Source organism: Sciurus carolinensis, chromosome 12, assembly GCF_902686445.1.
Source record: "Sciurus carolinensis chromosome 12, mSciCar1.2, whole genome shotgun sequence".
Classification (NCBI taxonomy): Eukaryota; Metazoa; Chordata; class Mammalia; order Rodentia; family Sciuridae; genus Sciurus; species Sciurus carolinensis.
The window spans coordinates 32,600,559-32,667,165 of NC_062224.1; the positions used below are offsets into that span (position 1 = coordinate 32,600,559).

The 66,607-nt window shown below is 49.9% G+C and overlaps 1 protein-coding gene across 1 annotated transcript; it reads left to right on the forward strand.

Annotated features, from left to right (window-relative positions):
- Positions 1 to 9,018: 9,018 nt before the first annotated feature.
- Positions 9,019 to 53,062, forward strand: LOC124961200 (cancer-related nucleoside-triphosphatase-like). The gene is given in 7 exon segments (XM_047519907.1): positions 9,019 to 9,048; positions 13,108 to 13,318; positions 39,806 to 39,968; positions 40,550 to 40,603; positions 40,605 to 40,650; positions 45,831 to 46,040; positions 52,994 to 53,062. Coding segments are annotated over 7 exon segments (783 nt in total).
- The last annotated feature ends 13,545 nt before the right edge of the window (positions 53,063 to 66,607 follow it).

Below are 66,607 nucleotides of genomic sequence, written 5' to 3' on the forward strand. Positions count from 1 at the left end.
CCCCTCCACCCGTGTCATGGACCCTCTAACTCTTTCATGGGCCCTCCACCCATTTCATGGACACTTCCACCTATCTCTTGTACCCCTCCAGCCATTTTGTACCCACCACCCATGTCATGGTCTCTCCACTTATGTCATGGACTGCTCCAACCAAGGCATGGAACGCTCCACCCTTGTAATAGACCCTCCATCTGAGTCATGGAATCTCCAAATGTGTAATGGATGCCTCCACCCAGGTAATGGATCCCTCCACCTTTGTTATGGACCCCTCCACTTATGTTATGGACCCCTCCACCTGTGTCACTGGACCATACACCTGTGTCATAGACCCTCCAACTGTATCATGAAACCCTCCACCTATTTCATGGAACACTCCACCTGTGTCATGGGCCCTTCCACCCATGTCATGGACCCCTCCACCTGTGCTGACATCGAAGTGAAGGCCCTGCCTGCCATGGGTGTCATGGACCCCTCTACCTGTATAACTGGACACCTCCACCTGTGCCATTGACCCCTCTAGCCACATCATGGATGCCTCCAATTGTGTCATGCATCTGGCTACTGTCATGAACCCCACGACCTGTGTCATGAACTCTTCCATCTGTTTCATAAACCCCTCCACCTGCATATGAATGCCTATGCCTGTGTCAATGTTCCCTTTGCCTGTGTCATGGACCACTCAACCTTTGTCATGGACCCCTCCACCTTTATCATGGACCCTATCCATCTGTCACTGGACCCTCCACTTGTGTCATGTACCCCTCCACCTTGTCACTTGACCCTTCCACCCATGTCATAGACCCATCCCCCTGTGTCTTGGACCACTCCAGCCAAGTATGGACCTTCCATGTCTGTCACTAGACCCTCCACCTGTGTCATGGACCTTTCTACTCATGAAATGGACCTCTCCATCTGTGTCATGGACCCTTCGCCTATGTCTTTGACCCATCCACCGGTCATGAACACTTCCACTTGTGTCATGAACTCTCAACCCATGTCCCAGGTCCATCCACCTTCATCATGGATTCTTAACCCATTTCATGTACCCTTGACCCATGTCATGGGTCCCTCCACGTATGTCTTGTACCCCTTCATCTGTGTCATGGACCACTCCACCTGTGTCACAGACCCCTCCACATGTATCATGGACCCCTCAACCTGAGTCATGGACCCTCCACCTGTATCATGTACACAGCTACCTATGTCATGGATTCCTCCCCATTTTATGAACTCCTTCAACTGTTTTGTGACCCCTCGACTTGTGTCATGGACCCCTCAACTGGTGTCATTGAATGTTCCACCTATGTCCTGAACCCTTCCACCAGTGTCATGGACCCACCACCTGTGTCACTGGACACAGTTGGATCCTCCAACTGTGTCATGGACTACTCCACCTGTGTCATGAATTCCTCCACCCTTGTCATGGAGCCCTCCACCTGTGTCATGAACCCTCCACCTGTATCATTTTCCACTCCATTTGGAACATGGACCCCTCCACCTGTTTCATGCAGCCCTTCACTCTTGTCATGGATCCTCCACTCATGTCATGGACCCTCCACATGTGTCACTGGACACCTCCATCAGTGTCATGGACCCCTCCACCTGTGTCATGGATTCTTCTACCTATGTCAGGGACTCTCCACCTCTGTCAGGGAATTTTCCAGTTGTATCCAGGACCTCTGCACCCATGACATGGACCCTTCCACCAGTGTCATGGATCCACCACCTGTGTCATGGACACCTCTACCTGTGTCAGTGACCCCTCCACCTGTATCACTGGACCCATACAGCTGTGTCCACTCCACCTGTGTCATGAATTCTTCCACCCATGTCATGGACCCCTCCACCAGTGTTGGGGAACCTCCACCCATGTCATGGACCCCTCCACCTATGTCATGGACAACCTCCACCTGTGTCATGAAACCTTCAGCCTGTGACATGGATCTTTTGATCTGTGTCATATACCCTCCAACTATGTCTTTGACACTGCCACATATCTAATGGACACCTCTACCTGTGTCATGGACCCCCCACCTCTGTCATGGACCCTCCACATGTGTCATGAACCCCTCAACTGTGTCATGGACGCCCCTTCCCATGTCATTCACCCATTCACCAATGTCATGATCCCCTCCATCTGTGTCATGAACCCATCCACAAATGTCATCGACACTTCCAACTGTGTTATGGACCACTCCACCTGTGTCATAAACCACACCACCCATACCATAGAACCCTCTACTAAGGTCGTGGACTCCTTCACCTGTGTCTTTGAAACCTTGACCTATGTCATGGACCCTTAACCCGCATCATGGCCACTCTACCTATCATGGACCCTCCAACCATGTCACAGACCCATTCACCCATGTCATGGACTCCTCCATGAGCATCATGGACAGCATCCACCTGTGTCATGGATCCCTCCACAGTGTCATGGACCCCTGTACCTGTGTCATGGACCCCAGTATCTGTGTCATAAACCTCTCCACCTATGTCATGGACTCTTCCACCTGTGTCATGGACCCCTCAACCTATGTTTTGGACCCTCCTCCTGTGTCATGGTCCCTCCAGCCATGTCATTGTTCCTCTACCTGTGACATGGACCCCTTTACCCATGTCATTTACTCCTCCACCTGTGTCTTGGATCCTTCTACCTGTGTCACTGAACTCCTCCACCTGTGTCATGGACCCTCCACCTTGTGTCATGGACACCTTCTCATGCATCATGCACTCTCCACCTGTGTCATAAACCATTCTACCCATGTCATAAACCCCTCCATGAGTGTCATGGACCCCTCACCTGTGTCATTGACCCTCCACTTGTGTCATGGACCCATTCAAGTGTGTCATGAACCCTCCACTTGTTCATTGACCCCTCGACCTGTCTCATGAACTCTTCCACCTGTGTCATGGACCCTCCACCTTGTCATGGACACCTTCACCCTTGCCATGGACACCTCCTCCCATGTTATGGACCCCCACTGTTGTCATGGACCTCTTCACCAGTGTCATGGATCCCTCAACCTCTGTCATGTACCCCTCCACTTGTGTCATGGACAATGCCATCTGTGCCATGGAACCCTTCACCTATTTAATGGAAGCCTCAAACTGTGTCATTGACCTTCCAGCTGTTATGGAACCTCCACCTGTGCTATGAACTTCTCCATTTGTGTCATTGACACCACCATTTGTGTCATCAACACCTCCACATGTTTTATATTCCCCTCCACCCAAGTCTTAGACTCTCCACCTTTGTCATAGACCCTACATCCATGTCATGGACCCCTCCACCCATACCATGCACCCATCCATCAGTGTCATGGACCCCTCTACCCATGCAAAGATCCCTCCACCTGTGTCAGGGACCCCTCCATCCCTGTCATGGACCCATACACCCGTGTCAAAGACCCTATACCAATGTCATGGACCCCTCCACTTGTGTCATGGACCCTACTCATGTGTTATAGACTCTCCAACAGTGTCATGCACCCCTCCACTTGTGTCATGGACTTTCCACTAGTGCCATAGACACGTCCACCTGTGTCATGGGCCCCACAACTGTGTCATGGACACTTCACCCATATCCTGAACCCCTCCACATGTGTCATGGGCCCTCCATCTGTGTCGTTGATCCCTTCATTTGTGTCATGGACCCCTCAACCTTTGTCACCAACCGCTCCATCTGTGTCATGGACCCTTCTACCCGTGTCATAGACCACTCCACTTGTGTCATAGACCCCTCCACCTAGGTTATGGTTCCCTTCACCTTTTTCATGAAATCCTCAAACTATTATTGACCCTCCACCCATATCATGGACACAACCACCTGTGTCATTGATCTCTTTACCCATGTCATGGACCCCTCATCCCTGGCATGGTTCACGCCACCTGTGCCATGAATCCTTCCACCTAGGTCATGGACCCCTTCACTTGTGTCATGGAATCCTTGACCTGTGTTTTGGACCCTCCACCCATATCAAGGACATCTCCATCTCTGTCATGGACCCCTCCACCTGTGTCATGGACCCTCCAACTGTGTCATGAACCCCTCCACCCTGTCATGGACCCTGCTACTTATGTCAAGAATCCCTCTACCTGTGTCATTGACCCTTCCATCTGTGTCATGACCCCTCACCCATTTCATGACCCTTCACTTGTGTCATGGACCCCTCCACTTGTGTCACGGACTCTTCAATGTATGTCATGGGCCCTACCACTGTGCTATTTCACCTCTACCTGTGTCATGGACCCATCCACCCATGTCATGGACTGTCCAGGTGTGACATGGACCCTTCCACCTGTGTCATGGACCCTCCACCTGTGTCATGGACACCTTCATTTGTGTCATGGACCCCTCAACCCATGTCAAGAACCCTTGCACCTGTGTAATGGACCCCTTCACCCATGTCATGGACCCATCCACCTGTGTCATGAACACCTCTACCTGTGTCAGGCCCCTCCACCTGTGTCATGGACCCTTCCACCAGTGTTGTGGACACTCTGCCTGTGTCATGGACCCCTCCACTCGTGTTGTGCACCTGTCCACCAGTGTTATGGACCCCTCCATTTGTGTCAAGGACCCATCTACCATGTCGTGAACCACTCAGCCTGTGTCATGGATCCCTCCACACTGTCATGGACCCCACCACCCATGTCCAGGATGCCTCCACCTGTGTCCTTGATCCCTCCACCTGTGTTATTAACCCTCACCCATTTCATGACTCTCTAGCCATGTTGGACTCTTCCACCTGTGTCATGGATTTCTTCACTTGTGTCATGGACCCTCTCCTTGGGCCATTGCACCTCCATCTGTGTCATGGATCACTCCACCTGTCTCATGGACCCCTCCACAGGGGTCAGGGACCCCTCCACCCATGTTATGGACCCTTTCACCTGTGTCATGGACATCTCCACCTGTGTCATGGACACCTCCTTCCATGTCATATACCCTCCACCTGTGTCTTGAACCCCTATTCATGTGTCATCAACTCTCTTTGTCATGCACCCCACCACTTGGGTCATGAACTCTTCCACCCTCATCATGGGCATGTCCACCTGTGTCACAGACCCCCCATGTGTGTCACAGACCTTCCACCTGTGTCAAATCACCCCCTCCACCTTATGTGATGGACACCTCCAACTGTGTTATGGACCCATCAACCCACGTCATGCAACCCTCCTCCTGTAGCTTGGACCCCTGCACCCATGTCTTAGACCCCTCCACTCCCGTCATGAAACCCTCCACCTGTCATGGATCCCTCAACTGGTGTCATGGACACCTCCACCTGTGTCATGTACCATTTGACCTGTGTCACTGGAATCCTACACCTGTTTCATGGACCCCTTGAACTGTGTCATGGACCCCTCCACCTGTGTCATGGACCCTCTGACCATGTTGTGGTCCTCTTCACCCATGTCATGGATCCCTCCACTTTTGTCATGGTCCCCTCCACCTGTGTCATTAGCCCCCTCCACCTGTGTCATAGATCCTCCACCTGTGTCATGGACCCCTCAACCTGTGTCACTGGACCCCTTCCCCTGTATCACTGAAGCCTCCACCTGTGTCATACACCCCTCCACCTGTGTAATGGACCCCTCCAACTGTGTCACTGATACTCTACCCCTGTCAATGACACCTCCCCCTGTGTCATGGACCTGTTCAACTGTGTCATGAGCTCCTCCACTTGTGTCATGGACTCCTCCACTTGTTCACTGACCCCTCAACCTGTGTCATGGACCCCTCCATCTGTGTCATAAACCCTTCCACCTGTGTCATTGTCACCTCCTCCCATGTCATGGACTACCCACCATTTTCATGGACTCCTTCACCTGTGTCATGCACCCCTCCATTTTTGTCATGGATCCCTCCACCCCTGTCATGTACCCCTCCACCCGTGTCATGGAGCATGCTACCCATGCCATGGAACCATCCACCTAGTTCATGGACCCCTTAACCTCTTTCATGGAAACCTCACCCTGTGTCATTGACCCTCCACCTATGTCATAGACATGCCACCTTTGTCATGATCCCTCCACCTGTGTCATGGACCCCTCCATCTGTGTCATCACCTCCACAAGTGTCATGGTACCCTCCACCTGAGTCATGAACTCTCCACCTATTTCATGGACCCTGCATCTGTTTCATGGACCCCACCCACTGTGTCATGAGCCCCATCCCCTTTTCATGGACCCCACAAGCTATGTCACAGACCCTCCACCCATGTCATGGCTTCTTCACCTGTGTCATGGACACTTCCACCTGTGTCATGGACCCTCCACCTGTGTAATGGACACCTCGACCTGTGTAATGGACCCCTTCACCTATGTCATGGACCCCTCCACTATTGTCATGGACTCTTCATCTCTATCATAGACCCCTCCACCTGTATCATGGACCATCCACTTGTGTCATGGAACACTCCACTGATGTCATGAACCCACACATCCATGTCATGGACCCCTCCCCCCATGTCTTGGACTCCTCTGAAAGTACCCAGAAACCACTCCAAATGCCAGAGCTCATGCAAGAGATTTTATTAAGCACAGAGTGTCTGTACACAGAGTGAGAGAGAGAGTGATCAAGAGTGAGAGAGAGTGAGGAGAAGAGAAAGAAAAAGTGAGAGAGCAAAAGCGAGCAAGAGAGCAAGCAAGAGTGAGGAGGAGAGAGAGAGAGAGAGAGAGAGAGAGAGAGAGAAGTGAGAGAGAGAGAGAGAGAGAAAGTGAGAGAGAGAGAGAGAGAGAGAGAGAGAAGGAGAGAGAGCAAGAGAGCACATGCAACAGAGTGAGGAAGAGAGAGAGAGATAATGGTGGTGGAGCTATTCTTAAGTAGTCAAATTTTGTGGGCTAATAACAAGAGACCAGTTACTGGTGAGAATGTTCACAGGCTGGCTAGGATGTTTGCAGACTGATGATCTAGGTTGTAAAATGGTGTGTGGGGTGCAGAATACTGGTAGCACCCTCTACCTGTGTCATGGACCACTCATGTGTCATGGAGCCCTTCACCTGAGTAATGGACTTCTCCACCTGTGTCATGAACCCCTCCATCTGTGCTGACATCAAGGATTGCCCCAGGTGTATCCTGAGGAGCATCTGTAGGGTTTCAAGACCACATGGAGCTGGGGAGGGTTTTGAGGAAAGGTCACATTACAACTCACAGGCTATAGACTCTGCAGACGTCCCACCATTTTTCTTGACCAAATGCTCCTCAGAAGATTGAAAACTTTTGATTAATTTGCAGACTTCCAAGAACAAATATTTGGCATTTTTTGGTCTGGTTCTTTGCTTTGAGATAGAAAGAGCTTTGAGCTGTTCTTGCTTGACTGTTCCCATCTGGCTCACTCCCAGAGATGTGCTTTTCTGTGTCTGAGTTGGATTGACCCTAGGATTTCATCCTGTCCCAGTCCCTAGTTTTATAAGTACACAGTTAAAAACACAGAGGATATTCTCTCTCTCTTCTGAAATTAGGAGTTTTCACAGTTTTCTCAGCTTTGAGATTCTTAAAAACAGAGGTTTTTCTTGCTCCTTTTGGCCCCAAAGCTCAGTGCTAGGGTGGACACAGGACAAGTGTGGGGAAAAGGAGCTGAGCTGGTCCTGGTCACATGTTTGAATACCCCATGCCCCCATCACCTGCCCTGCAGCTTACAAATCCACTGGAAGAGCAGATTCTGGAGCCAGAGTGGACTCTGCCTGGGGTTAGATTCTGTATCTCTGTCACATAGAAATAGCAGGCAAACTGTCAATTATAAGTGCAAGTTTTATCGGCCCTGTAGTCTGGAAATGTGATTTCTTTTTTTAGAATTTGTTGACTGCATTGGTCTGTGACTGGATTAGTGTTGATTTAGTTCAATGTCCCAAATCTCTGAATTGTATGATTACAATAATAATCATTTTAATAATGATATTGAAACCCTTTAAAGGTCCAAAGTACATCCTAAAAGATACAAAACCACTAATGAAGGGAAACAGTTCTTTTTGAGGTGCTTTTATGGGGTCATAATTCTTTGATGGCTTTTTCACATGCACATGTGTACTGAGCAGGACCAAACACCATGGCTTGAGCTGCATCCTGGGGATGGGGTGAGGAGTGTGGCAGGCTTCCATGGATGAGAAGGGAGTCACCAGAGCTCTCACACCCGCTCTAGGTGAGCAGTGCCCTAACCTCAGTGGAATGTTCTGGCATGCAGCAAGTTGTCATGGGAGGCCAACAGCCTCTTCAAACAAGTCCCCAGGTCCCCTCTGCCTTTGGGTCACTTGGTGTCTGCTTCTTCCAAGAATTCTCTGTGGTCTCATCACTCTCCATCTTCCAAGTATTTTGTTTTTCCTCATCACACACAAAAGCCTGATGGTGGTCCTCTTTGAATGGTGAAGTGCAGGGTCAGAAGTGGAACAGCATCACCAAGGAGATGGGATGACCTCAGGGACTCCAGGACTGGACCCTGTGCCTGGCCCTGTGTAAGGACAACTTCCTGTCTAAGAAGGCTTTGGACTCTGCAAATTCCCCGGGGAAATTGTTTTGAGTCTTTAAGACAATTTATATGAAAATGAGTTCATCTGAGCCTTTTCTGAGAACAGATTTTGAGTGGAAAAGATAGAAGACCTGCAAGTAGTGAATAATGGAGGCTGTGTGGGAGGAGGCAGGGAGGCCATGTAGGAGCCCAGGATCATGGGGAGCGAGTGGGGGCTCGGGCTGCATGGAGCCCACCACACCACTGGCTGTGTCCCTCTGAGATATTCCACCGATATAGTTAACCGATGACGAGTGTGCCAAGGCTGCTGCAAATGAGCAGCCTGGGGGAGGACACTCCTTGACCTGGACTGCCTGTGTGCAGTGCTGTTGCCCTTCTGTTCTGCAGACCCTGTCCCACCCAGCCTTAGGGTGGGGATAATTCTTGGTGTTCTGAGTGCAGAGTGCTGGATACAATGTCAGCAGGCTCACAATTAGAGTAAAGAAGAGCACAGATGGGATTGTAGTGCCATCAAAGAAGTGCTGAACGTGGACACAGAACACAAGTTAACCCAATGTACCTGCAGACGGGGCTGCAGGCTCAGGTAGGTTGGATGGCCGAGGGACACGTGACATGCACCACACATTCTGCCCTCCTACCTGGGTTCCTACACACACACATGAACCTAGGTGTTTCTGTATGAATACTCCCACTTGCCTCAGGAACACAGCTCATATTTTCATCATTAACTATTCTTTGAGTTTCTGTAGGGTTGTTGTAATCATTGTTTCAATTTTAACCAACTAGTTTTAATGACAGATTTTACAGCCTCATGAAACAGTAAGGTTCTTAATGTGAAAGCAAGGTCTTAAATGAGCAGCATTCAGCTAGATAGCAGTCGTGTGATCTTGCGTGTGAAACCAGCAGCATAAAATATGTGGACCCAATAATTACAGACCATCTGTTCAGCTGGCATCTGGTGGAGGAGAAGTGAAATTTCAATTTAAGTTTTATTATTGGAAGTGTAAATGGCAGATCCCAAATGAAAGGTCACGGCCAGTGAACTGCCCGAGTGAGGAGCAGGCATGTGTACAGTTAATGAGTTGGATCAGGTTCTCTGATGACATACTTTGTAAATAGTGTGCTTGTTAACCAGCTCCTGGACAAGGGTGCTGTGTGTAAGGAGGGCATTGTTTTGAAAGCGATGTCCAGATGGAAGGTAGACTGGAACACCAAGAGACACAGTCCAGAGTCATCTGGTTAACATGTGATTCAGCACTATCACTGGAGAGACTGAAGTGGATCACAAATGAGATGAGGAAGGTCTCAAAAGTGGAGAAATGAAAGTCAGATTTCACCCCTGCTAATGATTTGCTGGAAGCTGCATATCCATAGCTCAGAGATCAAGGCTCAGCTCTGAGGAACGGGTGCCAAGAGCAAGTTCAGCTGTGCCTGAGGCACCATCAGTTAGGTTCAGGCAAGGGTCTGAACTGTTAGTTGGGAGACAAGTGGGTTTGCAGTTTCAGCTGTGAAGTGTGTCTCCTCACTCCTGGGCAAAGTCCTCCTCTCTGATCTGTCAGTGTGATTAATATCTTCATTGCAGACCTGAATTCTACTGCTCAAGTAGTAACGTGGACAGTTGTCCAAAAGAAGGTGAATTCTCACTCCAGCAGAGCAAATTAAAAATAATCTGAAGCCATTTCTCTTTACTACAGTTCTGGGGGGGAAAAAAAAACAGTGAAGTGGAGCTCCTTGAAGTCACTCTGCGGATGCAGACCCTCAGGGCCATGCCAGCTCCACTGGAATTTTGCTGAGAAATTTGTGTGATATAGTGACCCAAATCCAGCATAGGCAGGATTCACCAGAGGGGTCTGCAGGTGGGCCACATGTCCCCATCAAGGTTCCTGAGTTGGTCCATCTCCTGGAGGGACTCTGCCGTGGTTGTTATTGTGAGGTCAGTTCTCCAGCTCTCCATGCAGAGCAGTTCTCTCTCTCTCTCTCTCTCTCTCTCTCTCTCTCTCTCTCTCTCTCTCTCTCTCTCTCTTGCTCCTCCCTCCTCCTTTCTTCTTTTTTTGTATCACCTTTTTAAAAAGAAGGAGAGGAAGGCAAAACCAAAAGGGTAAGCTTCCCCTTGGAAGATACAGTGACAAGCTGCATCTGCATCTGCTGTGCTTTCTTCATTCAGAAGCACTGAACATCTACCCCAGGCCACACCTTGGCCAGCAGATGTAGGCATATCCCATGGCCACTTCTGGTGTGAATTCACACTCTTGGCAGGTGTGTGTGGTATGTAGGAACTTGAACTGGGGCAAATTTGTCTGAAGGCCCATTACTTCCCTTAGTGAAATGCATGAAGTTTCTAAAGTTTTAGCCACTGGACACTCATAGGTCCCTCTGTCTCAGCGTGAATCCATTTCTGGAGAATGCTAAAACACAGGACCACTGGGATGCAGGAAGTTACTGAGACCTGAGCTTTATTTTCTCTGTGTATTATTTATTCCCACACTTTGATGGAATGGCTTCCTCTGTCTTTCTTTCTCTGCTCCTTCCTTTGAGACTATTTTCCCAATATTTGGTAAAGAAAAGCAGGACTGTGCTGCAGGCATGGGCCCAGGGGACCTTCAGCTTCCAGAAAGCAGTGGTGACAGGTGCAGCAGGTGGAACCTTCTAGTGGAAAAACATCTGTTGGGGAGGAAGACGGGAAGCAGGAAGGCTCAGGAGTGCCATGGAGCAGAGAGGCTTGTCCAAGGATTTCCTTGCAGACCATCCTGAAGGGAAATGTTTTAAAATAGTGGGAAAAGAGTGGGAGGGAGGGAGAGGGGGGACAATAACGAAGGCGGTACCACAGAGGACTGGGAATGGTGCTCTGGAATCCCACCCAAATGCAGCCGCCTTGGGTTCAGAATGCAGCAGAGACCATCAGACAGGGCATTTCCCTCCATGTCGTGAACGGCACCTGCAAGCTCAGCCTCCAGTGGGGAGGTGCAGACATGGAGTGTCAGTTTCCCCAAAATGAGCCCTTGTACCCATCACAGTGGAAATGACTGAAAACCCCAAGGGATTATAATTTCATAATCTTCACTTTTGTTCTATTGAGGAGTCAAGGTTTGCCAGTGTAGTGGAAACCTCTTGTGTGGTGCTGAGGGAGGTGACCGTGAGTGCCCTGATGCAGTGTGTGGGTCAGCAGGCTGCCCCACACCTGGACCGCAGCTGCACCTGTGAGTCCGCACCCCAGAGGGCAGGCCCTTGGCAGGGTTTCTAGCTCTGCCGGCTTGGAGGCCAGCATCCCCCAGGGAGCATCTGCAGCAAGCAGGACCTGGGGCAGCAGGTCCTGCATAAATGACCTCTGCCTGGGGTCAGGCACTGCCTTCCTCAGCCTCTCCAGGTGATGCCAGCTTTGGAAAGAAGGGAGGACCACCATATGGGAGGCACACAGTTTCAAATGGAATGGCCTGTGGGGCAGACAAGGATGGCACAGGGGCAGTGGGAAAGGCAGAGGGAACACTGATGACACAGACTGCAGTGGGTGACCCAGGGAGCTCACGCCCATCCCAAGTGGGCACCAGAAAGAGCCTGCAGCTGAGACATCACTGGATTTCTTGAGCAAGGGTGACAAAGAAACCTGGAACCACAGTGAACAATGGCCCTTCCCGACAGATCCAGAGACCTAGCAGGGCAGGAGCATTAACTCTCCAAAAGCAAGAGGAGTTTTGAAGGTCCAGGTGCCTCCTGGGTTGGGGAGTGAGTGGGCTGATCCACCCACAGTGGGGACATTAGCAACAGGACAACTCCTGTAGTTCAGGAGAATGTCAGTGCCCGGTTGGTGAAGCTGATGCTGGCATCACAACCTGATCCTGGGCCCACAGAGGCCGCGGTACCGTCAGGCTGGCAAAGGCTACCTGTGACCAAGCAAAGACCCTGAGGACTCCCTTTCCTCTATCTAGCATACAGCCCAGACAAACCTAGAGATTATTCATAGTTTGTTTATGGTTGAAGTGCTGACAGAATTCCAGCAACATCAGCAGCCACCTAGCTCTCTCAGGGCAGGCACCGTCATTGTATTAGCCAATTGAGGATGGCACTGAGTGGTCAGCGGCCAGTGGCCACCTGCAGGTATGCTCAGCCTTCCACCTGCACACAAGCCTAGGGTCACCCTCTTGTCCTGTAGTGCCTTAAAAGTGCACTGAACCAGGCACTGTGGCATATGCCTGTGATCCCAGCAACTCAGGAGGCTGAAACAGGAGGATCTCCAGAACGTCAGCTTTGAAAGTGAGCCTTAGCAATTTAGGAAGGTTTTAAGCAATTTTAAAAGACCCTGTCTCTCAAAAAAAAAAAATACATAAAAGGGCTGGGGATGTGGCTCAGTGGTTCAGTGTCCCTGGGTTCAATTTCCAGTACCAAAAAAACCCAAAATAAAACAAAACAAAAAAACAGAAGAAAACAACAAAACCCACACGGAGGAATTTGCTCTCCAGCTGCCAGCCTGGTCAAGTACATGAAGTGCTCGCCTGGCAGGATGTGCGCTCTTGTGCCATCTTGTTGTTGGTTACAAGAGCAGGACCCTGAGTGGGCAGGTTTGTGGGCTCATCTGGCGGTGAGCCTGAGGGGCCCTGCGAGCCAGGCTGTCTTACCTGTCAGTCACCTACCTGGCCTTTCACTGTAGGCACACAAAGTGGACCAAGAACACTCGGAGTCCTATTTCCTGTTGCAGAGTCAGCAGCTTGATGCTCACTACAGGTTAGCCATGGAGGAGACCGCCTTCCATGCTGGGGATGGAGAATCCCGGGCCCCGAATGTCCCTTTGGCCATGTCCTCATTGGAAGTCATCACGCAGATCTGGCCCTGGAGGAGGGCGAGCAACCTGGATCCCCAAGGTTGCACTTCCCAGACTTTCTCTGTCTTTGTGCAGTATTTTAAAATCAGCATGTGTACCGAATTATTACCACTACATACCTACTACTGCAGACATTATACACCTGCTAGATACATAATTTTATTTTCAATAAAATGTACTTTCTACTATATACCTATTTAGATTTACCTACTACATTCCTGTTAAACATTGCTATTTAGTTATTTACTCTGTGCTTGTTTATCTATTTTTACCTGCTGCAAATATCATTGTACACCTAGACACCTCTGTATCTAGGCATCGCAGAGGTACTTACCTAAACATGGAGAGGGTTTCTCTGGGGCTGAGCAGTGGTAGAGCACTTTCCCAGCCCGTGCCAGGCTGTGTGTTTGATCCCCAGCACCACACACACACACACACACACACACACACACACACACACAGAGTAATGCTCTCTAGGTGCTTTACCCATAGTTGGGCTTTATTGTCTAAATGTTTTCCTTCAGACACAGGCTTTACTTGTGTAATGATGGAGAAGACACACAACAACTGAACGTCTGAACTGGAAATGGGTCAGTGCAAGTGCAGATGGTGTCTGACTGTCCTGGGAAACAGGTCAAGTTGTGGTGACAACACTAGGAGAGGAGGAGAGCCCCACAGGTTAGTTCCACTAGCAGGCCCAGAGGACAGACTCCAAACTCTGAGCCACAGGTCTCACCTTTATAGGGTATCTGGCATCATCTCAGACCCATCCTGTCACTGGGGCTTTTTCCTCTTTAAAAAAAATTCCTAATCTACTCAGCAAAGGCCCATGCAGGGTCTCTGACATGAAGCCTGCTTACTTACAGACAGGAAGAAAGGGCTCTTCTCACAGGCTCTGTGACATCCAGCCTCCAGCCTGGAACAGGGTATGTGCATTCCAAGAGAAAGTGGTCAGACTCCTGGGCAGCTACTGACAATAGGGACCATGGTTATGAGGTTTCCTGGAGAGAGACTGTGGGAGGGGAGCAGGACTGACCCTTCCCAGCAGTGGTTTCTTACCACAGCACTTTTGTGATTCCATTTCACAACCAGGTCTGGTTTTGTGATCACATGACCACTGTCCTTAAGGCCTTGGGGTCCAAAGAAAGGCCCGTGCCTTTCTCACACAGGGATAAGACCAAGGTGCAGGGTCACAGGGATAAGGCCAAGGTGCGCTCCCACCATGACAGCAGCAGGCACCAGGGAGGCAGAGACTGGGGTGGGACAGAGCCACTCCCTCTTTCCCTTTGATTTCTCAGGAAGCAGTGACTGCGGGGATGTGCCTTTAAGGCAGAGTGCTAGGAAGACCCCACATCTGGAAAGTGCTCGAAGGCCTGGTGTCTCCTCTTCACAATCCAGCTGCATTCCTATGTGCAGATAAGGACACGGAGGCAGAGGCTCCTGGTGCTCACAGCCTTGAGAGCCAGCACTCACAGTGGCCCTGGACATGGCTGCTCTCTGCTCTAGCCCAGTGCTTTCAGTGATGATGATCAGACACAGCACGGACCTCCCAGCTCACTGTGGCTCTTGTTTGAGTCTTTCAATAATATAGTGTTTGTTTCCAAGGGTTCTGCCCTTTCTTGCTAAGGTTTAAAACTATATTTAGAATTAAAATCAGCTTCCCACGATCCCTCTCAGGACTTGCATTCTGAACTCTCCGTTCTTTAGTGTTTCTTAAGTCACCTTCATTGGAATCATGTAGTACAATACTAGTAAAAATGTATGTTCCTGGGCCCCCCAGACTCAAACACAACAACCAGATGTGTACCAGGAACCTGCACAGAGATGAGCCCTGCAGCTGGAACCGTGTGCACTGAGGGTTGAGCCCACGGCTCTGTTCTTATTGCCCACACAGGCCCCAGGATGCAAGGTGCAGCCCCCACCACCCAGCCCCTCTGCCCCTGCTGTACTCCAGCCAGGCTGCCCCTGTGTTCTGACTGTGTGCCATGGTGCCTGTGTGTGCACAGGAGCCTGCAGCCAGACCAGAGATAATCCAACATACAGCCTGACTCAGTTTGGGGACCTGCTCCAGACTAAAGCAGATCCCAAGGCCTTCCTAGTTCCTCTAAAACTGTTTCAGTGCAGGCAACAGAGAGCAGAATTGAGGTCACTTGAACCGGATGCTGCTGTTCATCTGATGTTGAATTTATCTGCTGCTCAATTTTCCAGCCATTGTGGCATAAAATGAAACCTCTCCATGCGGAAACATTGGCTGCTCTCAGTAGGTCCTGGACTATCGCACCCATCACAGGTACCGCAGGCCTGAGCTGGTTCCCAGGGAGGGATTGTATCACATGTTAAAAGCACAAGAGAGGGGCCCATTTGTCAGGAATGAATTTCAGGGAATAATTGCTACAGAGAGAAGCTGGTGATCAACGGGGACCAAAGAAGGAAATCTAAATGTAAGGGAAAGTCTGAGGTGGCCACCAGCATCCATCCAGGCAGTCCTGGCAGTGGGAGGCATGCCTCCCAGAGAGCTTTCTGCAGGCCTGCATGGCCCAGAGGCCCCCATGCTGCCCACATGGCTGGAGCCCCACTGGAAGGAAGGGCTCTCCTGCACCAGGCTGGTCACACAACAGGGCCATCTTCTCTGGATCAACTAGCTCCCGTTGGCTAAAGGGAGCGGTCTCCACAGGCATGGGTTCATGCCCCAGGGGAGGGACCCTGCTTTCTGGACCCCAGGTGGCTGACTTGCCAGCTATCACCATGCCCCAGCTGGCCACAACTCCTGAGACAGATCCCAGCTAACACGCGTGCTGAGCCAGTCCTTTCCAACAATGCCACTGATGACATGAGTTTGGAATGACTATTCTTACATCTGCAGGTGTCCAGCCTATCGCAGGGCAACTGAAGATGGAGACCACCGTTGCTGCCAATGCCATGGGCTAGAGAGGACAGGGCAACCTTCACAGACAGAGACCATGCCAGCAGGAAATTCTGTTGACCATTCAAATGCACAGTCTTCTCTATGTGCCCTCCCTTTCTGCTTTCAGCCAGCATTGTTAAATATCATGCAGGCAAGACTGCCTCCCACCCCCCACATTAAGAGTTGTACCCTCCATCCCTTCTCTGCAGGGTGTGACTCCAGCTTGCTGAGACCTTCCCCCTGGAAACAAGGGCTTTGTGTTCCTCTGGAGGTGCCACTCCCGGGGGGGGGGTGACCCCATACTGTGGCAGGGCCCCTGAGGGTGCTAGGGTGGGGATATGGCTGGGAGGGACTCCCAGGCCTGCAGACACTTAGCTCCTTGCTCCTCCTCTTCCTTTATGGCTTTGGAAGGGATGAAGGATGGAAGGATCTCAGGGCTGTGGGCACTGCTTGGGGACAGGATTGTGGCCAAGGAGAGCCCAAGGTAGCTGAGGGCAGCAGCAACTTTGCTTCTTGAAGACTGATGGAGGCCCATTCTGAAAACCAGCAGGTGTCTGCTGGACTTAAAATGTCATAACACCAATGTCACCATTAAGGGATTAGAGAGAGAAGAAAAACGCAGCTATTGCAGAATTCAATCCATGTGGCTCGAACCGGTAGCCTGGGGGTCAAATGTGATCTATGGACATATATTGGTTTTTACCCCATGGAGTTGGGCCAAGCTGTGTTTTTAAAAAATGTTCAGTGGCACGTTATCATTTCAAGCAGACTTCATATAACATTTCCAAATTTCAGCTTATCGCAAAGAATCAGGAAACCATTCACCCCAGACCCGTGTTTCTACAGCAATGAAGGCAGGTGTGGCACACCAGGCACCTGCCCCGCAGGATCAGTGTTCTCCCAGGTGGGAACCCTGCTCTCTGTCTCTCCCCAGCACTGAGCCCAGTGTCCTTCCCTGTTGCTGCACACACACTGTGCATCACACTGAACATAAGGTGAAGTCACCTCATGGGAGGGAGGGGTGATCACAGGAGTCACCATGCAAGCAGAGAATGTTGAAAGAGCACAGCTTGAAAAGCTTTTGCAGTCAGCCTCAGTGACACTGCCACTTACATGACTCCCCTGCCTTGTTGGTAATTGAGCTTGTGAAGCATAATTTTAACTAGCTTTGGGGACATCTTGAAAAAATGGCATAGAAAACAAGTAAGTGTTCACAGTGGGGATTCTGGAAAAGCCCAGAGTGGAAGTTCTCCTGGGCAGACTTCTGGGCTTACAGAAGAGGGGTTCTGGAATGGGGGAGGTGGGGAGCTGGCCACCTCTCTGGTTCCCCTGGATCTCAGGGTCTCCATGGTACTTTCAGTGTGGAAGTCAAGGCCCAGAAGTCTCTGGTATGCTGGGAGGGTTGGGGGCACAGGCAGGAGGCCCAGCCCAGGTGGGAGGGGCTCACCTGGAGAGGTGGCTGGGGTTCTGGGGAGGACAGAGAGGCCAGTAGAACAAAGCTGCCTGCCTGGAGGTGCCATTCATACCAGTCTCATATGCCCTGGGGTCGTCCTCGAGAGGAGATGTTGGTTACTCTTGCTGCCTGGGATCTGTAGCATGGCCTGTTTGCAGGGTCACTCCCTCGGTGCAGAATAGATGTCCAGCTCCCCTGCCCATCCTGGGCCTCCCCTCTCCTCAGCATTTGCCTCCCTCTGATCCTTTTCTGGCCCAGTTCACTGGGCTTGGGTCTCCAGCATCCAGTTCTACTCCCCAGAGCTGAGGACAGAGCACATCCTGATGAGGAAGCATTTTATGCACAAGTAATTCAGACTTCACTGGGTGGAATCCCTGGTGACTCCACCGGGGCTGAGCTCAGTTCTCTTATGGCTTACATTTTATGAAGAAAGGGTTTTCACAAGACAAATGGGTACTGGACGAAGAAGAAGATCTGCTGAGATTCCGCCCATGACTGCATTCAGCTTGCCACACAGAGTGGGTCTCTTTACCATTAACTTACAAAGAAGTTGATATGGATTGTCTCAGGCATTTGTTGCAGCGACAGGAAGCTGACTGACATTCGGGGTCCTGTCTGGCTTCCTCAGTTTCTCATCAGGGCTTTGTCTGCTGAAGGAACCTTCACAGAAGCAGGTCATAAGGATTTTCACATGTGTGGGGTTCCTTTGTCATAAATACCACCAAATTATGGGTCCCTTAAGATCTTGTCAGTTTTAGGGTGTAGGTTATGTGGACACAAGTTGGTAAAGAGCTACAAAGTGTCTTGAGGTTCAGAGACGAGGCTGATTGTTCACGCTCTTGCCCAGCCTTCTCCACAGAGGGGGCACTCTAAGCATGACCCTTTTCTCAGCTGGGAGATGTGCAGCACTGGTCCTGGGCTGTGTGGAAGCCATGCTCTGCAGCCACCCATGCAGAGCAGGCAGCAGCAGGTGCCTGCAGGGAAAGCTGCCAGGAGGCCGGCGCTCTGCATTTCTTTAAGGGCACAGGCAGTTCTACTTCTGTGAGCTTCTAAATTCAGTCTACAGAAAAAAGAAACCACAGGCATGATGATTTTTAAATGGTTAGGATGATGTATTGCAGTGTCATGTAAGTAAAGGAGATGCAACTTTTGTACACAGACTCAAAAGGGCGGGGGATCTGGCAGGAAAGGCGGGTGGTGGAAAGCAAGCTTCCTTCCCCAGTGTGCTGGAGTGCCTGCTTGGACCCAGACAGGACTGGCCACCCCAGGACTCTAGAGGATGAGCTCAGGACAGCATTTCCTACAGCCACCATGCACAAAGCCTGAGGGGTCAGCAAAGAGAAGAGGGCAGCAAGCTCCACTGAAACCCCAGTACACAGGACTACTTCCTAGAGGAACCACATGCCATTGCATGGACCAAATCTCAGCTGAGAAGCAGTAGCCCGGTGGCAGAGCAGTGGCCCAGGGGGGTTGGAGGGTGGTGGCAGGCATGACTGGCAGCCATGAGGAGCCTGCTGTGCAGGCACAGGTGTCTTGAGGTGCTGTGAGCCCAGGTCATGCTTCAGCGACCCTTCAGCAACCAGGTCTGTGCGTGGTAGTGATGCCTGCTGCAGAAGGCCACTCCAGACAGCAGTACACTCCAAAGTCCACAAGCACAGACCATCCCATGACCTCGACCTCCTGCTTCCTGACCTGGAGGGAGAAAGCGGAAGTGGGGAAGATTGAATGGAAGTCGGAACTTGAGAGTTGACCAACAGCATTAGCATGTTTCCAGAGTTTTATTAGCATAAATTTGGACCAAGTGCTATACACACCCCAAGCCTAACTCTGTCAGATGGAGAATGTCCTTTGTGGTCTACACTTACAGACTGAGTTTTGTTCTTGCTTCTATTCTTCAGTAAACCCTACCCTCACATTCACCCCTTCTCAGCTGTGGACTTTGGAGGGAAGGACTCACCACTGACATAAGTCTTCTGCTTTCAGAAGCCAGCAATCTTATCTACCCCACCCACTGGCAGAATAAGAGAAATTCCATAGAGAATCAAGTTTCACCTCAGAACTTAGGTTTCACCATGTGCTATCTGGCTCATTTATACTAAAAACGTACTTATATAGTTGCAGGTGGCTTGTCAAAACAAATGATGTTTTTTACATCCTTTCCAAGGTCTCAGTCACTCAATAGACCTCCTCATGAAAGAGAAAAGCAGAATACCTGGAACATAACTTGATTCCCATTTTCAGAGGAAAGCGAGGTGCTCTTGAAATAAAACAGTGGGTAATGGGAACCAGGACAATATCTATGTTCTTATTTCTCCTTCTGTCGGTCAGCTTTTTGTTGCTGTGACAAAAATATTTAACAAAAACAGCTTAGAGATGGGAAAGTTCATTGTGGCTCAGTTTCAGAGGTCTCAATCCATGGTCAACTAAATCACTGCTCTGGGTCTGAGGTCAGGCAGAACATGGCAGAAGGGTGTGGTGGAGGAAAGTTGCTCAATTCATGACAGTCAGGAAGCAGATAGAGCCATGGAGCAAAGGACAAAATACACACTACCCAAGGCACACCCCCAGTTACTCCCACCAAGCCCAGCCTGCTCACAGGTACGACCCAGTAACCCACTCAAATGATTAATGCATCAAATGGACCAATCCACTGATTAGGTCTCATAATTGAAGGGTTTCACCTCCTGCCTGAATTAATATAGGATCTTTTGGGGGATTGCTCATATTCAAACCATAACCCACCTGCTTAACATTTAGATGGATTCTTAAAATCCTAAGTCAATGTCATACATTTTGAAATCCACTTCTATGTCCCAGATAGCTTGACTAAGAAAAATAATTTCCTGTCAAAACCCTTAATTCATCTGAAAAAACCTGTGTCCATCTTTCTCTGTGACAGGAGGCCTGGGATTTCCTCACCTATATCTAGGACTCCGGTGATGCTTCTTCAGTTAGTCTGAGCAGTGGACACTGTCTCTGCCCATAAGACTGGATAGTACATGTGGCCAGAGTGGGTCTGGGAAGTGAGAGATGGAGAAGCCAGCATCCAATGAGGGGCATTGGTGAGCTCCTCCAGTGAGTGGGTGTTTATTTATTCACAAACCACTCTTTACCACAAAAATCTGGGTTCAGATAGCTTCCTAAATAGAAGCATCGACATGGCTCCCTGGTCCCAAGCTGATCCCTAAGGAGCAGACATGGTGAAGCAGCAGTGTAGCTGTGGAGTGCAGGACTGGTGGGCTAGAGCGCTGGCAGCAAGCATGACTGAGCGTAAAGCCTGCCACGGTGGCCCCTTAGGCTGGGAGAGGCCAGGGGAGAGGCCAGTTGCTGTGCTGACCTGCAGCACAGTAGCCACAACCCCAGCATCCACCATACCACCAGGTACCTCCCACTTCCCCACAAGGGGCGAGAAAGCAAAAGTGGTGCAGACCTGAATGCAAGGCTAGCCAATGGCAGATGACTTTGAAGACCTGAATGCAAGGCTAGCCAATTGTGGGTGACTTTGAAGACCTGATTAGCATAAGCTTGGACCAAGAGTATCGATCCCAGGTGCTATATAAACCCCTGGACCACACTTGGGGGCATGCACTGCTGGCTTCCCTCTCTGTTTTGATTTTTCATACTTGAACAAGTCCTACTTCAACTCTTGTCTTCTGTCGTCCCGATGGTTAGTCTATGCGATGAGACCCAAAAGATGGAACCTGTGGAAAGTTGGCAGAGGAAGTTGTGTCTGTTGCCCCAGGTGGAAGTAGCAGAGGAAAGTCCAGTTTTGCCAGCTGTGATCCTCGGAGCTGCCACTGCAGGCTCTGGCTTCAGCATCACCAAATTTCACCTGTAAGCAGAGTGAAGGGAAAGTAGGGAGAGAAGAGCTGGGAAGAGTCAGGATGCAGAATACAGGGGAGCCTTCCTCTCTCCACCCATTGGCAGGTCACGGCTGAAACTCCTGTAACCAGGCAGAGCAAGGAGGGACCAGCGTTATCTCATTCCATTTTTTGTGATCTGGGAGGCTTTGAAATGGAGGTCCAAAGACCTAGGTACTCCTGTGGGTCCTTATGCTTGGGTCTGATGCAGCACGGGCAGTGGAGGCAGCACTCACCTGTTCTCTTTGCTCAGTCTTCTCTGCATCTCTCCTGGGGAGGATGTTCCTTTCCTCCTCCTCATGCCTCAGCTGGCCTGGGGCAGGTGCCTCCTCCAGTACCCAGTGATGGGGATGTGACCCAAAGCAGCTCTGCCTTATTTCCTTAGGGGAAGCTGAGTGCACAGGACCACTGGGGAGCAGGTAGGGAAATGATGAGGTTCCACAGTTCCTGAGCCCCCGATTTTAGGGGCTCAGCATGATGGTCATGCACAGGCACTGAAGATGGGTGCATCTGGGCTGTGTGGCACAGAGGCACCTGGACTCCAACCCTGGACTCCTTGTGTGACAAAGAGCAGGCCTTGGCTACATTTGGTTGCAACTAATGGTGCACTTAGTTAAGCCAGTTGGGAGGGAAGGCTGTCATGACCACATGGTCAGGAGTCCAAGGCTGCAGCCCTGCTGGAAGAATGGCTTGGGGAGGCTACAGGCTTCTGCTCTTCCCAGGCTGTTTTCCTAGAGCCTTTGAGTGGTGCCTCCGGCTGCTGCCTCCAGGCCTTGCATCAGCATGCCAGGGGGAGGAAGCCCAGAGTTCAGCCTTCTGTGGTGAGATTCCCTGTTCTCTGCCAAGGGCATGTGCAGGTCATGTCCTGTGGGTCAGTCTGCCACAGGGTGGTCCCCAGCCGCAGGGAGGGCTGGGACTACTTCTCCCACCTGCTCCCGGTGAAGGGCCAGGCACCTCACAGGGCCTCTCCCACGTCAGGCCCGGCAGTCCTGCCAAAGCCCCTTGGAGAGAATTGAGGACCTGTATGTGGAGCCCAGGGCCTGGGACACAGGAGTGCTGCCATCAGGCCCCAGGCCAGAGCGTCTTGGCTATCTGGACCCAACGACTTGTCACCTGTATGCCCAGATTTTCCAGTCTTCACATAAACTATTCTTCATCTCAACATGTACTGGTAAGGAATCGTGATTTGGTGTCCAGAAAATATGAGCTGCACTTAGACGCAGCTCTGGTGTGGGGTTGAAGTAAAAGCTAATCGGCAGGCTTTCAGGGACTTGCACAGAAAGGCTGGGAAATGGAAGAAAGGCACCCGAGAGGTATTTCTCTGCAGACAGCAGCCACAGCAGCAGCACTCTGAACGGAGACTTTAAACTGGGGGCAGCCCAGGCATCAAGGAATGACTGAGGTGCTGCCTGCTTGCACAGAGAAAATCTTAGAAAACAGGACTGTGCGTCTTCAGGCTCTGAGTCTGCGGAGTCAGCCAGAGATGTGGAACCTTCCAGGGAGGGAATCGCATCTGCCACATAAGCCCACACTGAGGTTTCCTGTCATTATTCCCCAATGATACAGTGTAACACTATTAATGTAACATCACCATTGTTCCAGGTATCATAAGTGATCTAATGTGATTTGAAGCACATGGGAAGATACACGGGAACACTGCACACATATAGACCTGAGAACCTGTGGATCGTGGTATTCAGGAGTTCCTGGAGTGGGCTATGCTATTGAATTCCAGTGGTATGCAACTTCAAAAGGTACTTAAAAGACCAGAGCATGCCCTTATTCTTCTGTCCCTTGTTCCTGCTGCCTGGAATGAATTCATGATGTGATGACTGGAGCTGGAGAAGTCACATTAGACCTTGTAGTGCTGTTGGGATTAATGGTCTCACACTTGATGAAGTAGCAAAGTTAGAGTCAGGATCCCTGAGGATTTTAGAAAGTAGAAGGAATACACCAGATTTAGACTGCCTACTTCCAGATCTCATGTGAAAGGAAAAAAAAAAAGTCTTCTTAAAGTTATTCTTTTCCGGGGTTTTGCTGTGCTTACAGTTGAATCTATTTTCTACCAGTATAGGGTGGAGTAAGCTTTGTGCTATCTGAAGGATGTTGTTCATTATTTGTTGTGTATGTCCAAACAACTGTATTGAGACATATATTTGACATATAGAGAGAGACATATAATTGATAGCTTGAGGGTCTCTCTAACATAACCCTGTATAAACACAGCAGAATGACCAAGCTCACCCTACACTGTCTTAAACACATGTATACAGGGCATTAACACTACGGTGAATGGCATGCCTTGTATTCCATGGTGAGACTTCCTGCATTCCTGTGCCATTTTGCTCCTTGTATAGAGTTGGTTGTACCCACGGTGGAAATGACCCATCCAGAGCTGGGGACAGTGGAAGGTAAGGCCCGTGCCCTGCCACATGCACATCTCCAGACTGGAAAATGTGGCCACATTGGAGGAGCAGAAGGACCACCTGGGCCTGTGCTGGTCAAGGCCCCCAACAACTGGCTGTGCTCCAGCCGCCTCTCCTGGGCAGAGCATGTGCTCTCCCCACTGCTCTTTGCTTCCCTGAGTGTCTGCGTTGGTCATCCACACACCTGTCCCTCTCCCCTGTACGCTAGGCACCTCTGGGAGACAGGATGTGCCAGTCACCCTGGGATCTGCCCAGCACCTGCTGCACTGGCATGTGGTTGGTCCCAGGCTGCTGGCAACATGTTGAAACCCCGGTGCCCCTGGGAGCAAGTGGACTGCCCACTGCTGATTTTCTACAGGTAACTTCCCCAGTTTGCACCCAGCACTCTTTCCAGGACAGCCAGGCGGCAGGCAGTGGGCTGCACCGAGATGCCCTGTGCTCGCAGGCACCAGGAGCAGTGTCTCCTCTGTCACAGTAAGAAAACCTCAGCTGAAGCCAGAGCACCCTTGGGTGGAGGCAGCACATGGGCAGAAGGTGGAGAGGGGGATCATGCCATGGACCAGGCAGTCGCAAGTTGGGTTTCTTTCTTTCTGGACTTAATGTCCCCCTTCAGACTTTTGTCATCCAACACCAAAAAGCAAAGCTAAGTGCCCTGGTGCCTACAGGGGTGGCTTCTTGCCTCCAGGGTCAGTCCCGGTGCAGCACGGGCACTCTCTTGTACTGGCAGATTGGACGATTTCTAGCCCATCAGGACTAGCCTGTTTCCCAGCAGCTACTCTGTCCCCATGCACTTTCCTTTGCAGGACTTCCATGTGTTTATTGCCTCCAGTGGATCAGGTTGGCTGAGAATTTCTCCCCACTCCTCTTTCTCTATTACTCCAGAGAAATGCTCACCAGCCACCTTGGCCTGTGGTCTCCATGAGGGGTGAAGGGCTCCATGACCAGGGCAGCCTCATCACACTGCTGGTGGAACACTGGCCCTGCTGGATGGTAGCCATCATGGCACACAGGTACGGAGGGCATGGCTACTTCTCCACAGCTTATTATGGGTAGCGGTGCTTTTTACAGCTCCAAGTAGATTTGAGGTTTGAACACAGGAGCAGTGGAGGCTTCACTTCTCAGAAAAGGGAGCCTCCTACCTCCATGCTACCCAGTTAGGAGCCAAAGGGAGGCTGTCACCCAAGTTGACTTCCTCTCTCCACTTTTCCTGCCCAGGCAAAGGGCCCCCAGGCAGGATGGGGTCTGTGGTCACTGGTCCTGCCACTTGTGTGATCTGGGTTCAGGTTGGTGAGTGGCAGAGTGGGTAGAGAGCAGCTGCCACCTTACTGCTACCTGGGCGCAGGTGACTGAGTTGCAGAAAAACCAAATGATAGTGCCGTGTGTGACCCCGCTGTGGCCTGGACCCTGGGCAGGAAGCATAGGCAATGGGCCTCACTAAGATCTGCTGACCCCAGTTATTGAACTGAATCCATCCTTCCTCTAAGGAAACAGCACAACGGCACAGGACAGAAGACATCGACCACCACGTGCAACCCCATGAACTCATGAACTGACACTGCACTTTGCAAAGTATGTGCCAGAGCAGGGAACTGTCTCACTCTGCTGTGAGGAGGACCTGTGGCACCAGGTGAAGTGGCTTGTCTGACTCACGGTTCTGGGGACTGGAGGGCCCAGCTATTACAGGGCTGGCCTTCAGGGAAACCAAGGCTGCACATCTACCGCTTAAACCCAACTCTTGCCATCAAGACATGCACTCAGTTTCAGGCATGCATTTATTGAAGGGATAGGAAAAGGCAAAGGGGACACTCTCAAGGAGAGAATGGCATCTTCAGAGAGGAGAGGGTCAAGGTGCCCCTCCTGCCCTTCATTTTTATTGGGGATCCCAGAGAACTTGCCAGAGAGTCTTGACCAGGTCTACCTCTTGACTTTTGACTGACAGCAGGATGACATCAGACTTGCAAGTCCCCACTGCCATGGCAATTGTAGGTCACCTTGGCCCATGCTGACTGACTCTAATTGTGTTCTGAACCATAAATTCCAACAGATGTCATGGATAGGAGGAATTATCCTCACCTCCCTGAGTTTCAGGATCTGGTCTGTGTAAGTGTCATGGAAGTCTATCCTTTCTGGTAACTTGGGTTCCTTTTATCAGAATTATTTGGAGCCTGCATTTCTGCTGCAGATAACAGGTTGTTCCCTGAAGAAGAGAGGCTGTCTCAGGGTGGCTGGCAAAGGTGAGATTTGCTAATAATCCCTACCCCACAGCTGTGCCTAGGAGAGAAAAACCAGTTGCAGGACTGGGAGAGACCCCAGTTGACTTTCACAGATGCAAAACTATGTGCAATTGGTGTGTCTCACCCAGGGCCACAGGGCTGACATGGCTGGCAGAAGAAGAGCCCAGGTCCTGCACAGCCAGCTCTGGGCTGCATGAGGCCACACTGCCCTCCAGGTACAACAGGTCCAGGGTTCACTGTCAGTCGCTCTGATGGTGCTCTGCTAACTGGTGGAGAGACCAAGACTTGCTCCTTAAGACAGGAAGCAGGAGCCAGGACTCAATTTGGACCTGTAGGATGAGGACAAAATGCTTTTCTCCACAGGTTGCTAAGTTCTCCATTGAACAACAGCCAAAGAAAAAGTCCAGACCCAAAGCATCTCACAAAGTCCCTCTATATAGACATCTGCACTCTCCAGGGAGCTGGGCCACAAGGGCCATGTGCCTGTCAGGAGGCTGGCCACAGATGCTTGCTGTTGCTTGAAGGCTTGCCTGTGATGTGGGTTCCAGCCAAGTCTCTCATAAAGAGAGTTTTGTTCTAATTAAGTAGGAGGGTTGAAATGTGAACCAGGCGTGGGGCCCGCTGTGGTTCCTTGAGGGGCACGTCAGAGATCAAGGGACTCAGGCTTCCCTGGCCCTTGGAAGGCCCAAAGTGGGGTGCCATGATGAGGGAAGCCACCTTATTGCCATGTGCACATCGGTTTGGCTATGCGGAGGGGCAGTCATTAGATGGCTGGCTTTTGTAAAAGGCCCGTCCTTGCTTTGAAGTGAGCTGACCAAGGGCCCCTTGGACAGAGTCCACACCAGAGCCTGGAAATGTGGCGAGAAGAGGTCAAATCCTTCATGTCTGCCCAGGAGTCCCCACGTCACACCAGCAAGTGACTTGTTGTGAAAAAGAATGACTAGGAAATCAAATTGTGAGCTGGAAGTGTGGTGCCCACAGGGATGGGAATTTGCTGAGGAGCTCTGACTGTGTACACCAGGTGCAGGTGCCTAGGCTGAGGGCTCTCCAGAGGGGCTGCAGGTCATTACCTGCTCCCTGCCATTCCCCACGGACTTGCTTGGTGGCCTGCAGTGCACACACAGTGTGCCCTCCGTGTGCAAGTGGAGATAAGGCTCCTGGGAGGACAAAGCTGGTCAATTAGCAATTTGCTGGATGAACAGCCACATGCACCTCAGCCCAGGTGCAGAGCTGGCTGGCTGGGTGCAACTTCCCTGGGGAGGCTCCTGCAGGAGGCGTTTGGCCGGGATTCAGCCCGTGCTATTTGTTCCTGGTAGCACCCTCTTTTGTGAACCAGTAAGGCCTGAGTCCCGTGAAGGGGCAAAGAGCTGCTCTCCTGCACAGCAGTTCCTTCAGATGGGCCCAGAGCAAGGTGGGGAAAGCCCCCAAGGGCCTGTGGGCTGCCACGGGTTCAGCTGACCAGAGCTCATGGTCTCTCCCACAGCCGCCTCTGGACAGCCAGCTCTGCTCACCTTCCTGTTGCACAGAAGAACAACCATGAGTTTCCCGCTTGAATCCCCACAGCGTACAATCCAGTTCTCCTGGTTCCAGCCCTGTCCTTCTCTAGGCTCACAAGATGGACACTTATAGTGGCACTCTTGCATGTTTCTCCCCTGGGAGAGCCAGCAAAATTCCACCCCTTCCCAAACCCTCCTGCACTCAGGAATTTGTGTTTTAACTGAAGGCCAGCCCTGTGACAGGCGTGCAGTCCATAAGAAGCACCTCAGCAAGCGCCAAGGGGCAGGCTGCAGAAGAAAGGAGACTGGGACAATACCCTTTGCACTGTGTGGTGACCAGGTGGTCCCAGGTGTTCCTGTTCCTGACCTGGTGTACAACAGGTATCCCCAAGGAGTGATGTCCAAGCTTAACCTGATCAGGGCAGACCAGGGAGCACTTGGAGGCTGGGGGAGCTGCCATGTGGTGGAGGCTCCATCTTTAGGAGGCTGAGGAAAAATCCAGACAGGCGATCCAGGCAGGCAAGCCAGGCGGGGCCAGCTGGGGTCCTGTGAGAACATACTCCTGGGATACCAGGAGGGGTGCAGATAAGGAATTCCAAGCACCAGTCACTTGCTGTCTACACTCTCTGGGTTCTTTGGCTCCCAGCATGATAGAGTAATGGCTGCCTCCCCACGGAGGATATGTGCAGGGTCTGTGACGAGCGTACTGTTCAGATGGAACCAGCAAATGGCAACATAAATTTCTCATTGATTAAAAAAATGCTGCCCGGGCTGGGGAGATAGCTCAGTTGGTAGAGTGCTTGCGTTGTAAGCACAAGGCCCTGGGTTTGATCCCCAGCACCGCAAAAAAAAAAAAAAAAAAAAAAAAAGAAGAAAAAAATGCTGCCCACTGGAGGCTCGACCAGGAGTTTATTGAGCAGGTGGGTACACTGAAAGTCAAGGCTCCACATATCTCTTATCCTGCCTCCTACCAGACCAGGAGTCCTGTCACCAAGCAGTGTCCAAAGATGAGAGTCTCTCCCCTTGAGCTCAGAGAACTGCAGAAGGAGGGCAGATCAGTCATTTGAGGTGCAGGGAGGGATGGAGGCCCATGGCCTCAGCTGTAGGATGGGGGACATGCCACCTCCCAGGCCTGTGGTGTGAGCATAGCGAGTGGGCAGGGCTTGGCTCATGAGCCATCCTGTCCAGAAGTCTGAGGAACCTGGTGTAGAAAAGTCTTCTAGAAACACGGAGCTTCCATGGGGGAGTGGTGCTGGACGCATCCTGTCCCCTCCCTGTGACACTCAGCAGAAGTAAGTGTCCCACTTCCTCCCTCAACAGTGCCCCCGTAGTGCAGAAGCCCCTGCACACCTGCCAGTCACAGGCAGGAGGTGACATGCAGCTGGTGCACAGAGCCAGGCTTTGTGCCTCCTGGATCTGCCTGAGTCTCAATGCTAAGCTCTGCCTGCAGGTTCACAGAGGAACAGGGAAGTCAGTGGGCAGCTGTGCTGAACAGCCAAGTCATCCTGTGAGGAAACAAAACTGCCCGCCCAAGTTATCCTTAACAACTTCTTCAGTTTTCTAAGCAACAGGAGGGCTGTGGTGGCCAGGGGCCATCCAGCCACCACTCAAAGGCAAGTTTGTTTTGTCAAGGCACCTGTAATCCCAGTTGCTTAGGAGGCTGAGGCAGGAGGATTGCAAGTTCAAGGCCAGCCTCAGCAACTTAGTGAGGACACTTGCAACTTAGCGAAAACTTACCTCAAAATAAAAAGTAAAAAGGGCCATGACGGGTCTCAGTGGTTGAGCCTCTAGATTCAATCCCTGGTACCAATAAAGAAATAAATAAATAGATAAATAGATAGATAAAACAGATAAACAAATGTCAGTATAAGGATGGGTGGTACCCGTACCTTCACAGTGACTTCTCCACTTTTATTTCAAGCTCTGAGGACGGAACCCAGCACCTCCTGCATTCTAGGCAAGCACTGCTGCCACTGAGCTGCACCCCAGCCCTTTGTATTTTTTTATGTTGAGACAGGGCATCTCGAAGTTGCCCAGTATGGCCTTGAACATTGCCACCCTCCTGCCTCAGCCTCCCGAGTAGCCGGGATTACAGGCATGCTTCACAGTGCCCACGCTCCACCACTTTTAATATTACTTTCCTTTACTATTATTTATTTCAGCATTATTATATGCCAGCTGACCCCCTCCCATGTGGGTGTCCCATGGTCAAGTATGTACACAGGCACCTTGGGGCCCTGGGTGGTCTCTCTGCTCTGGCAGACAGAGCAGCCACCCACTCTCTGAACATGACACCTTCCTCCACTCCGCCTGCCTGGAACTCAGGTGGCAACTTTCCCTTGCATCACATTTAACCAGAACTCATTTGCAGAACAGTGTTGCTACCTGAGATGTGTTATGATGGAATCAGGAGTCAGAGCCAGCTGCAGGGGGCTGTGCAGGTGGCTCTGGTCACCTGGCACAGCAGGAGCAACCCTGAATGGATCTGGCCGAATTCCTCTTCCACGCCCGCCGCCACAGTCCAGAATCTGTTGTTTAATTCATGAAGATTTCAACAAGTTTCCAGAATGTCTACTTTGCTTTGTTTAAATTCTACCACAGCTAATAAGTGCCAGAGCCAATATCTGCTACATCTCTGACAAAGGACTTGTATCCAGAATGTGTACAGAGCTATCATAACTCAGCAACCAGAAAACAAATGATCCACTAAAACATGGGGGAAACTGAATAGGCATCCTCAGAAGAAGATATACAAGGGCCAATCAGTGTATGGAAGATGTTCAACATTGTTAGTCACCAGGAAATGCAAATTACAAACACAATAAGATAATCACTTAATGGACAGCATTAGAAAACCTCACAATAGCAGGGCGTAGGAGCCCATGCCTATAATCCCAAAGACTCAGGCGGTGGAGGCAGAGGAGGATCACAAGTTCAAGGCCAGCCTCTGCAACTTATTGAGGCTCTGAGTGACTTAGTGACACCCTGTCTCCAAATAAAAAGTAAACAGGTCTGGGGATGTGACTCAGTGGTAAAGCGCCCCTGGGTTAAGTCCCTGGCAACACTAAAAACAAACAAACCAAAAAACCCCTCCCAACACCCAGTACTGTAGTAGGGTAACTGACTAGGCCTGTATATAAAGTAAACCAAAGACCAGGTCCTCTAACAACAGGGCCTGGGCAAGTGAGAGTTCTCTGCCCCTGTCCCCTCCAGCTGGGCTTAGGGAGGGACAGCTAATCAACACCATTCACTCCTCCTTTTGGAATGTAAAAGACTCTCCCTGGGACCTAACCATGTCCCTTTGAAGTGTAAACGCCCCTGTGAGGCTCCAGGTTCAAGGATGGAGATAGAGAAGACCTTATGAGGCAGTTCCTTACCACAGTCTGCTTCTGTGAACAGTTCCCACTCCAAGGCCCTTATGTACAGTCATTTATTGTTTTTTGAAACCTTGTGTCCAATTATGTACTGTTTTAGACTAGAAAATCTATGACACTAGAGAGCCTATAAGTGTCATGAGAAGTTGGTCAGGGATGTTCTGGATTTTGGAGTGCTGATCTCCTCCAGGCCCCGGGGATATGAAATAGTCTGGTTTCTCCCATTCTGTGAGAGCCGTTTGACGCTTCTTGTGTGATTCCCAGGACAGTATTAGTAAGGATAGAATCTTAAAACCATTAGCTGTTAGCACAGAGCGACCCACCGTGTGTGACTAGGAGGCTCTGCTCCCAGGGGTCGACCCCCAGCAATGAGAATGCATACCTGCACAGAGGTACGTGACTGCTGAGAACAGATTTTCTGATTGTTTTCTGTTGTCTGCTTTTAAATAATCGTCCCAAACTGGAAATGGTGCAAGCGTCCAGCAACAGACGGAGAACTGGGCAGGTCATGCACAGAGAATGGAACGGTGCTCCACAGGCTCTGAAAATGAATGGAAGGCCCTGGAAGATGTGCAGAGCTGTTTCTGAAGCTCGAGCAGGGCAGGCCTTGCCCAGCTGCCACCTTGTCTTCTCTGGTTTGTAGCTGGGTTCCTGTGGATGGCTCCTCACAGGCGTAGCTCACACAAACAACACCAGGGTCATGAATGAAGCCCAGCACACACCAGAGTGCACAGCTCATGACCATCTCAGTTAGCAGCACCAGCCTGTTGCGATGGGAGTCGGGTTGGGCTTGCTTGGTGTGGGGTCTTCTGGGAAGGTCACGGGGTGCTTGGGGGACAGAAATGCTCTCTGTCCCTGTAGGCATTTGTCCCAACTGATTGGAGGGTGGGTATTTTCAATGCTAAAAGTGTCCATCTCTGTGTGTTGCTACATGGATCAAAGGCCTGCAAGGCTGTAGGCCCAGAACCCCACATGTAACAGACAAATTTCCCAGGGAGGATGAGAAGCATCTGGCTCCAAACAGAAACCAAACAAGCTAGGGAAAGCAACTGCTTTGTAAAAGTCCCTATCAGTTTAAAACTGCCCCAAATCCCAAGCTGTGAATTCAACTGGGGGAGGGGCGGGGTTCAGAGGAAATGAATTCAGGAGAGGAAGAAGAAAATAGCTTCTCTTAATGAGATAAGCAGGGAAGATTAATTTTCTCTTGAACTTAAGATAGTATTTGTTTGTACAACATAACTAATGCTTATTTGCAAGACCTGGTAGGCAGGCAAAATGTGCACTGAATTTGCAATGCAACAAAGCATGTTTTAAGTTAAGCAAGTTATTTTTCAGTTACAGTAGGAGGCCATGAGGTGGATCTTCTTCAATCTTCTAAGAGGGCCTCCAGGCTTCAGTTCAAGAGTGTTGAGGTCATTTTTATCCCTGTACCCTCTGTGGTTGCTCAGAGGCTCAGAACACTGGAAGAGCCCAGACCTCTGTCACGAGGCAGGAGTCAGCCTTACCACTCAGCAAGCGGGCTCTGGGCACCTCAAGAATTGGCAGACACTGAGAGCAGATGTGTGCGTTCCTGGACACCACCATGGTCCTGAGAGCAGTCAGAAATAATCACAAGTCCCCAGAGCTACTTCTTTCTAGATGCTGTGCAGAGTCAGCAGTGTCCCTTCTTCCTATTTCTGTCTCTTCTAGCTTTTGTAGCTGGGATTGTAAAAATGGGGCCCCCAATGTGTGCCCACAATGTACCTGGGACCTGAGCCAACCAGGTCTGGTATGGACTTGTCCACTGGCCCTGGGGTGAAGGAAGTGTCTTAGACACAGGTGTTTCCTCATCTGCCAGGCATGGCCTGCACTCCAGCAAAGACCAGGCTCCTGCAAAGGGCACAGGGGACCAGCAGGCATAGCCACCACCAAGTGAGAGGGTGCCGACTTGTCCTGTGAGTCCTGCTCCCAAGGGGACTGCGCCAAGCTGTCTTCCCTTCCACCACATAGAGGCTGTCCTTTTCCCAGACTTGAGGTAGTGGACTTTCTAGAGAGCCCCTCTGGGATCCTGGTCACTGGACAGCATGTGGAGGTGGTGTTGACTTCAGACCAGAAGGGAACTCCTTGGAGTCCTGGGGTCCTGGTTGTGAGGGTCAACAGGAGCACCAGGTCACAGCCTGGTGCAGTGCCGGAACAGGGATCAGAATAGTCTGACCTGCACATCTTTGGTATTGATTGTGGCATGGTGTCCCCTCAGGTGAAGAATTGGCAGTGAGTCACCACTGTGGGCCCTTCTGCCTCTCCACGACCCTCAGTCTTGCCCAGTCACAGCCCAGTTGGACCTGAAAAAAAGTGAGGCCAGGGCATGAGTCTGCAGGATTGGAGGAGGTGCCTGTGCTCGGGTCAGGCATACTCAGGGATGGCCCCTGAGCCCTTGACAGTGGTCCCCTCCTTCAATGTCCTCCCGAGTCCCCCTCTTGCCTTGCCCTTGCTCCAGCCCCTGAGTGAAAGGGAGGCCAGGCTCCTTGAGGCAAAAGGTCAACTTGGCCCTGCACATCTCCCTGCTCACCTTCTCCAGAAGGACCTGCGGCCATTGACCAGAGTGGCTGTATACTAGTAAAGGCCTTTCCGGAGTTACTGGACACTGGCCTATGTGGACACTAGCTTCTGCAGGCAGAACAACACTTCACTAGCCAGAGCAGGGCCTCGCAGCAGCCAGACTGTCCAGCAGGTCTCCACTCCATAGTGACTCCCTCGTGGCCACAGGGGTTTCAGACCCACCCTGATCTGAAGCTCCCCCCTCACCGTCACCCATGGCAGCCACCAGTCCAAATGCAGTTGCATCGCTACGTCCAACCAGCACTCCACAGAAACCCCTTTAACACTCTGTGCTGACCTTGCTTTTTGACTTTAAGTGAGCGCTACACATGCTCAAATTGCTGCCTGCAAAGATGGCAGCAATCTTCTCTCGGTTCCTTCCCCCAGTTCAGTCTCCTTCCTGAAATTCCTATTAGGGTGAGAGTATGATTTTATAATGTGTTGGGTCCCTTACAGCCTTGGTGTGGGGGTCACCAAGTCCCAGAATGGACAACCACACAGGACAAAACAACCAATTATATTTTGTTCTTTAACAAGTTGTAAGAACACAACTGGTCTGTGGTAGTAAGATATAAGATGTGTCAGCTCACCCCAGCGTACTAGTGAGGATCTTGCTGAGCACAGGGTCCCAACAGCTCCGCAACCTCCTTGGGCTTAGTTTGCTTCTCCAGTCATTTGTTTCTCCAGTAGCCAGACCGATGGATGGGAGGTGTCCATGGTATTGATTCTATTAAATAACTGTTATGTGCATTGAGTGGCTTCCGCAGGGGAGAAGAACCCGGCCACACCTTTCTCACCTGCACTGCCCCACACTGTGCAGGTGGAAGAAGGAGCAGGTGCATGTGATGCTGCAGTGACAGGGGTTCCCAGCTCCCCTTTCATTTGTTCGTCTCTCCAATTTTAAAAATGGTTTCACTGAGAACTGAACTACAGAGTTTAGACATTTGTTTACTTAGCAAGCATTAAATGAACACCTGGATGCTGGGGGGTTCCTTGGTGAATAAGCCCAAGTTAGTTCCTCTGTAGTCTTCATTCCAAAGAGGAAAAAGTCACAAAATAAACTCGAATGTCATCATTCAATGACAACTACGATGAGAGAAATGAGCTAGAAGTTTATGAAACAGAGCACCCATCAGGGACACTCTGCATATCCTGAGGGTCAGGAGTGACAAGAAAGTGTCGGCTATGGGAAGATGACATGGGAGTGAGCCTTCCAAGCAGAAAAAAATTGTTCATGCATAGGACAGGAAGCACTGCAGGATGTTCTGTATGTCCCCTTCTGAGCGGCAGCACGAGGCAGCAAGGGCTGGCGGCACCCCCTGGCCAGCACCATTCCTGCATCCTTGCACCAAGGTGGCCTGGAGGCCTGCTTAGCATCTTGTGGGGTGGCCTCAGGCAGGGTGGCCTGAGTTCACCACATGAGATTTTCAAATGGCAGGGCTGGCCAGGCGGCCAGCAGGGTGGAGTGGTCGGATTTTTCTGTTGCCACAGCTCTGTGCTGCTTGCCTCAGCTCAGAGCCTCGTTATGAAATCAGGTGAGGGGCTGGAGGTAGAGACCTTAGGAAAGGAGAGGTCCTGCCTGTCCAGATCTCTAGGAAAACCAGACTCTCCCCCCTGGGCTGCTACACAGCCAGTTTCACTAGCCCATGGGGGTTCTCCACGTGGAAGAGCGCACTTGCCCTATGATACCCAGGTGTTTTATTAGTCTGACATGAACTGACATATCCCACACCCACCTGAAAGGTTTTGGGTCAACATGGCTTTAGAAGGGACATGAGGTTTGGCCCAGGAGAGGGTCAAAGAGCCCTGCCTGTCTGGGAAGACAGAGGAGATGCCCTGCAAGGAGAAACCAAGCTGGGTGGACGGAAGGCAGACCATGGGAGTGCCCTGGAAGGACTCCTCTTCCCCCAGCCCCTGCTCCTCTCCTCTTTCCCTCTTCCCTGCCCTCCTGGAGCCATGAACTGAGTGGATTTCCTCCACCACCACTTCTGCCATGATGTTCTGCTTCAGCTCAGGCCCAGAGCCACTGAGCCAGCTGACCATGGACTGAAACACTGAATCCATGAGCCAAAATAGATGTCCTCCTTCCTGCTGCTGTTTTCAGGTACTCTGGTCACAGAGACGAAAGGCTGACTGACACAACAGACCCACGTGATAGTAATGATGGCTCTGGAAAGCCCTGGAGAGAAGAACGAGATTAGAAACAGGCACAGAGTCCCTGTGTGATGTCTGCTCTCACAGCTACTCTGACAGCTGCTTCCCATCCCTTATCCCAGTGCTATATGGATCTGGTTTTCCTGGTAGAGGGAGAATCACCCAGTGGACCGAGTCTGTGTCCCCTAGCCACCCCTCCTGCCTCGTGATGTTGCTCCTGATCTGCTTTCAGGACAAGCATAAAATGCTGCATCAGTGGACAGAAGTGTAGCGCAGAGGCTGGAGAAGAGTTGCTGGGGCCTGGGTCTGAGTCTGTGCTGCACACATGGACTTAGGAGCCAATTCACAGCATGTCTACTTTGCAATAGTGTGAAAGTGAGACACACTCAGCAGAAAACATTCTTCCACATTTTGAATTTGGATCTCTTCCCAGAATCGCACTAACATTCTGATATTCTCCATGCCAGGCAGCAGGGGTGAGCAGCACCACCCAGTCAGCCCCGCCATCATGAGGGCCAGCAAGTGACACTCTACAGTGCACTGTGCTGCTAAGCTGGGATGTTCTGAAGGTGGTGTAGTAAGTGTAGTAAGTGCATTTTTGATTTAGGACATTTTATACTTGTCCTAAGGGTGTACTGGGACATGTATGCATGAGAAGCATCTGTATATGCGTATGCTTCTATAACGATGCATGGATGCACAGATGGGTAATGGATGGATGGGTGGATGCAAGGATGAATATGGTGAGGGATGCATGTATGGGTGGATGGATGGGTGGATGCATGCATGGGTGGATGGATGGGTGGATGGATGGGTGGATGCACAGATGAGTGGATGGATGGGTGTGTGCATGCATGGGTGGATGGATGAATGGATGCACAGATGGGTGGATGGATGAGTGTGTGCATGCATGGGTGGATGGATGCTTGTGTGGATGCCTGCATAACGACAGCCTGTGACAGTTCCCTCAACCTCTCTGTGCTTCAGCTTCTCTACATATAGTGAACCTTCTGAGATGATTAAAGGAGTCACTGTAATTTCTAACACTCTTAGAACAGAAGCTGGCACATGGGATGCACTAGGTGAATGTCAGTTATTCCCTTGTTTGAAGTGTGAAGTGTTGAGAGACTGGTGGCTAAAGGGCAGTGCCAGCTCTCCCAGTGGCAAGATTTGTTCAGCAAGGCAGGCAGCCTCACAGGGTGGGGAAGGAAAGCTGCTGTCCAGTTCTTCTCTGCTTCTGCTCAAGTAAGACATATTCATCTTGAAAGAAAAAACATTGTAACTCATGGGCATTTGACATTCTTTTTCAAAATTTGGACCTCAGTTTAAAAAGGCAGTGTTTGTAACTTAATCTTCTCAAGACACAAGCTATTTCAAAGGTATGCTTGACCCCTACTATTTACCATAGTATCTGTAATTAATGGGGAGAGGAAAGAAGAAAGGAAGGAAAAGAAGGAAGGAGAAGGGGGAAGAAGGCAGGGAGGGAGGTGTGTTCAATGGCCAGCTCCCTTCAGACCCAACTCTCAATATTCATTAGATACAGGGATTTGGGGATCCTACCCATTAGCAACAGATTCAAGCCAGAACAAATGCCACACTATATTTCACACAACAGGTCCTCAACTGATGGGATCCAGGTGGAGGAATGATCTTGAACTTGAAGAAAACAGATGCCGAGCTGGGTCTCCCTGGGAGATGACGATAAAACCAAGCAGTTCTACTTCTGGCCTCCTTTCCCCTGCACCTTGCTGGTCCTTGGCAGTTCACTGAAAATCTTGAAAATCTTGAAAATCTTTAAAGTCCTTCTGAAAATCTTGTTTACCCACATTATTTCATGAGGCTAGAGAGAATTCTGGTAATTTTGGCTGGCTAGCCAGGGATAAAGGGGTTTCCTAAGACAGGGGACCTGTAGTTTTAAAAGTAGAACAGCCCAGGGTCAAGGGAAATATGGAAAAAAAAAACACAAAATCTGTTTTTCAGGATTTCTGGGCTTTTCTAGTTACAGAGGTATTCACGAACTGCTTCCCTGAAGAACAGTACTGCCTTCTAGCAAAGGGGACTGCACCCAGGTCTGCAGGGAAAAGGACTACAGTCACCTGTTCCTTGGGAACATCTATCTGTGTCCCAGTGTCAGGGTACAGAGAGAGGAGAACGGTGGGACCCAGGCTAAGAGAATAACTGTATAACACTGACCCACTGTGCTAACCCCCACATGCTTTCTTTGCCGGAAAGCAAATTACCTGCAGCTCTGCCTGGCCTGAGCTGGCAGGTGTCACTGGCGTCTTATGGACTAGAGTCAGCTGGCCAGTTAACTCACTTTATCATGCTCCCTGCAGGCCTTGCACGTCCCTGCAAACCTATCCTAACCTAACCTGTTCCTCTTAGTGCCGAACCTAGGGCACGCTCACCACGCTGTGTCTTAGTCGAGGAGCTGTGCTCGGTTCCTCCTTGGTGGTGTCAGGGGCTGCAGAGGAGCGAGCGTCAGCCGTTCTCTCTGATGCCGTCCAGTTCTGCTCCGTTCTGCTCCTCCAAAGGCTTTGAGATTCAGCGCAGTTTGCGAGCTCTGGCTGTGGTTGTCCACCCATGGTCACACCCCTCTGGTGTGTCGGATGAGCTAGGCAGAGCCTCGGCTTGCCTCTTCAGCCACACCCATGGTGTCCATGGTGTCCAGCACAGGAGCAGATGGATGCGTGTGCTCTGGTCTGGCACCAGCTGGCCTGAAACTACTCTAACATGCTCCCCACATTAGGACCTGTCACATTCCCCAGCAAACCGAGGCAGGGGAAGGTTGGGCAGTCACGGCACCTAATGAATGATAGGGTCAGGAGAGGATGAGGATTGTTATCAAACAGAACACTGGATTGCTAACCTCTGCCCTCATGCTCCTGTCCCTGCTCTCAGGAAGAAAGAGAAGACAATAATCAAAAAGAGGGTTTCTGGGGTCTATGAAAGAGCAAGACACACTCCCTCCCGCAGACGCCAGCTCTAGGAACTCTGCTCTTTGGAGAAGTCTGTCTCTGTCCCTTTCTTAAATAAACCTGCTTTCTCTGCTACCCTCAGCATTCCTTATTCTGGGGAATAAGGATCCATTCCTGATGTCCAATGGACCAGTATAACTACTCAGTTTACTGTAACAGAACACCAGACTCTTAACAGCAAATGTGTGTTTCTCACAGTTCTGAGGCAGGAGGCCCAAGAGCAGGGTGCAGACATCCTGAGTTTCTTGGTGAAGGTCCCTTCTGGGTTTGCCAATATTGATCTTGTGTGCTCAGCTGGCAGGGAGCAGAGTGAGCAGAGGTCCCATCTGTTTGCAAGAGCACAGGTCCCATTCATGAGGACTCTGTCCTTGTGTCCTACTCACCTCCTGTTCCTTCACATTACAGGGAGGAGTTCAGTATGAATTTCGGGGACAGAGCCGATAGCACCTTGATTAGATGACAAGGGAAAATTCCATTCAGGATGGTATTTTGTTGCTAATCATGTTGTCCCCTCTTGCTAATCTCTAGAAGACATAGCTATTTAACCTGTGCTATACACAATACATAAAGAAAACTGCAAATCAGTGTTCAATCAATTATCAAGGAATGAAAACACTCTGACCCCCCCTCGCCAAAAGAAGTAGTTGTTAATGGATAAAGAATATCCATTCGAGAAAGTTTTCTTTCTCTTTCCTGACACTGAATCTCTAGATCTTGATTCTATACATCCTTGAGCTACCTACATTCATGCCAGAGTCCCTTGCACGGCTTCACAAGATGCTCAGTAAGCCACTTTCAGACTGCCTGTCAGTGATGGGAAATGTTACCTAATGAACATTTAAAATTCATGTTTTAGAATAAGAGATACTTTCTACATTGGACTACATGTTTCCTTTCTCTTTCTTTCTTTCTTCCTTTAGGAAGATCCTCCTATGGGCTTACTTTGAAATTAATATTCACAAATCTGCATGCGGCTGCTCCTCCGCCTCCCTTGGCTGCTCTCCTGCAGGTAGCACATGCTGTGTGCTCTAGGGCGAGTACTTCCTGATGGGTCTCCTTCTCTTTTTCAGGGATTGGAAAAGTGACCTTGATCCAGAAAGTCAATGAGGTTTTACAGTCCTCTGGGGTGTCTGTGGATGGATTTTATACAGAAGAAGTCAGGCAGGGAGGAAGAAGGACAGGATTTGATGTCATCACGTTGTCCAGAGCTTGGGGCCCTCTGTCCAGAGTCGGGTACTGATGCTTCATTACTGTAGGTTTTATCCCTAAGTGATCCTTCTCTCCAAGTTCAGAACTTTTATATTCTGATTCCACCAGCATTAAATTCTCCAAAAGTGCCCTGTGGGGTCCTTGGATGCCACTCTGCCTCCCTCTTCCAAGGGTTCAGAATCTGTGTCTCCCTGGGTTTGTGGCTGAGCCCGATGACATCCTCTGTCTTGAGGAGGGCTCGAGAGATGTCCCAGAGAAAGAAACAGACCACCATATGAACAGCAAGCATGAAGTCATGTTTCATTTGGAATGTGGGCCCCAGAGTCCTGTGCTTTTCTCCCTTGGTAATTCTTGGCCTTGTGTCTGACCCCACTTTCCAGACAGCTTGAGCACTGGGGCTGCGGTCACATTACAAGGCCTGGTGGTGTGCAGACACACAGTGAGCACCGTTACCAGGGCAGAGCAGTGGGGCCAGTGCTCACAGTGCGTCTTCACTAGGTGGTTGCTGAGGATGGGGGAATGTGCAGAGGGCCAGCTGTGTGGGGACTGCTGAGCACCAGGAATCAGTGCAGGAGCCCTCCTCAAAACAGAGTCTTTTCTCACAGGTCAGAGCCAATGCCAGGGAAGTGTGAGTGCTGGGTGAGACAGTATGTGGTTGATGACTTCTTTCGAGTAGTTGGCACTTCCCATCGTGAGGAACTTGAGTGTATGGTTCCTTTCTCCTGAGCCTGCCTGTGCTTTGCATCACAGGAGTTGAGATGGGAACAGAATGGCATTTGCTCTTCCAGGGAGCAAATGATTTGCAATTTGTGGTTTAAACTCTTCAAGCAGTTGAGCTGAGGAAATGCAGCATGATACCCTGGGCTGCACATGAAGGCCTTGCCTCTTGGTCGGCACATGTCAATGCTCCACATTAGGGAGAGCAGGAAGGCTCCTGGGTCCAGCTGCCTGCACCCTAAAGACAGCACTGCCCTACCTTCCCTGAGTCTGGAGCCCTTTATCTGTGGCTGTGTTCATTGCTGGCACCAACGGTTTCTGCATCTGTGTTCTGAAAAATGTGCTCTCACTTTATTTCCTGGGGATCTTTGTCTGGCTTTGGTCTTAGGGTAATACTCGTCTCCCTTCTCTAAGTTTTGGAAGAGTTTAGGAATGGTTGGTATTCATTTTTTTTTAATGTATGGAAGCCATATAAGCCTAAAAAGCTTTTTATTAGAAACTTTATAATTACTAGTTTAGTCTCTTTATTTGTTATATATCTACTGGTTTTTGATTTCTTACTGGATCTATTGTGGTATTTGTGCCTTTTGGCATTTTGTCCATTTCATCTAAGTTATATATTAATTTTATTTTGTAAGCTTGATTGGGTTGACAGAGTTTCTTTCATTTCTTCTTTATTTAGCTCTTTTCCCATTTTTTCCTTAATCTGTATACTGAAAGCTTTTTCAATTTAGAGGATCTTTTCAAAGAACTATCTTTTGGCTTTATTGATTATCTATTGCCTACTCTTTGTATCTGTTTATGACATCTCATCAAGTCCTGGATCAAGTTCAGGATCATGAATAAAACATACATAAACTCATTTCTGGAGACTCTCAGCCTAGTGGGAACACAGATGGGAGATGAGGACAGGGGCCCCTCCATCAGTGCCATGAGAGCAGTGTGGGGATGGCCGGGCCCAGAAGGCCCAGGAAGGGGCTCTGAAGAGCTGACATCCACACTGAAAGGAGGATAAGAGAAGTGTGTGTTGGGGTGACTGTGGAGGGGTGGTCCAGGGAGAATCTTCTAGATGGCAGGAGTGAGGAGGAGAGGAAGGTGCTGGGGGCACAGGTGCAGGGCCCTGGGGCTCTGTTGAGGATCTTACAGAGTAACTTAGGGAAATGGAATGGTGTGAACTCATCTCAAGGGCTTTCCACTGCTCCAGGACTGAGGTTCAGCATGCCTCCAGTGGACTGGAAGATCCTGTGCCAGCTGACCCTGCTGCCTCTGAGGTCATCTGACTGTGCTCCAGTCCACAGGTGCCAGGGTCATCCCATCCTAGGCTCTCAGCACCTTCCATCTTGGTTGCTGGCACACCATCTTCCCTGTTTGTGCCTCTGCCCCTGAGCACGACAGCCCAGTTGAACAGTACAGGGGATTAGTGATTGCCAAGACCACTGGAGTTCAGAGTCAGCTGCTGAGGACATCTCAAGTTTGTGGGATCTTCTCCCCTGTTGGTGGGACTGCAGCTCCCCAGTCCATGAGTTAGTCCTCTGCCTCTGCTGCACCCACCACCTCCCTCCTCATGCTCCTTCCCCTGGAAACCTCCCCTGCTGAGTTTCATGGGAACAGAGAATGTGGTGTTTTTCCACCAGGTACCTCCATCTAAATGAAATTCCAAGGGAAAAGTCTGAGTTTGAGCATTGGATCAATACACAGAATTGATTTTTACTTCCTGTCAGCAGACAGAGTTCTGGGAAAAGAGGGTGCATGCCTGATGTCTAGCTGCAGGGTTACATAAGTTCTCTGTACTGACCACATCAAGAGCTTGCATCTGTCTTCTTAATTAAGGAACAAAGACAGCTCTGTGCTCTGATCAGCAGAGCAGACCTTCAGGTGCCAGGTGGGCAGGGCCCCCCACAGGGCATCCCTACCTAGTTAGGGCTTGTATTTCTTTTCTAGAGAAAAAATGTCTCTCCCATCCCCCATATATTATTGTGATGAAGAAAGGAGAAGGAAAATTAGAGTTTAGCTTTTATAAAAACACAAAGATTAGGTGACAAAAATAGGGGTGTGTGAAGAGAGGTTTTGCTGTTGGCAGGTGGTGACAGGGTGAGTTGGAAGCTTTAGGAACCCCAGGGGAACAGGTGAGAACTTCCATCCAGGACCAGTGTTGAGCTTGCAGGACCTGGGAAAGCAGATCTGACAAAGTTAAGAAATGTCTGTCATGTGTAAGAGCCTCACTGTGGGTGAAAGGTTGTTTGAGTCCTTTTAAAAATACTATGAAAAATGTATGGAAAATAATTCTCAGGTTGGACCAGCATGGCATGCCCATTGGTCCCTAGGGAAGCAGGACTGGCCAGGAGCTGGCAGCACCTTGGGGCAGAGGAGGACCAGGAGGCTCAGGTCTGCAGGCTCACCTCAGCATGGGTATCTGCCACACTTTGCAGACCAGAGCAGAGATGGAGCAGAGCAGGGGCATGGGAGGGGAAGGAGGGAGGCCAGTGCCCATGGGAAAGGACTTGGGCTTCTAGGAAGCCCCCTGCAGGCCCAGCTGGGTTGATCACTCATCCAGGGCTACCTCGCCTTACTTGAGAGCTATCACATTGTTTTCCTAAATATTGAAATTTTCTCTGTCCACCATAAAAAGAAAAGTTTGTAAACAAAAGGAAAGACAATGTGAGTTACTCAGGTCTTACCACGGCATAGCCACTGCTGGCATGCTTTGCCTGCCTGGCTGCCTAGTCTGTTGGTTCAGTCATCCAGAACTGGAGAAACAGACCCTCCCAGTTTATGGGCCCGGTTTGTTTTTCCTGCAGGCTGAATGAGTGATTGGACATGGTCTGTCCTCTGTGTGAGGACAGACTGTCTGGCATGTTGCAGGTACCTGATTTACAGTTCCAAGACACTTCCTGACCTTGATTTGCATTTTTAAGGTTCTAATGAGGTTTCAAGGTTTCCTTTTTTTGGTTTCTTTAGTCTAAATTATTGTGGGATTCTTCTTCCCATTCCCCCTTTGTAAGGCAGATGACCTTTTTATATTTATTGATTCTGTTTGTCTGCTTGTCACTTTTATATAATATATTAAATATTATATATTATATTTAATAGTTCAGCCCTATTTAAATTTAACATAACATTTTACTTAACATAACATTTTACTTTACATAACATAACATAACATTTTACTTTTAAAAAAGCACTTATTCTACAGCCCACCTGGATTTATTTCAAATGTAACATGGGAGACAGTTGGTTTCCTTCCAGATACTTGGCTAGTTTGCTAAAACCGTTTATCAGAGAACTCACATTCAATCAGTGTATTTTGCTTCATAAGTCATGTTTAAACGTGTGTGGGCGACGCTCGAGGGCTGTCCCTCATCGATACCGACCTTCATTTCCGCATAAGTAACGCTCTGTTTATTACCATTGCAACATTGCCCCCCACGCGTCAGTTCTCCCGCATTGTCCTGTGCTGGTGGTAGCAGCGTGGTGGCGTTCGCCATTACTGAGTGCAGACTGTCCGGCTGGAGGCTCCATTCTCAGAACACTGCCTCTGAATTCCTGTTTTACTGAGGTCTTCCTGGTGGCACAGCATCTGCCAGGCAGAGCTGTCCTGAGCTGTGGAATTGAGGCCATGTTGGAAGTCACATGGGGTGAGGTAGCTGTGCGGAGCGAGGGCCCTGTTGAGGTGGAGGACGTGATGGTTGTCCAGACAGCCTCCTTCCCATGGCCGCAGTGGGGTTCCTCTCTCTCCCTTCTTTAGCATCTTCCTGGGAAGGCTGTTTGCAGGGCTCTGAGCAGCATGTTATCCTCTGTAGGCCCTGCAGGGAAGCAGATTTAACTCCTCCTTGAAATGCACATCCCACCAAGGTGTGGCACCTTGGGGAGCCGAACCCCCAGCTGGGATTGTAGCTGAACTTCTCTTGCTCCCCGCCACTTGCCAGTTGTCACCACCTCCCTGTAGTGGGCCATCTGGTCTCCCCACTCCAGGTGGTTTCTAATAAAGAGAAGAATAACCAGCAGCAGAGATAAGAGCTTTTCTCCAAAGTTCAAATAATGGTAAAATTTTACTAGTATATGAAACTTTTTGAAAACAGTTTGAATGCTGCTGGTGGCAAGGACAGCAGACCCTGCACCTGTGGTCAGGTCTGCCCAGCTGGCCATTGGCTGAGGGTGCTCCATAAGGTGGTGCTCACACTTGTGCCTTGACTGCCAGGCATACGTGTTCTGCCCCTGGAGAGCAGTTTCTTCATAGTGAGAGGGGTTTCTTGGATACAGTTCCTGGTTCCTGGGGAGGTGTGCAGGTGTGTGGCACATGGGTATGGCTGGGGCCTTGGAGTGGGGCGCCTCTTGTTGGACTCCAGGACTCCTTGTGGTGCTCTCAGTGGGGGCGGGCACCTGGAGAAAGTGTGCACACCTACCTTGCAGCAGCCGAGCAGCCTGAAGGTGCTCTGCTCTGTGGGGCTTCCTTGGAGGGGTGGTTCTGGTCATCCTGGAGCATTGGGGTGACAGCAGCAGTGCCTGGCAGGGCCCCTCCACAGCTGGGTCTGTATTTGCCAGGGAGAGGGGCCAGAGTGGTTGTTGATCTGTCCCGGGGTTTCATAGCCCAAGCCTCCAGGCTGGTCCTCAGGGCCTGTGTCACAGGAGGGGGTTCTTTATGGTGCCCCTCTGCCTGTCAGCTAGTAGGACCTTCTCAGTCCCAGGACAGCTCTCCCAGCCGAGAACCTGTGTGTTGTGGGTTTGGCAATGGTGTGCATGGGACCCTGAGGGGCATGTAGGACATCTAGGAGGAGCCTTGGCCTGGCTATGGACCCTGACAGGGACACTGGGGAGCCACCCTCTGCTGCCAGGCCTGGATGGGAGCGCCCAGTGCTAGTCTAGACCTCTCAGAGCAAGACTCAGAGTTGGAGTCAAGAGGCCAGCGTTGCCGTAGCGCTCAGCCTTGCTGTCTCCTTTCTTTAAGCCTGAGGTATTGGGGTGCCCTTTATTTTCTGAGTACATGTAAGCATAAGGCGGGTTCACTGTTGGAATAAAATATTGCAAGAAGCCAGGGCTTGGGGACCAAGTGCTTGGTGCTGCAGGCTCCTAGGTCATCCTTCTTGTGAGCCTGCACATGAGTACAGCCTGTGGCACTTGGGGCCCTATGAGTAGTGTGGCTCGGTGTCCAGTGAGTGTCTCCGTCCCCAGGTGGGTTCCTGCGGAGGACTCAGACCCAGAGTGTGTGTCATCAATGAGATCGGGAAGATGGAGCTCTTCAGCCAGCCCTTCATCCAAGCTGTGCGCCAGACTCTGTCCTCACCAGCGACCATTGTCCTGGGCATCATCCCAGTCCCAAAAGGAAAGCCGCTGGTCCTGGTGGAGGAGATCCGGGGCAGGCCTAATGTGAAGGTGTTCGGTGTGAGTGCACCCTGTCTGCAGGTGCCCCACCTTCACCTGCTCCTCTGCCCCCCATGTTCCCCTGTGCTGCAGTGTCACCGAGTTAGATCTTAGGGGTTTAGAATGACACTATCTTTCATGCACTGATGAACCTTGGGAGCCCCCGAGTATCCCAGCCTCTGCCCTCCTCGGTCCCTCTCGTGCCTCTGCGTCTTCTCTGCTGCCCTCCTCTGTGCCTGCAAATGCCCTTGGCGAGCTCCACTCATGCCACCCCCACCCCAGGTTAAAAACTTCCCAGAAGCAGGTGGCTAGTGGAGAGCATGGGGTCTCAGCAGGGTGGAGCAGAGCAAGCACCTGCCTCACCAGTTGCAAGGTCTCCTGGCCCGCTGGCCCTGCTGGGATGTTGCCACCAGTGCATCCTGTGCGTGGTAGAGTAAGACCGCATTGGGGTTGGACCAGCTAGATCTGGGAGGCATGTGCACCTCCTTCAGGGGTGTACTCCCTTGGCTGGTGCTGACTGAGAACCTACTGTGTGTAGGGCACTATTCACATCTTGATGGGTCCGTTCCCCAGGAGCGTGGGACCGAGTGCAGGAGCTGAGTGCCACCTGTGCAGGCAGATGCAGGAGGTGGTTCCAGCTGCTGCCGAGGGCTGGGAAGAGTCCTGGCAGCATGGCTGGGTGGCCTGGTGGTGGGCAGCACTCAAGGGAGTCTGTCCCAGGAGGTGATGTCTGAGTGAGGCTGGAAAGGTGCGAAGGCCAAGTCCTCATGTCAGTGGCCTCAGAGTCAAGTGCCACCACCTGCCCCTCTGTGCACCGCCTCTGAGGTAGAGGTTCATGATGACAGTGTCTGTGGACATGGAGGCAGTGGTGCTGGAGGAGCAGGAGATGGCGTTTCCATGCTGGAAGGCTGGGCTTGTTTCCCTGTTAGCACCAGGGACCCGAAAGTCAAGGGAAGGTCAGGGGAGCTGAGGGCTATGTCCAGAAGTGTGCGCTGTCTTAAGATGAGGCCACATCCCTGCTCCAGAGAGAAGACTGTCCTCCAGCAGGGTAGTTGTTGCTCCTCATGGGGCACAGAAGGTATCAGCTCTGAGAGAGCTTAGGGAGGGGGCCACACACCCTGCTCTTCTCCAGTCACCCTGGGTGTGACCCTTGTGGTCCTGGCTTAAAAACAAGGACCTTCATGTCCTTACCAGCAGACTGAGCGGTTGGCTTACGTGTGTCTTGGGTCCTTTCTGATCCCCAGAGACAGTGGATGTCTGCATCTGTCTGAGAGTGGCCTCTGCCCGCAGCATCCTGGAGCAGGCACCTGTGAGGAGACCTGACTGGGAGGCAGGCAGGGCCAGGGAGATGGGGTCTGAGGAGAGGGGCGGGAGGATTCACAGCTCCTGAAGGAACAAGAGAAAGCAGCCAGCTCCAGGCCCCAGGTGGAGCTGTGCAGCCCTGCCTGGCTAAGTGAGTTCCAGGATGGGGGGCATGCCACCCAGCCAGTGCCATCTGCTCATCACGTTGTGCCAGGCAAGCAGCTAGTGGATGTCATACTGGGTCACAGGTCACTTGTCCTGAGAGCCGGGTGTGCTGCAGCTGGAATGAAGAGGTGGCCAGCAGATATTGGCTTGCAACCATGGTGCTGGAGTCAGGGAGTCAGGGCGGGACTGGGCCCAGCATCCTCTGTTGCCTAAGTGACGATCACAGGCCCTGGAAGCAAATGAAGAACTGAAAGTCTCAGAGCGAAAGTTTCAGTAAAAATAGAGACAATAGAAGAATCACAGGAAAATTTTACAACTGGGAAGTACAGTAACCAAATTAAAACGTTAATCTGTGGGTCCACCTTCTGAGGATGACAGAAGAAAGAACTGGCAGACTCAAAGATAGAGCAGCAGGCAGAATAAAAATGTCAAGAATGAGCCCTGGGGATGGGTGGGAAACAGTAGCCCAGATCTCCCCATGTTTGCTAAAGACATAAACTTACAGATTCGAAAAGCCCGCTTTGAACCACAGCTGAGTAAACCAAAGAAATCCATGCCAAGAACCTCAGAACCAGATCTGTGGGCACTGACTCGAGTCCCAAGAGCAGTGTGGGAGAAGCGACACCTGACTCTTGACACACCCATATGCAGCCAGAGATGCCCATCGGTTAAGGGCCCCAGGGTTGGAGAAGCAGCCCGGCACCCAAAGGACTCCATCCAGGTAAAGATCCCTCAGGAGCACGGGGGAGAAAGCACCGTGCAGAGGTCAAACTGCATGCTGGTGGCAGTGTCTCAAGCTCCTGAGGTCGTGTTTGACAGGTGAGGCAGGAATGGTGACACTCAGACGTGTAGATAGACAAAGAAAGACAGTCTCCAGAAGGAAGGTATCCTCACACCTCTGTTGCCCAGCAGAAGGGGCAGGGGAGCTGCTGTGGACTGGCCTCTCCCCCACTTAGTGAGCCTGGTGCTGCTCCCTGCCCTGTGAGGTGGATGACCCTGCTGCATGGAGGGGACCCGCCAAGCAAACATTCATGGGATACGTCCAGCCGTGGCTGGGTAGAAGGGAAGGTCAGGCAGGGTGAACAGGCCTCTGGAGTGGGCAGAAGTTCTCTCCACGTGCTGCTTGAGCACAGGTCTGAGGCAGGAGGAGGAGCAGACTAGTGGAGCTGGATGAGAGTTTGTCTCCTGTGGCTTGCTGTCGAGTTCGAAGGGGACTTTGCCATTGCATGCTGTTGGTTTCTGAGAGAGAAGTCACCGACTTGGTCTTCTGCCTTCTAGTCCACATCACAGCATTGATGAGGTTCTGAGCCACGTCACATCCTCTGCAGTGGGAGCATGTGGTGTGACGAGCCTGGCACCTAGCCTGGTGCCTCGCATCCCTGGCTACAGTGGGGGTGTTGTCTGGTGTCCAGGCTGCGATGCTGCCTGCCTGCCCCAGAATGCTCCTGCCTCTGCCCCCTGCTGTCTCCCCTTGGCTCCAGCAGAAGCTGAACTGCTGATGTCAGCCATCATCCCACCTTGGTTTGCCCAGGTGCTTCCCTGACCTGCTGGGCACTGCTGCAGCTTCTGGTCCTGCTGGTTCTGACTGGAGACCTTCCAGACCACAGGAGGGTCTTGGAGGCGTGGGAACTGCCATGGCTTGGGCACTGACCATGGCCTTCCTGAGGTTATATTGCTCTTTCAGAACATTGGCCATATTTTTTTTCATGATTTATAAAGCCTATTGCTCTCTAAATATAACACTAAGAACTGTTTTTGTTTTGACCTTATTTCAGTATTTGGCTCACGGAAGATAATTGTGAAAACAGTAGGTAACGGCCATGTTGATGCCTTGAAGGCAAAAGAAGAAAGCTTTTGTGGGTCAAGATTATTGGAAAGGGGTATGTGTACTTTTCCTAGTTTTCTAGTTAACTGGGCAGAGCAGACCAGCAGGCTGGGGGCATGTTTCGGGTGCAAGGTGCGCAGACTCGCCCCTCCACAGTGCATGTGGCGGAGCAGGATCCATCCATGCCTGCAGTGGGGGGCACTGATTTGTCAGTGGGGTGCAGACTCTTCTGTGACTTGAATCTGAGATGTTATTTGATTTTTCTGTTTTATAAAATGTTAATATACCTGAAAGCTACTTTAATAATAAGAATTCAGAATCCTTTAAATTTGCTTCTTCCACAAAGCCATTTTTATTCTTTCAGTTCTCACTTTTGGGTTGTAGGATTGTAAGCGTACTAGATGCTAGGCCCTAGCTTCTTTCTATTTGGAAGATTTTAGACCTGCTCTTCTTCTTCTACTTGTATTTTAGACAAAGAGGACATAAACTGTATTCTTCTTAGCAGGAATTCAATACTGTCCCTGGTTCCCCACACCTTTGTTCTGTGGATGCAAAGCCAGGGCCGGGCCTCATTCGCCAACTGCTGGATACCACAAGATCAGAAGTCAATGGTGGTGGGTTCTTTTTGTAGAAATTGAGAAGCAAATCCTGAAATTCACATGAAAATACAAGTGGCCCAGCCAGAATAATCTGCAAAATGAATAGTGTTAGAGTACTCACACTTTCTGACTTTAAAATTTACTCCACAGTAGTTGAGACTGTACTACTGGCTTCAGGGTGCACATGTAAACCATCGGAAGTGAGTGGAAGTTCAAAAATAGACTCTTGTGTCTATGACCACTTGATTTTCCCTGAGGGAGCCTGGGCAGTGTAATGGGAAAAGAGCAGTGTTTTCCACAATTGCAGCTGCAATTGTGCAAAAGAATGAAGTTGGACCCTTACTTCACACTGTGCACAAAATTAACTCAAAACGCTTTATAGATTTAAATATAAGAGGTAAATCTATAAAACTCTTGGCAGAAAATATAGGAGTAAGTCTTTGTGAACAGCAATTGGGCAAAGTTCTGCTGTGAAAGAACACCCAGAACTCAGACAGCAAAGGAAAAAATAGATAAGCCCAAAACCCTAAATTTTGTGCTTCAAAGGACCCAGCAAGAGTAGGAAAGAGCACACAGAAGGGAGAAGATGCTGGCAAATTATGTATCAGATGAGCCTGAATCCTAGAACACAAAGATGACTTTAAGAACTCAACAATAAAGTAAAAATAAGCCCATAAAAATAGACATAGACTCTGAATGGGTATTTCTCCACAGAAGCTATACAGGTGGCCGGTAAGCCCATGAAAAGCTGTGCAGTGTCAGGGGTGGCTGGGAAGGCACACCCCTTGGGGTGCCTGCAATACAACTGAAAGAAAGAAATGGAAGATGGCGGGTGTTGGTGCCTTCACACCTGCTGGTGGGACCTCGGTGGTGCTGAAACTGGAAAACAGGTGCAGTCCCTCAAAAATCAAATTTGAGTCTCTCTGAAAACCAGGAATTCCACTCCAAGATATTTACCCAGATGAATGGAAAACATGTTCACAAAAACCTTCAATGAACGATCACAGCAGCATTACGTCCAGAACGTGGGAATCACCCCAATTCTGTGAAGGGGTAAAAGAAACGTGATACCTTCATACATTGGGTGTTATTGGCAACACAAAGGACTGAAGTACCACTGGTTTTACTGTACAACTTCTGTGAATGAGTGTCACCTCATGCCGAGTGAAAGAAGCTAGGCACAGATCGCATACATGTGATTCCACTTGTAGAGAATGTCCAGGAAAGGCAACGTTACTGAGAGAGCAGATAGAAGTGGTTGCCAGAGGCCAGGGAGGGCAGAAGGGGGTAACTGGAAGGGGTTTCTGTTTGTGATGAAAATGTTCTGATATTAGATAGCAGTGAGGATTGCAAACTCTGAATGTATGCAGTGCTGGGGATTGAACCCAGGGCCCTGTGCTTGTGAGGCAAGAACTCTACCAACTGAGCTATATTCTCAGTCCTAGAATTCTACTCTTGAGCTGAATTCTATGATATATGAATTACATCTCCATAAAACCACCCCCCTCTCACACACATACACACAGAAATCATGTAGAAGAGCCAAGTGGAGAAGTGGCACCACTCCCCTCTCTAGAAGACTTGGTCACCACTTAGACATTGACCCACATCCCTTTCCAGCATGGCGGAGGGCCCCACGTGGAGTGAAGCATGGTGCCAGCTGGGGTGGCTTCCCCTTCTAACAAAGCCACTCATCTAATCCTGGTTGCCTCCTGAAGATCCCACCCCCACATGCCATGCACTGAGGGATTAGGCTTCCAACACATGAACCTCTGGGGACACAGTCAACCCAGAGCAGTACTCCACAGTAGTTGAGACTATACTACTGGTGTCAGGGTGCACATGTAAACAAACCATTGGAAGTGAGGGCCAGCTGCTCCTCCTTTCAGGCTGCCAGCACTGACTTCTGCAGGCCTCCAGTGCACCCTCCCTTGTACCAGGAGGCTTTGCTCCTATCCCCCTCTGTCCAGGTGCCCTTCCCCATTGAACACCTGTCAGGGTCGTGTCCAGGTGCACCCAGCTGTGCAAGTCTTTCCGAGACCTGTAGCCTCCCACCCAGGCCCTGCTACCTCTCTGGACCCTTCCTGGGGAGTCTTGTACCTCCCCCATCCTTGTTCATGCTACATCTCCTCTAGTCTGCCACCTCCATGAGGTCAGTGTCCTTTCTGTGGCGTCCCACCCTTGGCCCTGTGCCCATGAGTGTGGGGGCCAGGGGAGGCACAGCAGCAGGAAGCATCAGCCCTGCCCTCTCCCTGGTGCCTCTGCCCCTTTTGTTCTGCCAGACTGATGGTGAGGGAAGAACTGATCACAGGGGCAGGGACCCCGGGATTGCTTACCATGCTTGCTTATTGGACATTCTTGTATTGTAAGGGTACTGCCTATGGAGAACACACTGGGGTCAGGAGGCCAAGTTATGGTCTGCACTTCATCACCCTTGCTTCTCTGGCTCAGCCCCCTCCTCCTCCAGGTGAGCCAAGGCCCCTTGCAACACTTGGGTCCTCCAAGCCCCTGGTGAGTCAAGTAGATGTACTAACCTTGGGAGCACGCTCGGATTCTGGGTGTCCCTGGGTCTCAGTCATTTGCTGCTCTGGTGGCTGCTTCTGCTCCAGGGTGACTGTCCATCTGCCCAACCCCCGCCCTGCCTTCCTTACAGCTCTTGGTTCACACTCTTCCCAAGTCAGGATCCCTCAGCATTCAAAGTTGCTGTCCCTTCTTATTTATTTATTTATTTATTTATTTATTTATTTTGGCACCAGGGATGGAACCCAGGGGTGCTTAACCACTGAGCCACATCTCCAACCCTTCTTGTTTTTTTTATTTTGACCCTTCTTATTTTATTTACTAAGTTGCTGAAATAGGCTTTGAACTTGGATCCTCCTGCCTCAGTCTCCTGAGCTGCTGGGATTGCAGCTGTGTGCCACCTCACCTGGCTTGCTGTCCCTTGGGCTGTCTCTGCAGAGCTGATGGTGGTACTGGAGACACCTGTCCTGTCTCAGACCCCCTGCTGGCCTCCCAGCCTTCCCAGCTCTCAGGGTGAAGGAAAAGAGTGAAGTCTGAGGCCTGCTCCCTGCTTCCTCCCACAGGTCACCAAGGAGAAGAGAAACCGCCTTCTACTGGATGTCGTGGCCTGTGTGCAGAGCTGCGGGAAGTGAGGCCAGCTGGTGCCTGTGGTACTGCCCTGCGGAGGTGCCAAGTGGAGCACAGCCTTCAGCCCTGCCTCTAGCTGTGTGCCTCCACGCATCTGGACCCTGCGGCCGGGGAGACTGACAGCTGCTTCCATAAACTTTTGGCAAGTCCAGGCAGCCTTGGGCTCACCAGCAGCCCCTCAGGGACTCCTCATACTCAGGGCTTTCTGTTCATTTCCTCTTTGGTTGTGTACATGGCCAGGATAAAGTGGGAACCAAGCAGAGGTACTCAGTCCCTGGAATTTGTCCCCTTTGAAGTTTGTCCTTGTGTTGCCAGTGGACAGCAAGTTCACTGCCCATCAATTTTGCATGTCGTGGAAATTAAACCCCTCTCCAGGCTTCTGTCTCCAGCACTGAATTGTTATTCCTCAGCCAATGGGGTTCCCTCTCCACCTCTTGTGTATGTCTTTGTTAGTTGCATAATACAATTAAAGCAAATGTGGTGTTTCAAACACATGATTCCTTGTGTAGGTGGTCTTTGGAGCATCCTGCCACTTTGAGCCTTGTTTCCCTTCCAGGAAAAGGCAATGGCTGTCCTCAAAGCAGGTTGTGAGACTGCAAAGGGAACTGTCCTCAGCACTGGGCTGGGCAGTCCAGAGGAAGGCTGCAGAAGTCTGGGTCAGCCCCAATCTGGATGACACAGAAGAGGGAGGCAGGAAAACTTGGGCACCCTGGGATACAAAGACAATGGTACTGGAGTGACAGCTCTGTGTTTGTAGGTCACTTTGGGTGATGATCTGTGTGTTTTCAGGCTTTTTAGCAACTAGCATCAGCTCCAGAATCACTGGCATAAAGGCAGCATGTCCCTGCTCTGTGACTGACAGGTCTCTGCATGTGCAGACAGGTGTCTGAGCAGGGCACTGAGCAGTGCTGAAGCCCAGACCTGAGCACGACCAGGGCCTGCACCTGGGGAAGGTCCCACATTGGCTGCTCTATTCCTGGGGAGCTTTCAAGTTTAACCTGGGTGTTTGTGCTTGAGGGGTCGCAGCAGGAGGCATGCTGGCCTGGGGACGGTCCCTCACAAAGGGCCTCCTGCCCAGGGGGAGGAGGGACTGTCTCCACTGACCCTGCCCTGCTGGCCCAGTGCTGTGTCAGGGTGTCCACCAGGCTGACTGACTGCAGCCACAGTCACCAGGACGAGGAGCACTGACCAGTGTGTGTTATGGCCTTCAGTGGGCCAGGATGGCCACCACCAAGCCTGGGAACCTAACCTCACCCAAACTGTGAGGGCATCAAGCCCTGCAGGGGCCCCACCAACCCCAGGAGAGTGTGGTGGAGTGAGGGGGCAGGCAGATGTCCCTGCTGTGTCCTTCTGGGCCCTGCACCCAGACCTGGGCTGCTGCCTGCCCAGCTGAAGCAGGATCCACATGCAGCGCCTTTCTGGGACCTCTGGGCAGCAATGGCATGTGCACAGGGTTCCCTGGTCTCCTGAGTAGGGACGTGTCCCCTCTGCACTTGTCCCTCAGAGCTCTGACCTTCAGGGTGACTGTTGGCTGAACTCTGCTTTTGTCTTAAATTAGGAAACCAATGAAACCTAATTTAAAACAGATGGCTACTTTGGGGTTCGTGCTTGTGGGGGCAGGGGTGTTGCTCTGCCTGAGTGTGGAGCTGGCTCCTTGGCCTGGCCGTGGGCACCGGGACCAGATGTGAGGGGTATCTGGGGCTGAGTGGCTCTGGAGCACATGCCCTTTCCAGCATGCCCTTCATGCCTCTGTTAGGCCTTCTGTGGGTTTAGTGTGCACGTGCTCCAAACCTCACAGGCGACATGTAGCTGTGATGCTGTGGCAAGTCCTGCTGTGATTCCTGTATTGCCATGTCAGAGAATGCTCAGGGGTATGTGGGAGATGTACAATCCCTGTCACCAGCCAAGGGACCGAGGAGGGGCACTGGCAGTCCAGCAGCCGGACTGGGTCTTAAGGAGAAATGCCCTCTGGGGTGCACAGAGCAGATGTGGTGCTGCTCCTGTGAAGAATTTCAACTGCATGAGAGGTTGGTGGGATGCAGAGCAGTTTGGGGAAGGCTTGCTGCCCTGTGCCTTCCTTTCCTGGCAGCCCTGGCTGGCCATTCCATGCCAGGCCTACAGATGGACTCCTCTTAGCTCTGAACGGGTGACTCGGGGAGGAGAGGATGAACCTTTAAAACTGGCCATCAGGGAGACGCTCCCCATAAGGTCGTGAGTTCAGTTCATCCCAACCCCACTACAAGTGCCAGAGTTGCTGGTGATGGCAGGATGCCTTGCCCCTCCTTCCCTGCTGCCTTGGCAGGGGCCACGTCCAGGAGTACTGGCCCTGTGTGATGACGAGCGGACAGGAAGGGAGCCTGGGCCGAGGCACAAGCAGGTCTGTGTGCAGCGAGACGCTGGTGTCAGGAGTCCAAGAGGCGTTCACCAGACGGGAGCCTCAAGAAGGTGCAGAAGGGAGCCATCCTTCTCAGCGAGAGGGACATGTTTTAGAAATGGCAGCATACTCAGCAAAACTCAAGCACCAGTCTTAGCAATAACTGTAAATACTTTAATTCCCAAAACAAAGACTGTGCGAGTGTGCTTGTGGTGGGGCGGGTGGCCCAGCACAAGCATGGAAGACAAGTACATAGGCCCAGGAAGCACTCAGGAGCACGGGCAGATGGAGGAGCCCCCGGGACCCTGGTCTCCAGGCCCGGTCCACTTACCAATGAAAAGGCATTTGAATTGTTCCGAATATTGGTGAAGATGTGTGAAAACACTATAAATTTCACATATGTGTTTTTGTCTGAACATACTCATTTGACTTGAGCACTCTATCTGACACCCATGTGTAATTTTTCACTCCAGTTTGTATGAGAATTATATTTCTGGCCCATGGTGATGTTTTGTAACATCTGCTCCTTTCATATGTATTTTCCTCTCATCTAAGCACTGGTCAATCAATATTCAGGTGCTGATTTGGGGAGATTTCAGTGGATCTCTGGAGCTTGCTCTGTTTTCAGCTTGGAAAGGAGAGAACTCCAGAATCTGAAGATGGGAACTGCACTCTGTTAGGAACTCCATCTCCTAGGGTCTCCCCACTGCACCAACACCATTTTTCATCTCAGACCACACACTTCTCCTGTGTCTGTCTCCCTTCATAGCAGCCTGGAAGCTCCATCTAGGTGGGGAGCTGGGAAGACTATTTACAACCATATGCCTTGGCATGTTTGTGTCTCCCTGCCATGAGAACACTGTTCCATGATTTCTATTATCTTACATTTGAAAATCATTATTTTATGTTTCTGAATTTTTTTTTTCTAATTGAAATCAGAAGGTCAAATCTGGTCCATGATACTTAGTCTTCTCTGGAAGTAGAAGCAACTTAATTCATATTGTTTACTTAATTTCTTTAACCTGGATATGCATAATGACTGTAGCCATTCTCCAATCTAGTGACATAAATACCATGACAGTGATGCAAATTTTGTTCTCCTACCCATTGCCTTACTTAAAATGATTTGAATTTTATGCTGTAGGTAGCTAGGAATGAGACTTTTGTATTTTTAAAGCAAAATGTATTTATCCTTTTAATAAATGTTGATAGATTTTCTCCCCAAATTTTAAACTTCCATTTCTAGAAGCAAAATGAAAGTACTTTTCCCTGTTTTTCTATCAGTAAGAAACATTGTAATTCTCTTAATTTTTTTTCCAGTTTATGGTTATGAAATAATTTCTCCTATGTAACCGTTATTTATACTTGACAAGAATCTTCTTAAGTTTCCTAGTTTTTTCAATTACTTGAGATCTGTAGTAATATTTGTAGCTTTTAGTGTAGAAGTTTTGAAAATCTTTTCCTAGGTTTTTCTAGGTTTATGCAGCCATTTAAATGTCCCTTTTTAAAAACATGTGTTTGTTTGTTGTTGGCATATAGAAAATTCAATTATTTGAAAAAAAAAATCAGTCTTATATCCAATGGCCTTGACAATTTTATTTATCACAGAGTGTATCTTTTTTATTTTCTAGGTTTACTATTATTTTATTTACTAATAAAGTCAATTTTCTTTCTACATCTTAAACCATGTATGTGTGTGTTTTTGTATATATCTATTTTTTTCTCTTTTCTGTTTTCTGTCATTCTCTGAACAAGGCCTCCGGGAAATTTCTGAATAGAACTGCTGATGGCTGCTAGACTCCTTCCTATCTCAGGGGAAAAGCTGTCAGTAGCTCAACCTGAAGTGCCATGTTTGCTGAAAAATCATTTCTATCATGTAAGAATGCTTCCTTCACTCATTTAAAAAATTTAATGATTGTATGTTAAAATTGTCAAGTGCTTTTTAAATTATTTTTTTATTTTTACAGACTGCATTTTGATTCATTGTACACAAATTGGGTACATCTTTTCATTTCTATGGTTGTGCACAATGTAGATTCATACCATTCGTGTAATCATACAAGTACGTAGGCTAATGAGGTCTGTCCACCATTTTTTATACCCCTGCCCCTTCCTCCCTCTCATTTTTCTCTATGTAATCTGAAGTTTCCCCATTCTTCTCTTATTTGCCTTCTCCCAACCCCCATTATATATCATCATTCACTTATCAGAGAAAATAGTTACCCTTTAATTTTTTGGAATTGGATTATTTCACTTAGCATGATATTCTACAATTCCATTCTTTTGTCTGCGAATGCCATAATATCATTCTTCTTTATGGCTGAATAATATTCCATGTGTACATATACCATAGTTTCTTGATCCATTCATCTGTTGAAGGGCATCTAGTTTGGTTCCACAATCTAGCTAGTGTGAATTGAGCTGCTATAAATATTGTTATGACTGTGTTACTTTAGTATATTAATTTTAAGTCCTTTGGGTATAAACTGAGGGGTGGAATGACTGGGTCAAAAGGTGGGTCCATTCCAAGTTTTTTGAGGAAACTCCACACTGCTTTCCAAAGTGCCTGTACCAATTTGCAACTCTACCAGCATAATAAAAGTGTGCCTTTTCCCCCACATCCATGCCAACATCTATTATTGTTTGTGTTCTTGATAATAGCCATTCTAATTGGAGTAAGACAAAATCTTAGAGTTGTTTTAATTTGCATTTCTCTAATTAGTAGAGATGTTGAACACTTTTTCATATGTTTATTAATTGCCTGCTTATCTTCTTCTGTAAAGTGTCTGTCCAGTTCCTTGGCCCATTTATAGATTGGTTTCTTTGTATTTTTGGTGTACAGTTTGGTAAGTTGTTTATGAATTTTGGAGATTAGTGCTCTATCTGAAGTGTGTGTGGAAAAGGTTTTCTCCAACTCTGTAGGCTCTCTTTTCACATTATTGATTTTATCCTTTGCAGAGAAAAAACATTTCAGTTTGAATCCATCCCATTTATTGATTCTTGCTTGATTTCTTATGCTTTGGGAGTTTTTGTTTTGTTTTGTTTTGTTTTGTTTAAGGAAGTCTGATCCTAAGCCAACATGATGAAGATTCGGGCCCATTTGACTAATATTTGGTGCAGGGTCTCTGGTTTAATTCCTAAGTTCTTGCTCCATATCGAGTTGAATTTTGTGCAGGGTGAGAGATAGAGGTTTAATTTCATTTTACTGCATATGGATTTCCAGTTTTCCCAGCACCATTTGTTGAAGAGGCTATTGCTGAGGGCTGTCTTGGACAAGATGGCACCTGGCAGTGAGCCAAAGGGCGCTGGCTGCCAAAATGAGGAAGTACCTAAAAGGCTGTTAATTGTTACTAGTTCCTTGGAGACTTATGACGTGTTAACACCAGGCTAAAGGATTGACTATCTAAAATCATGCCACGTGTGGACAGTTTATGATTTATATAGTGTTATGCTGGCATTCCCCTACATGCTCTCCTGCATGAGAGAAAACTTTGCTATGATTGGCTGATAAGCTAGGAGCCTGGGGGAGGAGAAGGAGGAGAGAAGAAAAAAAAAAGCAGGAAACAGAGAACCAGGGAGGGCACAATAAATCTCATCAAACTGAAGATTAGTGGTGTCTCCTTTCTCCGCGCTGGTTCCGCTGGACGGAACAGGCTATCTTTTCTCCATTGTATGTTTTTGACTCCTTTGTCTACTATGAGACAACTGTGCTTTTGCAGGTTTGTCTCAGTGTCTTCTATTGTGTACTACGGGTGTACTTGTCTATTTTGGTGCCAATACCATGCTGTTTTTGTTACTATTGCTCTGTAGTATAGTTTAAGTTCTGGTATTGTAATACCGCCTGCTTCACTTTTTCTGCTCAGGATTGTTTTGTCTATTCGAGGTCTCTTATTCTTCCAGATAAAGTTCATTGATTTCTCTATTTCTAAGAGGAATGTCATTGGGATTTGAATTAGAATTGCTATGAATCTCTATAGCACCTTTGGTAGAATGGCCATTTTAACAATATTGATTTTGTCTATCCAAGAACATGGAAAATCTTTCCATCTTCTAAGGTTTTCTTCAATTTCCTTCTTTAGTGCTCTGTAGTTTTCATTGTAGAGGTCTTTCACCTCCTTTGTTAGACTGATTCCCAAGTATTTTATTTTATTTTTTGAGGCTATTGTGAATGGAGTGGTTTTCCTAATTTCTCTTGCAGAGGATTCATTACTTATGAATATAAATGCATTACATTTATGCATATTGATTTTATATCCTGCTACTTTACTGAATTTACTTATTCTAGAAGTTTTCTAGTGGAGAAAACTTATCTCCACCAATTCCAGCACTGGAAACTGCAGCAGACTGACAAGCAGATGCAAATGCACTCCACAGATAACCATCTCCAGCTCAGCCATCGAATGCTCAAAGGTAGAGCACCAGAGGAGAGATAGAACTTTGGTGAGGAATGGTCATGTTAGCATGGAATTGTGCACCATGAGGACAGCCCCGCAGAGTGGCAGGTGGCAGGCAGAGGTGAAGACACAAGTCAAATTATCCCATGAGAACATGAAGCAGGAGGGAAGGGGCTTCCTCAGAAACTGGAAAGTTTGAGGATAAGTGACTGGAACATAGCTACATGGAACCCCTGACAGTAACAGCCTCAAACAGATTGTGGATTGAAGTGTGAAAGAGAAACCTCTCCTAACCATCAATTCTATGCTGGTCAGCAAGGGGGTAAGGCTCCGCCTACCATGGGTGCTGCTCCGCAGGTGCCCCAGGAGACACGCACTTCAGCCTCATCATGAACCAGAGAATAAACTGCTAAACATCCTCATAAGGAGTAAAAACAACAGGCTCTATTTTTCTAGGGCAACATTCAGCAGTAGAGTACACCACAGCTACATGTGACTCTAGTGACTAATCTCAGCAAGATCAGTGTCGCATGAAAAAGCTTTAGCGGAAAGCACACAGAAGCAGTGCGGAATCACACAACAAGGAGGTACTTTAGAGTAAATTGAGAATGTCCTAATGTGGTCTGTGCCTAATTTAGTGCCTATTGGCCTCAGCTCATTGAGGTTCCTGAAGGTGATCAAAGGGAAATGACTCTACAGTCAGAGTGACTGCAGTGTGAGTGACTGAGCTCCTCAAAGAAACTCTCCAGTGGTTCCTCAAAGAAGAGGAACTCCACAGGACAGCCTTTCCCCTGGGTGTGTCCTCAGCACCCCAAGGCACAGACATGTTCCTCAACACCAGTGAGGCTGTGTCCCAATAAATCTACCATAAGTCAAAAATACACCAAATCCATCTAACCCACTGCACCTCTCAACCACATGGGGCCCTGAGGAGGTCTCCATCTCAGCAGAAGGTGACTGGGAGTGGCACCCCACCTCTGCCTGCACATTGCACATCTCCAACGTGGCAAAAGAGCAAAATTCAAAGTAGTTTCTATTGAAAGTGCCTCAGCTTTGCACCATTGTAAAGTTAAAAAATTATAAGCCAAAGCACTATAGGCTGGGGACTCCCTGAAGACACTGAGGCTTGGGGAGGGGGAACAGACAGAGAGCCCAGAGTGCATCCTGGATCTTGTATCTGGTCCCTTGTTTCCTTTTCTGGAGTCTGGCGAGGGAGTTGTGCTGAACCAGGAGGCCCTGGGCTGTGGAGCCTCAGGCAAGCCTGCTGTGTGCTGGACATTTCCTTTGGCTGAGAGGGGAACAGACCCTAGAGCATTAAGTTGATGTGGGTGGACCCTGGGCACTTGTGCTTGAAGAGTGGCGGGTGTCTGTCAAACTTTATGAAAATGTTAGTTTTCCAGGGGATCTTTGGCCAGGTCTTAGACTTCCCCATAAACAAGTTTCTGGGTCATCGGTCCCCAGCACTGTAAGTCCCTTCCTCTCCTGGTGCCTGAAACCCCCTGATCAGTGAAGTCTTTCTCCTGCAATCAGAGACAAAGATACAGAAAGGGTGTTGACAATAAGCTTCACCTGCCTGGTGGGAGCAGACAGCCGTGCTGCTGAAAGACTGAATAAAGGCTGAAGGGACAAGAATTACCTGCTTCCCTGGGGCAACGCCAGGTCAGCAAGGCTCAAATCAAGAACCTAAGAGCGCCATGGGGACCGGGCAGTCACTGGAATCCAAACCACTCTTCACAGGAGTAGTAAACCTCCACTTGTGCCACTCACTGGTTCATGTCTCCTCCATGGTCTCCCCAAACCCACAAGCCTGAGTTTCAGAGCATCATGCAGCCTGATCTGAATTGCAGTCCCAGGGAGAGGGGCCCCTAGGACAGTGGCCCTGTCAGAGCAGGCTGAAGAGCATGTGGTCAGACACAGCTGTGTCCCACAGGGTTAGCAGGCAGACACTGCCTGTGTGGCAGGCCCACTCCTGATTCCAAGGACAATCCATACCACTAGGCACTACAGGCTGCTTCCTGGACTGCTGTGCTACGGTGAACCCCTCAGAAGCCTCAGCCTGTCAGACTCTCCACCCTCACGGAGTCTAGGACTCTGCCTCTGTGGCACTAGTGCTGGCAGGTTAAATCTCTGCAGAGTGTTTTTGGCCATCTCTTCCATAAGTTGTAATTGCTCCCTGGGCAGGCCAGTGCCCTTCTGCTCACCTGTTTTTCTACTACTTTTCCCCAAATCTCACATATTCCAGGTGCTTAATAAGGAGCAAATGAGGGGTTAGGGATCTAGGAGGGCCAAATAAATTGGTCAGCTGCTCAGTTTTCTACTAGGTCCTTCCCACCCAGAGGGGCAGGCTCCACCTATCCTTTTGAGGACAGGGTGTGGCAGGAAGGAGGACAAAAGCAGCATCTACCAGGGCTCCTTTTCCAGAATCCCCCCTGAAGAGCAGGAGGTTCTCCAGTCAGTGACAGTACAATCACAGCAAGGAGAGAGGTGCCAGTCCCCTATGCTCTGACCAGGGACCCTTCCTTGCTGTGGCATCCCAAGGAGGCACTATTCAATGGGGTCCTGCTCCCCAGGGTCACTGCTGTGCCCTAGGGCAGCCCTGAAAAGGCCTCCAGCTTTTATCTGGTCACAAGTGCCAACAGGTAATACAGACAAGAGTCAATGACCCAATTTTAGAGGTGAAGAGTTTCAGACCAGCGCCTGGTTTCACGGTGCACATCGAGGGACGTCACAGGTAACACACTCCTGGAAGTCAGGTGGTCTCCCATTACCCAGTCACTCCTGTGCAGGCAGAGGCTGCACTTTAAGGTGAGTGTTCTCAGGGCCTTCCTGACATGAACCTGGTGCACTACAGGAACAAAGGGATTCAGGGAAACGATGTGGTAATTTGGTTCTGATTGGGTTGTTCTTGCTGGTAGTCTTCCATAGTTAAATCCTAAGAGTTTTTACCTCAGGTTGAATTGGTAGAGAAAGAGAGGGCGAGGGACAGGGAGGGAAGGACACGGGGAGAGATCAGAGATGCAGGGAGACACTGATGCCCCTGCAGGTCAGTCACATGTTCTGCCTTTGGGTTTGGAGCTAACCCACTCACTCCGTTCTCCTCCCTTTGACTGTCACAGGGACTCACACCTCTCCAGGACAGCTTAGCCCCACCTTGGCCCCAGGCTCTTTGCTCTCAGTCCAGCCCTCACACCTTCCCCAACAGGCCCCAGGAAGAAGGAAAGAGTCAGTGACTGGAGAGACGCCTGGACCTGAGCTCTTCTCCCAGGGCTCTGAGTCTTTGACATGATTCATAAGTGGGATTGTGCCGGGGTCCAGCCCTAGCAGCAGTCGGGGGTCCGAGGCGGATGAGAGGTGTCAGTGCAGTGGAGAAACAGTACACAGAGACACCAAGTTTTCTGAGGCTGAGTCTGAATCTTTATTGTTCACAGAGTCTTTTTGTATGTTTTTTCTTTGCTATTGATTACATCATTTCATGGTTAATACAAGGAAATGTTAAGTAAAAAGTCTTCAAGAGTATAATTAATGATCTTATTCAATAAACATGTTTACTGTATGATAGCTTAAAAAGAAAAACAGTTCCCAGCAAGGTAGAGGGCACCATGCTCCATTTAGTTTTAATTTCCCTGGAAGAATGTAACATTAAGTTTCTGTAGAAGTTATTCCTTCCAAAAACTCTAATGTTAGTTGTGAACAGTGGAATGTTTTTGTTATTACTAGCAGAGAATAAAGGAATCAGCTTATACTTAATATGTATTCTATTTCATGTACTCAATGATGGACTAAACTCTAAGTAAACATAGGAAGAATACAAATTTTACTTAGGATTAACCCATTTATTTATTAAGTTGGAAAAATGTCCTTAAACTTAATCATAAACACTAAGAAAGCAATGAAGACCAAACACTACATCAAAGCTCAGAGGAATACACTCACATCGTTATATACAACTTTTAGAGAATTTGTATACTAAAAGAAATCACATACTCCTTACAAATTTGAGCAAATCATAATTGATTATTTATAATTTCATCTAAGTATTAATATTAAACTTTATTGTATGTTATTTTGTGTTCCAGCACCATGAAATCTCCCCAGTATTCTCTATAATCTGAATCTAAGGATATATTGATTATTAGTATTAAAACCAACTGCACATGGAGACATGCCATGCCTATGGCCCCCAAGAGGGAGGATGATTTTTCAACAGAACGGTGTCAAGTGTTGAATCCTCTACTCCAACAGAACTGTGTCAAGAGTCGGAGTGGTAGGAAATAGATGTGGCAGGATTGACCTGCATGGTTTTCAGTGGCCAAGGTGTAAGATCTGCATGCCTTAAAACAAGCACCCCACACTGGCTCAGGCTGGGTGAGAACCACAGAGATTCCAGGCACTGGTGATAAGGACTAACAGACTCCTCAGCTCAGGGGAGCCAGGGTCTCCTTGTCTTTACCCATGATCTGAGACTGCCATTCACCTGGTCAGTGAGCACACCTGCAAGCGACCTGCCCCACAGTACACCTGCAGGGCAGGGCTGGTGCTCCCCAGGACTCATCCCCTGTCTTCTGAGGGAGGAGCAGGACCATCCCTGCTCCCACACAGAAATCAGTTCAGGGAATAAAACAGTTTTCCCAGGGTCACACAGCACACAGGTGGAGGAGCTGGGGCTTAGATCTAGACACATTCACTCAGAGTTCAAAGGGAAAGGAGAGAAGAAGGAGGCATCCAGTTCACAGGGAGAGCTTGGGAGCCCTGTACAATGCTTACTGTGCCCCGAGGAGAGGTGCTCCCTATCAGACTCCCCCCAGACCTTCACTGAGAACAGGCCTACATCTCTACTGTGTTTGAGCATTGTAAAATCTGGGGTCTAGGTGCAGCAGCAGGCAGCACCAGCCCGCTCCCCATGGATACCTGACAGAGCTGTGCAGGCTCCTCAGAAGGCCAGGCCAGTGGTCCTGAAGGATGCACAGGCATCTGTGAGCAAATGTTCACTACTAGGTCCTGGCAGCTGGAGCTGGGAGCTGAGGCCAGCCCAGATGGTGGGTGAGATACAGGCTTCCCTGTGGGCTCTCCTGCCAGCCTGGTCTGTGACTTATTGCTCTCCTACCAAGCCTCCAGCACAGGCTGGGTGAGCCCACAGGAGTGACAGTTTGCACAATTGAAGGTGGTGAGAAAACAGAAACCAGCACCCCTTTGGAGTGAGACTCTTGGTCTCACATACAGTGCCCTTGCCCATTATCTATGCACTGAAGATGACTGGGAACTCTGCCCTCCTGTACTGGCAAGGCATATGCCTCCAGCCCTTGGTGAGAAGGCTGCCCCAAGATGCTTCCCTGATTGCCAAGCAAACTTTCTCATGGCAGGAATGCAAACAGCTCCATACCAGTTAGCTTAATGTGGAGTTGGAGGTGGACCACTGTCCATGTTCACACACATTGTGTCTGCCACATCTTCCAACTGATCACTCAGAAACCTTGGGCCAACCAGCATCTGCATGATCCTTCTGGTCATACTGGTGTGGCTTTCTTAGTGGTTTGCATAAATTATACACAAGGGTACAAAAACTGCAGGACACAGGCTCTACCTTAAGGGATGTGTTCCCTCCAGCTCACAGTCGAGGGGACCTGTGGCTGTGTGCAAGGCTCCAGCAATGCCTCCACAGTGGGAGCACTTTCAGTACAGCCCCTCAGAGGAATGCAGGCTGTCCCTCTGTCCTGTCCACCCACTCTGGTTCCCAGAAGCCCTCCCAGCACAGAAGCCCCAACCTAGCACCAGCAGGAGACCAAGAAGTAAATGCCCTGTGACGTGGCTGCTGGGTCTTATGCGCTCAGGGCCAGATTCATGTGCTGGGGCAGATTCACAGGTTCCAAGGTCCTCCCCCATTGGAAAGCTCCACAGGCCATGCAGAAAAAGGACCTTGACAACAGGGAACCTTCAAAATGCTCTGCCAAGAGCTAGATAACACAGGCAGCAAGTATCTCAGGCTCCCTGGGCCACACAGTCCGTCATATATTCTTCTCTCTCTCTCTTTCATAAATGACACATTACAAACTAGGAAGCAGACCCACAGGTCATCGTCAGTCAGCCCCTGCTCTGGAACACCACCAGAGCATGCCTGCTCTGACCCCTGGGGCTGAGCCTCTCCCACTGAAGAACTCCAGCCTCCTCCTGAGCTGCCAACTTTGCCAGCACAGGCCTCCCAGAGGATGGGTAGGCCCAGCAGCCCTCAGCTGCATCAGAGACCTTCCTGCCTGCAGACCGAGGCAGCCTGCCCACCAAGTAGGTGATCTGCTCCTATTTTAAACAAACACCAGATCTTGGTTGCAGTCCTACTATGTGGAACTTCAGTGTCCTCAGGGAGGTAGGTCCATGCTGTCAGCTTCACCCCACACTTGTGAAAGCTGAGGCCCCCCAACAACCGGGTGCCATGTCAGAATTTGAGGGAAAGCTCAAGAGTCTAGCCGCATGTTTTCTAAGAACATGATCAGAGATTGTTCTGTTCTACCCAAGTCCAGTGACTGAACCCCAAAGAGCAGAACTCCTCTAGAGAGGGCTGCCAGCATACACATCTGCTTTCCAGGGCTCAGATGCTCTGGAAGACACAGGCTCTGGCACTACAGGGCAGGGAGCAGCCTCTCTGCCCTGCTGACAAGTCTCCTCAAACTAAAAATTAAGCTTATAAAAAGTAGATTCTCATTTTATAACTTAAGTGCATCAAGCATTTTCTTAAATATAGTTTACACTGAAAATAAAGTTACTTTTGCTGTACAGTTGGAGTCTGTTAC